This window comes from Anas acuta, chromosome 8 (genome assembly GCF_963932015.1).
Source record: "Anas acuta chromosome 8, bAnaAcu1.1, whole genome shotgun sequence".
Classification (NCBI taxonomy): domain Eukaryota; kingdom Metazoa; phylum Chordata; class Aves; order Anseriformes; family Anatidae; genus Anas; species Anas acuta.
The window spans coordinates 9,273,131-9,344,107 of record NC_088986.1 but is presented as its reverse complement, the minus strand read 5'-3'; the positions used below and the strand labels follow the sequence as shown (position 1 = coordinate 9,344,107).

Below are 70,977 nucleotides of genomic sequence, written 5' to 3'. Positions count from 1 at the left end.
GGGGGCTGAGGGAAGGGAGGGGGCCAAGAGAAGACATTTCTCTGGATTCGTGTGGTTCTGTCTCTTCTCACCATTTTTCTCCCCATGCAGGAATACTTCTTGTCTCCATTAAAATAATCTCCCAGACACCTGGCAGTTATTACATTAAGAGGTGATGGACTGCAACGCTCGTAAAAAAAAATGAAAATCTTCTGCTTTTTAAATTTCCAACCACGGTGGTGAAGTATGGGCCAAATTTTGGCAGGGGAGATCCTGAGGAGCTGCTGGCAAGGGCAAAGCATCCACTGGGCTGGTCCTGCAGCCTCCCTGCATCCCTGGTGCTCCTCAAGTTTTGCCTGGGCCAGCATGCCCCAATCAAACCCACAATGGGCTCTGGCTTGCCATACAGACACAGATTTCCTACTGACTGATGCTAAATCCATCACTGCAAGCCCTGGCTCTTTGTAACCAGGTTGTTCCCCCAAGTAATTAGTCCATATTTAATCACTGTCGAATATAAAAGGCAGGGACACATTGCAGTCATCCTCGCAAATCTTCTTTTGTCCAGACAGCCCACAGAGTACACTGGAAACCTCATTAACAGATTGTGTCAATTAATTACCCGGTCCGGGAATCACTTCTGTGGCTGCTGAGAGCAGCTGCCTGTAGAGCAGGGCAGGGGCCAGGGGCGGCAGTGCTGGACATCGCTGGTGGCTTTTGGGGTGAAACTTTTCAATTTGTAATTTTTTTATTTTTTTTTTTGAGGGAAGTGTCAGTATTTCTGTTGAAAGATTTCCCCTTTTTCTAACCCCAGTCAGGCACCATTTGGGTTGAAGTGGGTTCGCTTTCCAGCACACCAGCAGCAGGGAGCAGCTTTCTCATGGCCTCAGACTTACCCTCATCTGTGCAAAACCGTGTTATTATTATTTTTTTCTTACCCCAAAGTAAGCAGATTAAAAGACATTTTTTTTCTCAGTCTAAAACTCAGCAGCTATTGATAAATTGGTAATGAATTTGTACTCGAGGCTATTAATTGCCTTGCAGATGTTTAGCCATAGGATTCCAGTGCAGAAGGGGATCAATAGATGTTGAGATTAAATTATCCAACTGTTTCAAACCCCAAATAATCACTGCCTGAGCTTGTTTAGTTTGGGCCCGAGACAAAAGTCAATTCCTTCCCTGTGGACATTTCTATAAAGTACAGTTGACATAAGAAACGATGAGACTCTGGAAAACGAGATTGAGCCATAAATATTCAGCTCTGCAGTGGATCCGAGAATAATAATTTAACTTTCTCTAATGCCCAGCTCTCAGAACGCTTAACAAACCCCCTATTCTTGGCAATCCTCAGCTGTTTAACAATTCAGAGCCTCTAATCCATAACTTGGGAGGGAAAAATGAAGATTTGGTTCGAATAAACCCCTAGCTGATAGAGTTAGAAGAGCTTCACTGTGGCATTTGCAATCAGCTGAAAAGAACAGAAAAGGCTGGAGACGAGTGCTCTGCCTGGAGGTATCTATAGCTACCCCGGATAAGCTCCCTGCCACTTTTTGCCTGCTTATACTTTACTATTTCCTAGCACAAGCATGCTCCCGCTGGCATTTTCCCCCTCCTCCTTCTCACCTGAGCCTTTCTTGGCTCTTTTCAGCCCAAAATAAGGCACAGCAGCCCTCACCTGCTGCTTCAGTGGGCAGGGTGGGACCTTCCCCATCCAGCTGCTGACAGAGGGGCATGTGGCACCCATTGCCCGTGCAGCTCTGTGCAGGAGCCACGTATGGTTTTTCACCCAAACAAGGCAAATTTCCACCCAGGAGACCTGCCCCGTGTGCACGGTGGGGAGGGTCCCGTGGCAAAGCCCTAGCAGGAGCAGGGCTCTCCTCCTCCCCCAGAAATGCTCCTTGGCCGTGGTTCTCTGCTGTTTCACAGCTGTATCCCTGCCCCTCGCAGGGATAACGTGTCGGGGGCTCTCTGCTGAGCCCCCTCCCAGTCTTCCCAGCACCTCTTCCCTCCGCTCCTCGCTGGTAAGGGCTCGGGAGTTGTTATAGCAACCTCGGCGTGGTTAAGTCTCTAGAGGAAAGGTTTATAGGGAGAGGCAATATCTTTTATTAGACTGGCTGATCCAGCTGAAAGAGAAAAAGGAAAAAATAATAATAATAAGTGTGTGAGAGAGCAGCTCTGGCTCACTGCTGGTCCCCAGAGCTCTGGGCAGGGGAGAAAGAGGCAGATACAGAGGAGAGAAGGGGACACATGGGGACATGCCCAAGCACAGCTGGTGGCAAAAATTTGGGCTTTTCAAGTGAAAAGCAGCAATTTGGTGGGAAATTAGTCCCATATTCAGTGCTGGCTCTTCCTGTCAAACACCAACATTTTGCTGCTTTGCCCTCATTGGGAGAGCAGCCACAGCAGCATCACAGCATCCATCCTTCTGTCCATCTGTCCATCCATCCATCCAGTCCTCTCTGGGTACCCTGTCCACCTGACCTATCAAAGGCAGTGGAAAACACTCCAGAGAAGCCATCAGCATGACAGTTCCTCAGTCACCTTACCTCCAGGCTTCTGGAAATCCCCAGCCTTGATCTTGACCCCATCCCCTCTCCTGTGCCCACTGCCTCTTCCCCAGCACACCTCCAGCAGCACCCGGTATCTCCTTGTCCCGGTCCCACCTGGCAGCTCCTGTTTGCTCAGGGTCAGATCTCTGGCACCCATCAAGCACAAACTGCTTGTTTCAGGCCCCTCCTCACTCAGGCAGACTGCACTCCTGATGTTTGCACACCTCCATCAGTCATCATGGTGTTCTGGACAAAGCCCGCATCCTAACACAGAGCTGGGATTCACCTGGACGGTGGCTCCTTGCTGGGAAGTCTGTGATGCAGACTGTCAGCTTTCAGTTACATTTATGGCTTGATGATGATTTTATACAAACACATAGCTCGGGGCATAAAGCTCTGCATGCACTGATGTAAAAGCTCTTGTCTTTCTGCCTGGCATTTCCAATCTCCAGCAGTGCCCGAGTGGAAAGTCACCTTTCATTCGGCGTATCCTTTGCTGTTTAACCAGGCCCTTGTAACCTGCTGAACAGAAAAAAACAGATCAGGCAGTAACTCACAGCCTGTCTGCTGAAGAATACACAATTTCATAAAAAAGAAGTAGATGGATCCTGTATTTATTTATTTATTTATTTATTTATTTATTTATTTATTTATTTTGCCAGAAGAGGGGTAGTTGCACAAGTATAGCTGAGGCAGTGCAAGTCTTCCTCTCTTTTAATAGTTTTTCGCAGCAAATCACAGGCATCTTCTACTTCTTTGTAAGAAGTGAAACCCCCAGCATCCTTCCACGTGTGCATGGAGCAGAAATACCAGAAGAGGCCAAGGGGACAGAGGGGCTGCTGCCCCCAGGTAAGTCTCCAAGAGTCAGAGAGGACAGGAGCAGCATGGATGGGTACATTAGGGTATCTCAGCACCTTAAAGCAGGCTGGATGAGATGTCAGGACAGCCCCCATGAGTGAGAGGCTCAGCCCTTGGTAGCCACTGAAGAGCTTTCTGAGGCATCAAGAACTTTCCCCTTAGTCACGGGAACTGAAGGGAGGATGACATTATATCCTGAGGGGAAGGTAGCACTTTCTCAGCATTGCATCTCCTCCTCCTCCCGTGTGCTGCTGCCCGCAGGATGTATGGCACTGCCCTGTGCTGCTGCCATCTAATCGGATCAAGCTGCCTGTGATTACATCCAGGGAGCTGATAAACAGCGTGGCTGAAAGCCACTCGCCCATTACGACCCAAGTGGCTCTTGCTGCAGGGAGTTAATTAGAGCCAAGAATATAGAGATTTTTTATTTTTATTTTTTATTTATTTTTTTTTTGCTGCTGTGGAACTTGCCTTCTGGGGGAGCTGGAGGCATCAGTCTGAGCAGAGACAATCTGAGGAACCTGTACAGATCTGTTGCCATTTAGGAATACAGTTACTACTGCATTACCAATAAGCTGTGAAGCTGAAATGGGAAGCCCAATTCAGAGCCTGTACAGAAATTTTCACTTAAGCTGGCCCTGTTAGAGTATGTTGGCTCCTCGGCTCTAATATTTTGGTAGAAGTTCATGGTTTCAACTACTTTTCTTTTCTTTTTTTTTTTTTTTTTTTCTCTGCAAGAGTTTTAGTGGTGTTTTTTTCAGCAAGGGCAGGAGAGGCAGAAGAAACTACAAGAGTCCATCACAGGGAATATACACATCCCCTGGAAGCTGGGAGCAAAGGATCTCGAAATTAGCAGACCAAAGAAGCAAACCTGTATCTCTTCCTACTCATGGACTGCTAAACTTTGTTAATTTGAAGTCAGCCTCTGAGTTTCTTCTTTTTTTTTATTTGTTGGTGCAGCCGGGGTACGATCAGCCCCGGGTTAGCCCATCTGCGAATAAAGGGACAAGCTGAAACTCAGAGATAGGCAGACACTAAATGATAGCTGTGTCTCCCAGGGACAGAGCTATACAGACCTTAATGGTGCTTTACCCCCCCTGCTTAGTACAGCAGCCAAAGTGAGCAGTGCACCCTCAAGACTGCTCTTTTTTCTCATTGCTACCTCCTAATTTCCACCTTCTGGAGCAGTAAATGGTCTTTGTGAAAATAGATTCAAGCCCATAAGCCTTAAACAAGGCTCTGGAGCGAGGGGAATTAATTGGAACATGATTGAAGGCTATTAGAGGGCTTTGTGTGACTTTGTTTAAGGGTGGAAGGCTGCAAATGGCAGGCAGAGCCACTGAGCCTCCTCCTTCTGCCCATCCAGGAGCAGAAGCTCCCCCTGATTTTGCCTCCCAGCCCCACAAAGCAGGCTCGGGGAGGGCTGGGGAGGGCTGTGTCACCCGCCGGGGTGCTGTTTGCCACCTCTGCTCCCATGGGATGGGCATCGCTTCCATCTGTCGTGCTGTCACTCCTGGCAGGGTACAGATGAACCTCGATCCCGTCACCGCCGCCCTCCTCCTGCGCTGCCTCACGGAGCGTAAAAGAAGAGGAATCTCTGCCCTTATCACTGCAGGCTCTACTCTTTTACCGACAGAGATCTGTGCCTGCAAAATGCCAAGCGGTCGCGTCAGGTCCCCTGGCCTGCCCGGAGCCGCGCTGGCTCGGCAGGGCCTGTAATTGATGTTCCAGGCAGCTGCTGCCCTAAGATGGGAGCACCCACTCCCTTCTCCCACCCCATTGCTGCTTATTCCTGCTCAGGCTCTCAGGCCCCAGCTCCCAGCCCTTTTCCCATGTCACAAAACCCCAGGGGCCTGCATCCAAGGGGCTCTTAAAACCACGGGGATGTGGGGAGGACGAGGTGAGCCCCTGGCACTCTTCCTCCACCTGCAGTTAGGTATTTCAGGGGGATAAGGAGGCAAAATACCTCACCCCGGCCGGTCTTTCTCCTTTTCTCTCCCGGTGAATGCACTTTGCACCTGCTCATTAGCGAACGTGCTCCATCCGCATCGACCCGGGCTGCTGCGGAGCTGCTCCTCGGCTGCCTGCTCAGCGCCAGAGCCTGGTTAATAATTACGGCCGTGACTCACCCCGCTCCATGCTGCTGGAGCGCCATTAAGGGAATTGACAGCACAAATAACAGAAGCATTAAGCCTAATGACGGCGCGAGCCTTAGCCCTGCTCAAGTGCTGCTGGTGTCAAGGGAGAGGAGCCTTTCTCTTTGGCAATTGTCCCTCCCGGGGGGCATCTCCTGCCCTGCCCCGCAGGGAAAAGGGAGCCTGGGGCTCCTTTGGGATGTGAGAGCACCGTTGTGGTGCGCACACACTTCTCTGTGTGCCACCTGTGCAGCAAATCACCCACGTTTCAGAATATCCCTGTTCCAGATTTGCAAACCCTCAGTATCCACGGCTTCAGCCTGCTCCTGTAGCCCCACACCAGCAAGTTGCTGTCTTCCTCCCAGCCCCCTCCTTCAGCTTCCCTGAATCATCCAGAAAATGCCTCGTTTTTGACCCACTTCCCTGGGTTTCCTTTGCTCTTGCACAGTGCCAGAGGGATGCCCAGCCCCTCGCTGACGATGGATGCCAACTGCCCCCTCTGGGTGCTGCTGTCTCCAGCACAGTCACGTTCAAGCATGGCCCAAACCCTTTGAATTGGTTTTCCCCAGTGGCTGCACTCACCTTCCCGGTGGCAGAGTTTTGCCCCAAAAATCTCTGGCCAGATCTTCTCCCCACCAAAAAGCCGTGGCCAGACCTGATGAGCAGCGTTTGGCTGTCATTCAGCTGCAGCACACCAAAATTCCACCAGCAAGGTATTTCACATGAATTTCTGCCAATTTACGCTCATTTTTTCACTGATTTTTAGTTCTTGGGACTGGGTTTAATATTTCCCAAATTAGCTATAAACGACATACCTAAGAGTCATGAAGCAATGTAGATGAACAGAACGCCACAAAGTACCCGATAGCTTTCACCTGACTTGGGTTCAGCATAGCTATCCCTGCTATTATCTCCCCAAAGCCAAACTTTCCCCGAAATAGCCATTTCCTTTTCTTTTAAAAGGAAAATTCAATTTATCTTCTCTTTTTTTAGCCAATCCCTCCTCCTTGCCTTCATTGCCACAAATTCCCTAATCTTGTTATTCTTGGGTGTTGGAAGAGAGTAATCATCTCAGCCATGAAATCGAAGACAACAGCAGCACTTCCAGGGAGGTGACTTCAGTCAGAGGAATTAATTCTCCCGGCAGACAGCTCCTCTTTAGAACAAATGCGAGTTTAAGACTCAAAGTCATGTTTTTAATGATGCCGCATGAAAATATACGTGGCTCTGAGCTCTGGGGAAATTCAGTGTTGTGCCGGAGAAATGCATCACGCCAGGAAAACAAAACGAGCGGGATTGTTTCTCCGTCTCCTGCAGAGAGAGCTCGTCCCTGCTTCCCTTCCCCAGCACCTTGGGGACCGCTGACCTGAACGAGGGGCTCTGCAGGCTTTGATTGAGGGTTGGATGTGGCCCCCCAGCTGGATAAAGCACCGGCTGCTGGAGGAGGGAGAGGGGGGAACAGCTCCAGCATCGTGTTTGCCCGGCTCAGCTGGCGATAAGGAGATAAACCATAGATCATCCCGATTTCTCATACCAAGATAACAACGGAGGAGGATTTGTCTCCAAGAGAAGTGTCTTTTCTGCCTCGTGTGCTACCAAGAGAAATAATTTCCCTGACTTTATAGCAAACTTCGTCAGATAGGCTTCTGGCACCAGGCCAGAGAGCTGCATGCAAAGCTCTGTTCCCTGGCACAGCAGGTTAACGCCAGAAACCCAGGCAAAGGTTTCAGCAGGAGAGACCCCCTGTGATGGCTTTGGAAGCATGTACAGGTCCCTGGAGGCACAGGTTATTAAAAGCCCTCATGGAGAGGTCTGGCGCTTGGAACCTGATAGGAGCAGGGTGTCTGGGAAGGGACCACAGCCCTAAAGCTGGCCTAGAAGGTTGGTCTCCACGTGGAGGCAGAGCCCAGCGCTATCTTATTTTAGGTGTAGCCTAGAGGATTGGGTAGCAGAGAAATTATCAAGTGGCTGGATCAGAAATTTCTTCTGGAACCTGGGCTATTTTTTGCTTGGCAAAAGCATCACAAGCCAGTGTCTTCTCAGGGCAGGCCAATTTCAAGAAATCATTTTTTTTTTTCTGATGAAAATTTGCTCCCTGGAAAAACTCCTGGGGACTCTTTATATTCAAGGATGCCCTTAAAAAATGTAATCTGCCCTGCCAGCCCTGGCACCCTCTGTGCTCTGAGAATTCAAAGCCATGTCAGCGTGTGCGGGTCCCACGGCAAGAGGCTGACTGTGATTGCAAGTAGCAGGAGATCTGCTGATGGAAACGGCAAAATCTCCTCTCCACAGACATCATAAATTAGACTGAACAGAGCCGTGGAAACAAGCCTGTAAGGAACAATCCCCACCGACTAACCCCGATGGCCCAGCTGCCTTCTGCAGCCTGAGCCCTGGTCCCCTCCTCACTGGGGCTCTGCAGGGGTGGCAGTGGGGCACTTGCCCATGTCTGAGGGTCCCTCCCGTGGATGCTGACAGCTTCTGGCAGCTGGAGAAAAGCAGCCTTTCAGCCTTTAAGTTGAGCACATTTGCTATGGGCTCACCAAGGACTAATGGCATAAAAGCTCAGTTACGTATTTAAGAGGGACTTTGCACATGGAGGCTTCGCATTTTTATGGATATTTCTGCATTTTCATGGAGTTTTTTTTCCCTCTTCCAATTCTTTTCCCAGGGAAAAACATCCTACTTCTTGCCCAAGAGGGATCTGGCAGGTTTGAAAGTTTTCTGTGGGCTCCTGGAAATCTGCTACAAATATAAAATATTTTGGGGGTAGAAATTGTCTGGAGGTATCTCAGTGTGAAGACATCGCTGGCACAAGGATAACAGGGAATAAACTAGTCATGAATAAATTGGAGTTGGACTCAATGATTCTTGTGGGTCCCTTCCAACTTGGGATATCCTATGATTCTATAAATTTGGGCTGAGAACCAGAAAAGCTAGTTAGATTCCATGTTACATTTCTGCTTTATTCTTGCAGGTGGAGAGAGAAGCTCATGGTCGGGGTTGGTGCTGGGCAGGTGCTGCAGCAGGAACAGGCTGGGGGCAGGTTCAGGAGAGCAGCAGCAGAAGCTCAGCAAACCCCCCTCTGTGCTTTTCTTTCTGCTCCTCCTTTTAAAAGAGAAAAGCCCTTCGGGGAAGTTCTTTCCAAAGGCCAAAAGAAATCCTTCCTGAAGGGAACGTGTTTTCATTTTACACACGCTGGCAGCGCAGCCTTCTTAGCCAGTTCATTTCTCAGGCCTCCAACCAGCCAGCCTGCCTGGCATGGAGAGATTCCCTCTCATTTCAGATCACTCGGCTGCACATTGGAGAGAAGCCCTTTGACAGGGAGCGTTTGCAAGGCTCTCAAATCCTCTTTATTCTTGCTGTGCTCTCTCCTTGCCTCATCTCCAAGAGACCATGCTGGGCTAAACCCAGAAGGAGCCCAGAAAGGTGATGGCAGCAGCCCTACACCCAGACATGCACAGATGCAGCTTCTACCCCTTCCCACACCACAAACGAAACACCTCCCATATCCAGGATGGGAGAGGATCAGCTAAAATACCCTGGCCCCTTTTCCACTGCCAGAGAAGCTGAATTCAGAACAGGTAACACGAACTTTTAGGGATACTTTTTCCTTGAAGGTAATTGTGCTGGCTAGAAAATCAAGCAGGTGAGTGTGGAGCATGAGGCCAAATGAATGCATCCAGTCGTGGGGAACACACACACAGTCCTGGGGAAAGGGAGGTTGCAGTGGTAGACTAAAAGAGCAGCCAGGCCCAATGCTCACTGAGTGCAATTCTTTTAATGGGTCTGCCTTTTCTAAATTCCACGTTGCACACACATAAATAGTGATTAAAAAAAAAAAAAAGACTCTCACACCAGAAACTGACTCAGAGCACAAGAAACGCTCCTCGTTTCAAGACACAAGAAGAAGGCACGAGATTCACAATAACATCAGTCACAGCCCATCACAGAGGCAGACAGACAGACAGACATGGAAATCCCGAAAGACAGAAAAAGGACAAAGCAGGGCAGTTATGCTTCAGGAGGAAGGTAGCAGATGTTCCTGTGCTGGTCGGGGTCACAGCTCGGCATAGAGACCCACCACACCAGGGCATCGCCGTCCTGCTGGTCCTATGCCTCTGCTCGCCCAGGTGCTGTCCCTGCATCTTGGTGTCCCCTGGATCCCAAGGGTGTCAGGTCCCAGAGCAACACCAGAATTAAGGAGGCTTGCGTGTGCAGCACGGCATGTGCCAGGTGTCCCAGGGCTGTCTGATGCCACAGTGCAAGGGAGAATCGCTCTGAGCTCTTAGCTGGCCCTCAGCGTCCTGCATCTGCCCCTGTTCCTGCCAAAGGAGCCTTGCGTTGTATTGTCATTGCATGAGCCATCACTGGTAGAGTTTCGTGGTGCAGTTGTCACAAGGAGTCACTCCAGGACACATACTCCAGACTTAGTTTTCAAGCCTTTGGTGAGCAGACGGTTAATTTGTACGGTTACCACTTGATTTTGCTTTTTTTTTTTTGCCTCCAAGTGCTCAAAGAAAAGCGCTGCAACACCTGTATTCACATGGGCAATGCCTCCAAAGGACTTCCAGGGTGTTGTGAGCTATTCCAAAAGGCTGGTGAGCCAGCAGCTGGGAGCCAAACACAGAGCAGCAACCTGTTCCGTTTAATTGCTAGCGCAATCACCAGCAGGCAAAAATCACGGGAGCCTTTTGTTCAGTACAGCAGTTCCCACGTGCCAAAGGGGAGCTGGTGCTGGAAGCGGAGATCGCCCATGAAAATGAGCTCTAAAGGGGATCACAAAGAGATCAGACCAGACAGACCCGTCCACCTTCAAGCAGCCTCCAGATTCAGGTGTGCTGATACGAGCCCTGCTGCTTGGCAATGTGCTCAGCTTCAAAGCGGCTCTGTGGAGCTGGGAGCAGTTATTTTCCCTCCTGCACAGGCAGGCAGCCGAGCAGCAGTACGATTAAACCACTTGCCCAGGACCTGGAGGCTGTAGCATAGATGTGAACCCACATCTTCCAGAGACAAGTCCCTCTCCTGGGCTTGCTCCTGCCCCTTCCAGCCAGCAGGGCAGCCCTGCTAAAATCACTCTGGTGTCACAAGTCAGTCTCCAGTATAGAAGCAGCTGCTCAAGGCAGCAAACTGTTGCAGCATTCAAGCCAGAGTTTTTCTTCCCTCTCATCAAGGCATGAAATTCAACCCCATCCTCCCCAAGCCCATGAAGGAGATCAGCTCCCCATACAACCAGGACACCCCGTGCATGGCCTGTACAGCAGCGTGGCTCTTCTGGCCAGCCCCTCCGTGTCCCCAGGTGCCATCCCTTAATCCCACATATCAGCCATCTCCCCTTCATCCCTCACACCTCTCCATACACCTGCTGGTTAAAGCCTCGGGGATGAATGGGTGCTGGCCAAGCTGGGAACTATTACCTCCCTCTGTCTACAGGAGATGTGAAGTACCACGGGAAATAGATGACAGAAAGAAACGTGACAAAGACCCCAGAAAACCTGAGTGGTGTGGGGAGGCACGGGCTGTTTGCTGGCCTTTCTAATTTGGGAGCTTTGGGTTATCAAGGAGAATTAGTAGGGTGCAGGCTGAAAATAAAACAAGGGCAGAGACGTTTACGGCCTCTCATTAAGCTGTACAACTCCATGCTGCAGGAGCACAAATGATAAAAGCTGACAAGATACTCAAGAAGAAGAAAAAAAAAAATCAATTCAGGGCTACTAAACACAGGCACCACTTCCAGCTCAGGAAGCTCCCAAACAATAGCGCCTCGGTTGGAGGCTGGGAGGGCACTCCGGACAAGCAATATCTATGTTTTATTCTGGTGCCTTTGCCTTAAACAGCTCTTTAGGAATTCTCTTCTTCAAACTCATCCCATTGCTCCTCAAGCCCAGGAGCACCCTTAGCAGCTGGTTTCCTGCAGCAAGGAGTTCCATATTGACTGCCCACTGTGCAGTGGGTCCTGCAGGCACCTCAGGGAAGAGACAGTCAGCACCTTCCAGCACAGATATACTGAAGCCCATACAATTATTAGTCCCCTGCCCCAAGCTGATGTGTCCCAGGCCAGCCTTCCATAAGATGATGGAAAGGAAGATGCCTCCCCACAGCACTCAGGATATAATCATTGCCCAAAGATTTCATTTGCAGGCTCTCCCAGCCTCTGGTTACCCCGGGAGCTTGTCCCCAAGAATTTGGCCCTGCTGACCTCCCAGTAAACACACTGCACTGAGCAGCACCACTGCAGCCCAGCACGACTAAAACTAGAGGAAAATGCCAGTGCTAATTGTGATCCCTGTGATTCATCATCTCTTATCATGGATGGTAAAGTCACCCAACTCAAGGAGAAATGGGGCAAGGATTTTCAGAGGAGGGGAGATTGTTTCACACTGCTTTTTTCAACAATAAACACAGATATTTTGTCCCTACTGCCAAAAAGCCCGGCTCTAAAATGCTGAAATCTTCTTGTGACTGAGTGGCAGCATGCTGTAATTTACTGCATTCCTGCTCCCATTACATTCAAGAATTGCTTCACTTCAGGAAAAAAAAAAAAAAAGGAAAAAAGAGCTGTCATTTTTCAGCACCCTGTGTAGCCCCTCCTTCAGCCATCACGTTTCCACCTTCTGCTAGACAAATTAATTCATTCTCCTCATCCTCTCTGCTCCCCAAAAAGCTGTTTTTTTCCCAAGAACTTTTCAATTCGTCCTTTCACAGCAACATCATTAGCAATTTTCTTTGTGAAGCCAAGTAACGGGCACGCTCCTTTCAGCAAAAATCCGGAGTTTTCCTGCTGTGGCATCCCTCTTCCTTAAATTGGTTTAGAGAAGCCTGCCTGCTGGCTTTCCACAAGCACCTCAGCCTCAGACTCCAGCCCACCCATTGCAGCGTCTGGCTGGCTGCTGGTAAAAGCTCTGCCCGGGTTTAGGATGCGGCCAGGTCCCTGGGCAAGTTGAGCTGTATCGCCTCTCCTCCCGTCGTGTACTTGGCCACCGGCCCGTTGCCTTCCATGGTGAAGAGCTTGCAAGTCTTCGTGCTCTCGTGCACCGGCGTGGACTTCTTGGAGGAGATGGGGGAGTTGGTGGGGCTCAGCTGGACGGCGGTGGTGTCCTGCACTGTGTGCTCGCTCGTTTCGATTTCAAAGGCCGTGTTGCCGGGTTTGATGAGACCAATGTTGGATCCCGGCTTGGATTTTCTGGCCCCGTGAGCTGGCGGCCTCCGGCTGCAGATGCAGCAGGCCCCGAAGAAGGTGAAGGCCACCACCAGCAAGATGGGCCCGATGATGATGGGGGGGTTGTTCACGGGGAGGAAGGTCCCGAACGCGAACGCTCCCACTAACGTGATGTTGATCCCTGCCAGCATGATGCAAAGTCCACACGCGCAGCAGAGAGCAGGGGAGGGGAGGCCCTGAGGTCGTGTCTTCTTCTGGATGGGTTTTTGGGTCAAAGAGGCGCTGCTCTTTTCGCTGAACATGTTGAGGCAAGTCTCAGAGGTCACTTCAGTCCTCGCAGGGCACACGCTGTGCTGAGGAGGCTGCTGCTGGTCTCCTGCTACCTTGAAATCCCTGGAGAAGAGAAGAGCATGCGGCTGTTAGAGCAACAAACCAAAGGCACCTTTCCGCCACCACCCAAGGTGACCAGCACTGCCTCCAAGTCCGCCGGTACCAACAGCTAAGCAAAAATCCAGGCCTGCTCTCAAGTCTGGGCTCTCCCAGGCCTTGTTCATACACAGCCAGCTCAGGCTGGAGCACTGAGGTCAGTGCGTTCAATGCCTTCAGCCATGCAGATGGATGCAGCACGACTGAATCTGAGCACGCAATGCCCTGGGGCCTAGACCTTGGCCCTGCCTCCAGCCTGAGCCTCAGCAGAGCAGTGCAGCTGTGTGGCTGAGCAGACAGACCCACATCATCAGCTCAGACGAGGTTCACACAGGCCTGGGACCTGCTGCCTACTTCTCTTGACTCCTCTCCGCCCACTCTTCCCTTAAAACACAGCTTCTTCAGCTGTATTTGTTGTCCATTCGGGCGGCAGCTGGTCTCACAGCGCTAGTCATGGCCCAGACAATATGGATCTCATACATCACACCACACTGAGTGTGATCACAGGAGATCACGCAGAAAGGGCAAGGAAGCCTGTCTGCCTCAGCAGGTGTAAACCCAAACTTGTGCAAAGCTCCTGCACAAGCAGACAGAGCTGGGAGAGATCCCGTGTGGGGACCTACCCTTTCCTAGGACACACAGCCCTGGCTGACCAGAGCAGCTTGTCCATGACATGATAGGAGCTGGCTTTTTGTTCACTGAACTTCACTGGGAAGCCAAATTGCCAGAAGCCAAATTGCCAGCAGTTTGCTGGTGATGCCTTTGATTTTACAGGCAGGAGAGCAATTCTCTCCCCAGCCTGACTGCAAACAGCAGCAGTCTGCTCTCTCGTACTCCCCTGCCTGGCTCCCTAGCTTCTTCCCGCTTCTGTTGTCAAATATTTCATAAGGGGAAAACAGATACCATGCAGATTTCTACTGAAAGAGCCAAAAATCACTGTTGTGCTATTAACACTGCAGCCACTAAATTAACATCCCTCACCCATCACCCTGAAACACGCCAGTGGGATCAGCCAGCCGTTTCCAACATGCTTCCCAGGGTATAAAATTTTCCCATACCTCCAGCTGAGGCAAAGCTCTCTCTGCTGCTCTCTCCAGTGTCACGTCTCATTGCCTTTGCTCGGGCTTTTGTTCAGACCTGAATGAAGTGCAGCAGTGAACTTCCAGTGAAGTTTCTGTTGAGTGAGACATCAGCTGGAGCTGACAGGCACGGATGCACTGAAGGATTCAATTCTTCCTCATCTGGGGATGTCTGTCTAGGGAAGCCTCTCTGCAGGCAAAGATTTTTTCAGAACAGACAATGTGCAGGAGAGAAAGGGCATTTTCTCCATTAGCCGGGCTAACAATATGGATGTTTTTCCAGCAGTGTCCTTTTATTCTGCCTGGGAACCTTGGCACGCTGATGTGAGCTGGAGCCCTGATTCCGCTTCTTCCACCAGCCCTGGAACAGCAGCAAGACAGCTCCTGGTTAAACACACACATGTTAAATCACATCACAGATTTTTTCTGTAAAGTTTGCTCCCTCCTCAGCTTCCACCCTGCAAGAATCCCTGCTCCTGGGGAGCCAGGCAGCTATTGTGTGCCAAGCCCTAACAGGATGAACAAACACACTGGCTGCCTCTGCTCCTAGGCAAGCCAGAGACCAGAGGGCATGTTCCCTCTGAGATTTTCCAGAGGAGCTTCTACCCGGCACCCATCACATCTGTCACCTGCAATTACTCCAAGGGGACTGTGCTGGGTTCTGGATGCTTTCAAGGCTGCAGTGATAACAGCCAGCACAGACCCTGGTAGCTCTTTTTCCCTGCCTGATACCACTCATGGTTATCACCAGGAGGGCAGGGGGTTAAGCTGGGGTAAAATCCTTCCATATCAGGATGTAACAGGGGAGGACAAGGAGGCTTGTTCAGGCACCGTTAGTGATAACAAATCAGGGCAGCCTGTCCCAAGGACAATTCACTCCAGCAGGTAAAAGAAAACCACATATCCACTCTGGAAGGATAAATGATGTTATACAGCAGGGCTCCGGGTGGGTGCTGCTACCATCAGCTTTTCCCAGACATTCATGAACGTTTCCCAGAAGGAGGGAGGGGATCATATCTACAGAAATAGGGCCGTGGCGCACGCTGGAGAAGGATGGAGACCCTTCACCCTGCAGCTGGCGCAGGCAGTGTTCCCTCCTCGGGTCAGCCTAGGACAGGCAGAGAGCTCTGGGGCTGTGCCAAGGGGTTGGCCAGGCACTGGCAGCTACCTGCCTGCTGGCAGGGGACGAGGGAAGACACAAAGTTTGGAGATGGACTGCTGCAGTGGAAGCGGGGATGGGTAGCTTGCCAGAAGCCATCGCTCTAGGAGGCCCATTGGGATGGGCGTCTGGGAACACGTCAGTAGCAGCCTGCACAAAAGGTCAGAGACCAGAGCAGGCAGTGTGGGAAAAAAAAAGGAAAAAGAAAAAATATATATATAAATAAAAATCTGGGCTTCTGGAGTTGCATCTGTGGTTGTCAAACCTGGATTCTGTAAGTTCAAAGGGCCAGTCCTAACACAAGAGCAATGACAGTCCAGAGCAGAGCTGTAAAAACGTGAATCCAAGCACTTGTACCATGCACACTTGGGTGAGGAATAAAAGCACATGGGGGTGACTGAGGGACCAAGCCACCAGGCACACTGGATGGCATGAAAGAAAAGCACAGGGAGTCAAATCCCACTCATTGGTGTTACTTGTATGGAGACGTACCCACCCGGAACCATCACACAGAGATAGTTGGAGTGGTCAGAAATAGAGGCAGGGGCTGAGATCTCAAACTGTGCAAGCAGTGCTGGAGCTTGTACACGGAAGGGATTCCAAAACTCTGGGAAACCAGAGGAAACGGGGATGAGAAAGCCAGCAGAGCAGTAAAGGATGAAGCAAAAACCAACTAAAGTCACAGGATGCCTTACATCGTCCTCTAAGCAATAAGACCCTGCAACACAAAGCCCGTCCTTGTACTGATGGCCACATACAACAGAAGCATCTTAACTCTCCTGAAGCCTGTCATCTCCTAGAGCACGGCTAATGCTGTGGGGAGAGGGGTCCCTCTCCATCCCCCTGCAGTCACAGGAATTCACGAGTTGGGAGCTGTTCCCACTGCTGATATCAGGCAGTTTTTACCTTCCTGCTTCCACTTTTACCAAGTTAACCAGCTCAAAAATGAGCAACTTTCTTTCCAGCCAAATTATCCTGTCCAGAATGACAAGTCTCCTTTCCATTAGGAGAGGGAAAAGTTTTCTTTGAGCTGCATGAAACAGGTTCTTTTCTTATCATCTAGAATCTAGTTTTTTTTTTTTTTTTTTTTTTTTTTTTCTCTCTCAAAATGTTTCAGCTCAAAATACATTAGTGTCAAGGGGGGAAAAAAAAAAGAAAAAGAAAAAAAAAAAAAGCTGCATATCCAAGCCTGAGTAATGGAAATCCAGAGGACACAGCGATTCCTTCCAGGGGAATATTCACCCCTCTCTGTATTCTCAGGGGCCAAACAGAGACTTTTATTCCTAGCTCTGGGAGTTCCTAGAGCTCCAAGGACGTGCTGACAGACTCGGCCAGCATTTTAGGAGCATCCCTTAAAGCCATGCCAGCAGCACCAGGATCACCCACCGCTAACCACGCTTCCCTCGTAGTTGCAGTGAGGGGGATCGAGCTGTCACCCATCCACACCACCTCACCAGGGCAGAACCACCGAAATATTTGAAGCCCCTCAGCAAGCCTCCTTCCCAGGGGTGCGACGGCACCACGGAAAAACCCCAGCGAGCAGCAAGCAGCAACTGCAGCCAGACAGCTCCCACCACCCCAGAGCCCAGACAGCCTCCCATACAGAGCCGCGGGCAGTTTTTTGGGGAGAAACACCGGACTTTTCCCCGGGCAGAGCTCCGGGAAAGTCCCCGGCAGGGCCAGGGGGAGCTTGGATGCTTACCTGGGTTGGAGCCGGAGGGAGCGGGTGCCCCGGGTGTCCCCTGCAGCGGCGGCTCTGCGGTGCCCGAAGCTCTCACTTGCCTCCTTCTCTCCTCGGCAAACTTTCCTCGGGTGCCAGCAGAGCCCCCCGGAGGGCTCAGCAGGCTCTGGGCGAGCTCAGACACCTCCTCCCCTTTTCCCTCCTTCCCCTCGGAGGATGCTGTCCTCCTCCTCCTCCTCCTCCTCCGGCGGGGCTCAGCCGCAGCATCGCATCCTCCCCTGCCTCCTCTTCCTCCCTGCGGCGGGCAGCGCCGCCCGGCAGGCTCGCAGCCTCTCCCCCCGCCTTCTTTTTTAGTCCTCCTTTTCTACTTCCAGGCTGCAGCTCCCGCCCCCTGGGGTGCCCGAGGCTCAGCAGCCCCTTCCCCGGCAGAGGAAGCCCCCGGGCGGCCTCCGCTAGGGGCAGCCCCGAGCCCCCCCCCCCAGACCGCTGCGCAGAACAAAGCCGCGGTACCGGGGGTGGGGGGACAAAAAAGGGGGACACCCCCGGCCGGGAATTGGCCTCCGGGGGTGAGGAGCACGGGGGCAGGGGGCTCTGCTGGCAGGGTGGTGAGGGGCTGGGGGCGAGAGTTGGAAATGGAAGGAGAAAACAGCGCCCTGAGGGATGCTGGAGTAACTGGGGGGTGCTGAGACAGGACCTCCGAGGGGTGGACGTGCTCAGGGTGTAAGAGCTGGAGAGTTCAGAAAAAAAGAAAAAGAAAAAAAAAGAAAAAATAAGAAGAAGAAGAAGAAAAAAACTTAGATGTAAAGCTACCCCGGCAATCGGATCCCAGGTACGCTCAAAGGTGCTGCTCGCATCCCTATGAAAATTTTCCCTGATGCCAGACCCCGATGCAAGCACAGCCAAGCTCTTCGCTCCCACACTGAGCATCAGCCGCTGTCTGACAGCAGAGCTGGTGCCCAGAGGAAAGGAGACAAGCTGCGAGCTGTGTGCCGAGCAGAGTATAGGTCATCCTTCCTCGGCTTAGGCAGCGCAGACGCTCACATGCCCTCATCTGCTCTCCATGGCCACACGGCTGTAACCAGCCGGGATGTTGCCAGCAACAACTCAACGGAGGCTCTTCTCTGGCTCAGTGCAGAAGAATCCTATCCGGAGCAGGCTGGAGCTGATTGAACATGAATCATTCGCCCCTTTTTAAAATGATTGCTTTCATGCTCTCTAGAGAGAGAGGGGAAAAAAGGTAGCAAAGAGATGGAGAAAAACAAAGGTCAAAGGAGAAATCTCTGAAGAGGAATGAACACTTACTTCTCCTCTCTATTCTCCAGGCACTACTCCAGCCCGAGCACTCAATACAGCAGCATCTTCTGCTGCAACATATTGCATTTCACCTCGCAGGTCAGCATAAAAAATCAGGCAAAAACCAAGCTTCCTCCTTAGCTACAGCAAAATAGAACATGGGCAAGAGGGCAGGAGGGTATCAGAAAAGCTTCTGGAAAGAAAGAACAGGCAAATCTCATTTCAAACCCTTCCAGAGATCCAGTGTCTCCTCTAAGGATTCTCTGGCCCTGTAATAAGAGGTTCAAAATGGCTCGGCATACTCATCCCTATCAGAAAAGTGGTAGAAGAGTACACCATTGGTTGGGCTTTCTGGAGAGAATCTCCACATAGCACATCCGAGAGACAGTCCCACGTGCAGCAGAACGGGCATTTGGTGTTTGCTGACTGTTGCTGGGTAGAAACTGGAGTGGCTGAACTGCTGGTGTGGCTCCACGGTGCTCAACGGGATCAGCCCTCTAAGCCAGATCTGTTCAAGAGAGGCTGTCAGATGGAAAGGGACCGCCAGGGTCATTGATTTGAGTCCCCTGCTATCATGTTGTATAACAGCATTCATAAAGTGCTCAAGCTCCTAATGGGGTCAATTAATACCAAATGACCTGTGAGCTGCTCCCTAATTGCACAAGGCAGTGATGAAGCAGGCTGCTCCTGCTCCAGCTCACCATTGGCTGTCGCATCACTCTCCATCGCACTTTCAGCTTAATGGTCCATAAACCCAATAAAAAGGGGAAGGCTTTGCTGAAATGTTACATATTTAGGGCTCCACTGAAGCAACAGTTCTGAATTCCGCATATGTGGCCCTGACAACCTGGCAGGCTGCATTCATGTGATTAAAACAACTGCTAATTCAAGAACTAAAATTAAAGGCTAGATTTCCCACTGGTATAATTCAGAATAGATTCACTGCCTTGCAGAGCTTTGATAGCTCAGGAGCATTCATGTTTTGCCAAGAGGGCTTTGCCAGACTGGTGGCTCCTAACTTCAAACTTACCAGAAACGAGGAAGCTCTGCTATCCTCAGAGGCAAAATCCCAACCCTCCGCCGACAGCAGGCGCTTTCCTCTGGAGAAGCTGCTCATTCCCATTTGATGCTGAATTCAAAAATTAGCTTAAGTCAGAAATGTCCAAATAAGAGGCAAAATTTGCCTGCTTTTAACTGAAAACAGATGGAAGGGATAAGGGATCTATGGTTTCATAGGGAATTTTAGCAGGGGCTAACAGTGGAAGGAAAGTGCATGGACAGCATCTGACCCTATGAGACCAGCCCCATGCCAACAGCCCGAATCCTAAGCACAACGGGAGCAAAAAGCAGCAGCCTTCAGTGCTGTCTCCTAACCCATGCCCACCACACAAGGAGAATTTATGAGAGCCTGAGAAAGCCTGGAAGTTTATGGTCCAGCAAGATCATTAGACAAAGGTCACCTCGGAAACACTCCCCTGCAGGTTTTCATGAGGTCTCCGAAACAGGCACCTCTCTGCGCATTCACATTTTAATTGCCTCTTAAGGGAAGGAAGCACCAGGCTGAATCTGCTGTTGCTCCACACCAATTGTAAATGCCACTACATCCGTCTGAAGGTTTGCACGATAGCAGGATCCGGCTCTGCCTAATGGCCTGGTGCTCTGGCAATCCAGAAGAGGGCAAGGCCAATTTCTGCAGCGGTGTTTACCTATCTATAACATCATGTACAGAAAGGAGGCGGCAAAAAAGAAATTAGTATTTGTCATTTTCAGAGACAGCTGTGAAATTACTGTGCGGGAGATTTAAGCCCACAAAGGAGACAGCTCCTTGTACAGCGTGTAATTAAAAATCGCAGGACTCTGCCACGGAGTACAACAACATTAATATGCTCAGACCCTGCAGGCAGCCACAACTGGACCTGTCAAACACAATGGACCAGCTGTACCCTCTGGCTCACAAGGTCCCCACCTTTCTGACCACTGGGAATGGCCCACAGGGGAGAGCTCGCCCTCAGCTTGGTCCTTGTGCTCTAACCCTCTGCTATCAGCAGCTGCTGTGGCAGAATAACAAGTAAGGTAGATTTTGGGGTCTGGTCCCATATGGCTGTTATCATGTCAGGGATAAAGATTTTGTTATTTCTGAATGTGGACCCAAACTGGCTTTTCTTAGAGGAGAGCCTCAGCAGCCACACCTGATGCAGTCTCCCCCAGGGCACCAGCAATATCCACTGTACTCACTGCATCTCAGCAGGGATAGTTCATACTTCTACTCTGCTCTCCCAGGAGCTCTCTCATCATGTATACCACTGTCTTCATGACCTAAAGCATCTGGGCCCGCTGTTCCGAGATGCTCCCATCCTATGCTTACCCACAGCCCTTCAGAGCAGGGGCCTCTCGTTTGCCTTTGTGGTGTGCTGGAGAGTGGGACCCTCATCCCAAGCCCTTGAATGCTGATGCAATCTAAGTGCTTCATTTAGGATTCAGATTCCTGCTCTGCTACAGACTCATGGTTTAGCAGTGGCTTGTCCATCTGGAGACTGTAGCATAACAATACCTTTATTTCTCTTCAGGCTGGGCCCTGGCATCTCAGCTAGACAGTCAGCTGGAACCACCAGCCCAACTTCCAGTCTCATTAAAGCTTCGCATCTATCCCCTGCTCAGATGACCTACTTCCACTGCATTTATTTAAACTATCCAGAAAACAGTATTCCTCTTCACACAAACAAATGAAAGGCTTCCAGATATTCAAACAAGTTTCTCCTTCCTAAGAAGCCCTCTGAAAATACCAAGAGTTGAAGCAAATTAGCAGACAGTGTCCTTGTGTCCCTATTTGTTGGGGAAACATCTGTGCAAGCAGTCGCCCTGTTACACAAACAGTACAGTAATTTTTCATGAAGCTTTCTCAAACAGGAGGAAATTAGCAGGTCAGTTATCAGCAAGGGGCAAATAATTTTAATTACCTTGCAGAGAGATTATGTCTCCTGTGTTTAATTCTCAAAGGCTCCCACTGACAAACTAATTAGCGAGGAGCTTCATTTGAAGAGCAGGCCTGAAGTTATGTGGCTTTATTCTCCCAGCTCACAGGCACACAGTTCATTCTCCTCTGTCACGTCGTGGTCCTCTCTGCCAGCCAGATCAGGCCAAAGGAGAGTTGGTCTGGAAAACACAAAAATGCACAGCATGCCCAGCAGCAGCTCTGCCCCACGGTCCAGAGACCTCAGTGTTAGGGCTTCTTCACAAGAAATGCTGGTAGAAGGGCTGTTGGCTCCTCAAACTGGAATCAGAGGATACATTACATATTATACATTATATATTACATATTATATTTGGTTTTATCTTCCCCTTCATCTCCAAGAAGACACAAATACATTTAATTAGCATTTGGGCTGCTAGGATAGTTAACAGCCTTGAGGGAGTAGGAGTCGTGATAGTGAGGTCCTGATCCAACAAAGCACTTAGAGGTGGTGGTTTTTTTGTTTGTTTAGTTGTTGTTTATTTATTTATTTATTTATTTATTTATTTTTGTATCCACATTGGCTTGTTGATTTCAGTGTGACTTCTCACAAGCCTTAAACATCACATGAACAATGACCTGCCCTTCCACAAGCTTTTGATAATGAAGAAAAGTTTCCTCTTCTGAGCAGATACCAGTGCCTGGTTGAAACTCATGCAACACCAGAGCTGACCGCAAGCGTGCTCTCAGCCTGCACAAGGTGCAAATATGTTCATTTCACTCGTCCTTACAGGGAAAAGCACCCACCTGCTGATTTAAACCATCATAATCTATTTCCCAGTGAAGGCAGGCTGAGCTAGTTAATGCGGGTAAAATGATGGATTATAGCTTTCCACACCTTAACAATTTTATTATTTTCAATGGTTTTCCTGTTCAAGCTGTCCCTGTATAAGGGGCCCAAATCCCCTTCGAAACAGATTTAATGTAGCTCTGTGGGCCAACAAGAGGAGATTTAATTTGTGCCTGTTACATCCACCGGATGGTCAACTTGCAGCATGCCAGAGCACAAGAGCCACTAATTACCAGCAGCATAAATCGCAATACTCCAGCCAGTTTCAATTCCTGGAAAATCTAGCTTTGAGGAATGTCAGACTCAGCATTATCACCAGATGGTGTTTCTCTCTGAAGAAGACATGTCCTTGATCAGTCCATCACTGCTTAAGGCACTACTGCTCTTGTTTTTCACCCCATGTTCTTCACCCAAGGGCTGTGTCTTTCCACAGCAACACAGCAATGATTAAGAGCTGGAAACACAGCCAGTGCTGAAAAGCAGTTGATGTCCCTTCAAAATGTTTTACACTTTGGACACGGGTATGATCTCTTGTAAGTTTTTCTAGTTTGCAAAAATTCTTGGGTCCCTCACAGCTCAATCTGCTGAACAGCAATGGAAAGGTTCACAAGGTGAGCCCTTAACTCTTCAGAGCAGCAGAATAAACAAGACTTCTGTGAAAATTAAAGGTCACAGTTGGTAGTCCTTATTTGTCTTGTGTGAAAGTCTGGAAACCTTTTCAGTGGGTGTCCTGCCTCCTTAACAGCAGAGTGCATTAAGAAATTGGCCATTTGGATCCTTTCCTTTTGTACTTTAGGCAGAACCCGCATCACTTCATGAAAGCTGCTGCAGTGACTCCAGCGAGCTTTAACAAGGTCTGTAGGATGCTGCCTCGTGAATATTTACCCTCTGGTAGAGAGCAGATGTCCGCAGACTCCATATGGGATATCACGTTACAACATGGCACAGCACAGATCATTAATCACATCCTTAAATGAAGTGATTATAAGGTCATCACGTCAAACATTTCCTAGCATCATGGTGTCTGCACAAGTTTTATCTTACATAGAGCCTGGGGAAGCATCTGGTCAAAACACTTGACTCCAACCCATTAGCTCAGCCGCAGAGCCTGTCTCATAACACACTCAATCTTTCTGCCTCTCAGCTCCTACAGCACCAACCCAGTGAAGAGAAGCCACAGAGAAGAGGCTCTCCTCTCCCTCAAAGTATCTGCTGTCTGGGCACATCCAGGTCCCAGACATAACAGATCAGCAGTGCTGTGTTTGCTTATGGCACATGTAGGCACGCACACACCCCACATCAAATCCCATAACTACCCACTGGTCTATACAGAGCAACTGCTTCTCACAGGTTTGAGATTAGGTGCATGTGATAGACATCTCTTTGCCTTCAAGAGCATGATCCAAAGGAAAAACGAATCCCTCTCAAAGGGAGAGCTGAAGAACCCCAAGACAAGCAAGTTTCAACTCCAGCCAAGAGCAGTCACCAGTGTTTGCCCTCCACACAACCCAATGTTTTCTTTTAAGAAACTAGCATGCAACAGATGCTTCTGTTCCACCATACTGTCCACAGACTGATGCAATCCATAAATCAGTGAATTTGGAGACATACCTCCCTTCTGGAGCACGCAATGCTGCAGGGACATGCCAAGTCAGCAGGTGGGGGAGTAGGCGAATCCAGAGCAGTAACACCCAGAGGAGCACCAGCAGCCTGTAGCTCTGCCAGCAGATAAGGGGAGGCATTACTCACCCACTATAGCTGGGTAGGACAGCAGCTACAGAAAGGCATCCTTCTGTAGACAGGTTTTAATGTTAATTAGTTTTAAGAGTCACTGAAATTGTGCTGTTTCCTTTTCCCCATCCCACACACAGACAGCGCTCAAGTAGGGAAAAGCAACCGTCATCAAGACCCTGCTAACTCCCCCTCCACCCAGCAGACTGAATAAGACCAAGTAAGAAATTAAGCACAGGATTCACCTGTCATCAACACCATGATAATGTGAAATTCTGATTAAATTTCACATAGTCTTTTAACAAGACTTGTGGAGCTGAGAAACCCAAGTGTCATTATAAGTGATACTGGTTTAGAGAAGCATTTTCCTGGTGGACCCTCCAATAACAAAGGTTGGGGCAGAGCTGGACACCCCTTCTTCATCACCCTATCCACCACCACATCAACACACTTTCTGTAAGAGTTGCTTATATTTCACCATACTCCTTCTACAGGGATCAAGGACTGAAAGTGTGAGGTGATGCCTAAACACAGGAACATTATCTCGAAGGGATGTTACAGACGTAGCTCAAACTATGGATATTATCTCAAATAATATATCATTGATGTAATCTAATAGTAATATAACATGGAGGTTACCTCAAAGAGGGACAGGAGGATAGCAATTTGCACATTTGGCAGAGCAGAAAACTGAGGCACGGAGACTAAATCAGCTGAGGCTCATCCCAAGATGGCAATCATGACCTGCCTCCCCTGCCTTCTTGCTGCCACACAGTCTGGGATGCACAGGGAGAGGTATTTTGGGGGTTTGTGTCACCCAGAGACACAGCACAACCACAAGGCTGCTGTGAGCATCCCACCCCACCGCCCAGGGGACCCACAGCCACCAGCTGAGCTCTCGATCCCTCAATGGTCTACAGAAGATAAGGGCTTCACTGTTCTCCTCACTAAATCCTTTGTAAAAAAGGAGCGAGGACACTTAACCTGTCTGTGCGAGGAGTCACGGTTTGCCCATTCCTCAGGCAATAGAAGCAGTGCCTAGAATTATTCACCACTTTTATAAGCAAATAGGAAAAACCAGCATGTGTATCCAACACCTTGAGGACCAAACTGTGCCGTAAGCGGAGCAGCAGCTGGCTCTGCTGGGGCTGGGGGAGGTGGTTAGCAAAGCAGCAAGGTGCTGGGCAAGGATCTGCAGGACTAATAAAGCCAGGGCTGAGCTGCAACAATTTTCCGTGGCCCATCAAGAGAGAGACTGCCCCGAAGATGCCACAGCATGCTGGATGTAGGCTGAATTCACCAGCTGTTTTCTGAGAAGCCTGTGATGCAGACAACATGATTAAGGAAGGGAAAGACAAATAAACCCAGAGACAGCTTGGACTGGTGTTTCTGTGGTGGTCTGAAAGAAGGAAAATGGTCACCTCTAACCACAAGGTTCCCCCCCATGCTCTCACATATGCTCATTTATTTAATTTTAAAAGGATAGGTGGTTGCTGGGGGTATGGAAGCATTTCCCCTGCTGCCTGGTCAGATGAGAATTGGATTTTCCCTACCTCAGAGAGAGGGATTGGGCACCAGGGGTTCTACTGACTGCTCATTTACACTGCTGCTAATTGCAGCCTGGCCACGCAGCCTCTGCCCAGCCAGCAGGGAGTGTAACTCCACCAAAGCAACCCATTTCTTAACAGCCGTCCCTGCATTCCCTGCAGATCTGGATTTCTCAGCTCTTCTCAGGATCTGGGAAAGTTGTTTAGAAGCGACCAACAGACAGCATCACCTCTCAGCAGCCCTCGGCTAAGCCGCAGCCACTAACTACACACACGCTCACATCCCCTTCCAGTTAGGAACTGGGCTGTGTCAGCAGCCCCACATCATTTCACTACAACTGCAGCAGGCTGGGTACATGCGCAGAGCCAGCTCTCCAGATTCAGCTAATGAGGAACACCTCATTAAATACCTCGGGGAGAGGTTCCAGCTATCGTGTTTTCCCTTCACAGCCACTGCTGGAAGGAGCCCACTCACACCCGCTGCCCATTACATGCAGCCACTTGATGACTTGCTGCATCTGTCAGCATTTAAGTCATTAAGAGGTTTCTAGCCATCACCTTGCTGTTATCTTTCTCCTGGTATTTCCTCCAATTAAATTATTGGGGGTGCCTCCTGTAAGTGCCCACAGCCTGCCCCCTCTCCTACCCAGCAGCTGGGCTGCTACAACAGAAACCAGCACCAGGGAAACAGCTCATCAGCCAGCTGGAGCATCTTCTCTAGAGCCTCTCTCCTCTTTACAAGCTCCACATCTTCTCTGTCTCCAGGCTTTCACCATCAGCTCGCCCAGGAGGAGCTGATCTGCAATTTATGCTTTTGCAGTGAATTTCCCTCCCAGGGAGTGCCACTGAAACCAGCTGCAGGGTGAGCCCTGTCCCCCTGCTCTCAGCACCCCTGGGTGCAGGAGGGTGGCAGGCTCAGCTGAGTGTTTGTCACATTTAACCCCATTTTGTAAAGATCGGAGGGAAACACTCCCCCCATCCCTATCTCACCCGGGAGAAACCTGCTGGCTCCTCTGCTTTTCTGAATGGGTGTAATCAATGCAGGGAGGGTTGAAAATGTGCTTGTACTGGCCTTGGAGATTTTCTGCTCGCTGCTGGGGACTGCACAACACCTACTCATCTCAGCGGGAAGTGGTTGATGCCTCACGGAAAGAACAAGAGGCCGAAACGCTGAATGCGAGCATTTCTTTCACAGTTCTGTGTGCAATGGGAGCTTATTCTTCATTCAGTGACATAGAATCCAGCTTCTGGGGAGGCGGAGTAAATCAATGATTAATTTAAAGTAATTTATACCTTTTAACCATTCAAGCCTATTTTCCTGGCTTCAGATCCACAAGCACTCTGGATCAATGCCTGGAAATCCATGACTATTTCAGGTGTGGCCATTTGTCCTCTGGGCACAACTATAGCCTTGTGACTAAAGAAACAGCCCGAGTGCTTTTTTTCTGGTCTTTCACATCCAGTTTATTCATTTGTGTCCTCCAGAGATCACCCAGCAGGGCTGGATTGTGCTGTCCCAGCCTGGAGCTCTTTAACCTTCAGTAACTCGTGTTAGGTGTTATTGATGGTTTGGGTGTCACGTAGCACCTTACATATGACACAGCCCCCTGCACCTTGCTCACCCCTTCCACAAAACACAATTAATTACATTTTGAGCCTCTTTAGCTCATCTGCTCAGCCATAAACTCTCCTGCTCTGCACCTTGCTTCAAGCCTCCCGTCATCTGAATGACCAGAGTAACAGAAAAGGCAGCCGAGGGACTGAGCTGACATCAAGCCCATTTTATAGGCAACATAAAGCTGTCTCCAATACTCAAGTGGCAGAAGTGTTTGTGTCAGGAGGGAGTAGCAGAAGAAAGCAGGACTTGTCTGCAGGAGAAATAAAAATAAAAAATTTAATGCAATTAAATTCCCCCAGATAGCGCTTGGCTATCTGGTTATATCACAAGTGACATTTTTGTTAGAAAGCATTAATAAAACCTGCTGTTTTATTAATCCTCTGCAGGAGGATGCAGAGGAATCATTACACAGGAATTGATGGGTCTGCTGCAAAGTTTTATTCTCTCAATGCTGAGGCTCACTTCCAGAAGACAGGATCTGGGGTGGACTGGAAGCTCTCCCTGCTCTCCAGAGCAGGCAGGAAGGGAAAAACTAGGGAAGAGAAGAATCTTTTAGGGTGTCAGAAATCTCTGTAGGATTTTGGTCTATGCCAGTAGGTCATCAGAGCATCTGAATTGGTTTCTGGTTCCCCCAAGGCAGAGGAAATTGCCAGGGTCAGGTTTGCTGTGCTGGTTTGTGATGGGGAGATGCTCCGAGCCTCCTCCTCATGGTGCCTGCCCACACTGCGACTGCATCCAGCCCTGCGAGACGTCCAGCCGAAATGATGGAAAGAAAGTCATTGTAAAGGATGGAGAAAAATAGTTGGCAGCTTCTTGTAGAGCTACTCAAGAATTAAATGCCCTGACCTCTTAGTGGAAGTGCCAGCAAACACATCTTCTGCTTGTTATTGTTCCTTTCCCATTTGCTTTTAATTTGCTCAACCTGTAATTTGTTAAACGGGCTGCCCAGAAGATACCATCTCAGAGCTGGTTATTATGCAGGTGCTGCTTTTATCCTGGAGCAGAGAGAAACATATCAACATCAAGACTGGGGACGCAGCCAGGAAAGCTGCTGATTTCACTGAGAAAATACTAAACATAAATTGTGTCCTGCGTCTGTCCTGTAACACTTTAAGCTCCTTGCAACAGCATTGAAAGAAAAAAAAAAATCACAGTGTAATGAGGGCATTATGTGGACTAAAGATGAAAGTCTCAAGGAATAATACAGGCATAGATCATACTGGGAACTCACAAAGGAAGCCAGAAAAAACAAACCACGCTGGAGAGTCCACATTTCGAGGCAGGGAGCTGTCTCTCTGTGCTGTGTTTGCAGTGTGGCACTGGATATTTCCATTCCTTGAGTGGAGATGTGAGCAGCAGAGCTGGTCAGAAATCTTCCAAAGCCTTGGTTCACCAAGAAAGGCATACAGAGTTTCATCCAAAACATCTCAGGTTCCATGAATCTAATCTGATTTTCTTGCAAAAGCTTTGATGCCTGCTTTGCTCCTAGATTGACCAGGGACTGGCACCAGGTCCCACAGCCTGCTGACATATGGATTAAGCAGGGCTGAACTCTCAGCAGAGACCTTGGTGCCTTGGGGCTGCTACGGAGATCCCACAGAGCCTGGGGCCTGTGCGGTGTGCCAGGCCAGAGCCACGGATCCCCAAAGCCTGCTGCAGCGACTGGAAGAAACTGGAGTCACTGCAAACCGCACTGACATCCCAGAGCAGCTGGCCTGACAGCACCTAGCTCACACAAAAACACAACTACATCCCACAGAAAAAAAATATATATATATTTTTTAGCCTGTTTACATATTTAAGGACACCTACAATCCCCAAATATAAATTACAAAGGATATTTGCCTGCCTAAATGTTTTGTTACAGAAGGAAAGCGCCAAGACTTAGAGCAGAACAGCCTTCGGTTTATTTAGAAGAGGAATCCACAACGAGGTATCAGCTTCTAACACCTGCTAAAGCCTTATTTGCCCTGCAGAGCAGCTGTGGACACCTGGAAATGTTAGGAGTTAAACACCTGAGGGTGGCTCATTCAGTGAGGAAACACAGGAGGATGACTTCAGTTGGCAAAATCACCCCAGGCTCCCACTTTCTCTGGCCTTCCTTTGCTCTTTGCAAAATTTGCTTGGGTAGGCAGCATTACTGCCAGGCAAGCTGTATTTTAGGCCCTTCTCAAAATGCTCTCGGTGGCTCTTTTTGCTTCTGTTTGGAGCCAAGCCCTGTGGTGCCAGCACTGCAGGGCCCCACCGCCCGCCGAGTTAATGTACCCAGCCCTGCTGCGTGAGGCACTCACACAGGTCTTCTGGGTCCGGCCGAGGACAAACGCCAGTTCCAGAAGCAATTTCTGTCAAACACCACGCTGCTCAGCTCACCCAGAGGTGTACCCACAGAAAACAAAGCAGGAAAGGAAACACGTGGCCTGCATGCAAGCCCTTTACACCAACAGCCTTCACACCTACAGCCTTCTTTAACCCAGCACGGGGCTCCTTCCTCCACTCCACATGTAGTCACCACCATCCCACATCTTCTGGGCTGCAAGAGCACAGCAAGGCTGTCTGGGGACGTGTACCATTTGGGTGAGGAAGACTTCATGACATTTTTGGGGGAAGACCTTGCACTGGAAAGCAGAAGATGATGGAAATGGATAATCATCGCCTGCTGGACCGTTTGGTCACTGATTCAGGAGACAGGAGCTCTTCCCAGGATTGTAGCTGACACTTCCCCCCCAGGGAGCTCAGACTTTCCAAGTGATTATTTCAGGATGAAGATTAGCTGCTGGTTCTCTCTATAAGTCTTGTAAGAGCAGTGTGACCCGGTGTTTTTCTCCCACTCTCCTCTTGTTTTCATCTGTCGGAGGAAGCAAACATCAGCTCTCTGAGGCCAGACAACTTCTCCTCGGGTTTCACCACCAACTAATTATTACAAAGGGATAGGAAATAGAAACCAGCCTGGGATCATACCAGACGTGGGCTAGGAAAATTCTCAAGTTCATCTTCTGTGGTTAAGCTGCCTATTATGTGCTGAATGAGAGAGATGATTAAAGATGGTTGTTATTGCAGTTCAGAGCCAACAGAGACAGCTTGTACTAGGAAGGAAGCACAACACATTGTGCCTGAGAAAGCCCACTGTAAGCATTAGATTACATTTGCTTGGAAAAGTATCAGGCAGAGAGATGGAGAGACTCAAATCTTTGGGCCACTGAAGAGCACCACACAAAGGGAAAGCTGAATGCTGTTCAAATCAGGCAAGATTAGGCACTGAGACGGGCGGTGGGGCTGCACTGTCCTCCAGGCACTGCAAACCACTTCTGCTGTAGGAAACGTAGCAATGGGCAGGGTAAAATAACATGGAGGATAACTAAAATCTTTTGCCACCTGCTCCTTTGCTTTGTTTGAGCATGGCAAATGTCTGCATCCCACTGGGGTGGGCACGACTGTGGTCCCACTGTGCTCAGAGCAAATCCATCAGCTCTTCACAGCAGGATCAAACCCAGACAAAGGATGCTGGCAGGCCACTGGGATGTGCCACCAGAGAAGTCCTTCTGGCCCCCTTTTACAGAAGGGACCTGGAGCATGTTGAGATGAAGTGGCCTGTTTGGGATCTTACCACAATACTGTCTGAGGACGGAACTGCTCTTTTTTTCTACCACTCTCCCTCAACCAGATAATGCTGATAATGTCTGTAGTGAAACATATACCAAAAGAAGGCAGATTTATTTCAATCTATAGCTTGTAAAGACACAATGCAGTTATTGTATCTAACAACGTATAAAAATGCATGCACTGATCCTCTTAACGTACAAAGCTCACTTCGGGGCAGCAAGACAGTCTTCTCAAAGCCCTCTCCAGATCTGAAATCTATTATTTCCACTCTTCCTTAAGGCAGCAGCTGGAAGGGAGCTGGGCAGGTTTTCTTTATCTAATGGGACAAAGATGCAGCAGTGATACCAAGGTCAGGTGCTGGAGAGAGGCAAACAGGAGCAGTGCTGTCCTGCACAGAACACACCTATCTTCCTTTCTGCATCAGTTTTTGCTAATTTTACAAATGACATTTAATGAAGAGGCGTTTTCTTTCAGGGCTTGCTAGAAAGCCCCTGTACTCGTTCTACCCCTTTTGCCTTAAGTTTCAGGATGCTCAGAGCAGGAGGGGCTGTGGCTCTGTAACTGCCCATGGGCCTCACGGTCAGTTTGGGAGGGAGGCTGCAGTTATAGAAGTTTTTGAACAAGCAGGCTGCTAAGCAGAGAGGAAGAAATTAGCTTGCTGAAGGAAGGGCAACACTTGGCTACTGTCAAGTGAATCTAGATAGAAAATGAGGATGTTTAGCGAGGCCAGACCGGGACTGTTCTGCGAGTGCTCACTGCTAACACCACCAAGGTGACTGCATTAATACAAGACAAAAGCTGGCACAGGTACTCCTGCATTTCTTACCATCGCCATCCCACGACAGCTGCTTTGGTCACAAGCCATAAAGCAGAAGAGACAATGCTTTCTGCAGCCCCCACAAGGAGACATCCAGAACTCCGCATTATTGCAGGAGTCCTTAACAGCCCAGAAATAGAGCACTTGTGTTGAGAGACAGCCCGTCCCTCCCACTTACACCGCCAGCAGCTGCCCTCTCCTAGCCACAGCAAGAGCTCTGCAGAAGAAAGGACCTTGCCCCTTCAGAGCTGGTGCCTCGTGTTAGCTGCTAGCAGTGGGGCCCTGGAGACTGGAAAGGAGGAAGCGAGAACGAAACAGCAGAGTGAGAGCTTTATGAAAGCACCAGAAAGCTGAGAGCCAGGAAAAGCACCGCAGGGCTCCCCAGGAACTGCATGTGGGTTTGAGGCAAGCAGCAGGGACTGAGCGAGCTTGATGAACAGCCCTGTTCATCCTTGGAGTTAGAGAGGTTCTCCACAGTCCAAGACTCTTCCAGAACCACACAGAGGAGCACATCTTCAATACTGACAGTGATTTGTTACAGTCAGGCTGGAATAGTGACAATCCCATAGTGTTAGGCTACGTGAAGACAAAAGCTAAGATCCTGAATACTGGATGTACCACGAAAAGCAAGGACACAGGAAAAACAGTTATTTTATTTTCTTCCTTGAAAGTGGAGGTAAGCTGAGGCAGAGAGAGGTTCCAGGACGTGTGTCTATTATCATGGTTCAAGTTAGGGATGCTACAGAAAGCAAATATATCTCAAATGTCAAAATCTGTAGGGAATTAGTCTGAAAAGGAGGAATATTTCTTTCAATGAATACATTTTTAAATAATATTTTTACATATTATATATTGTTATATTTCAGGAATAACAGCATGCATGATCACGTATTGCAGACTTGGCCCCTTTCAGATCTCCAGCCTCTATCTGGAAGAAAAACAATGGGAAAAAAATCTGTATTCCTCTCCATAAACATTCACACAAACAGCAGCACTACTTTAATTAATATAATTAGCAGTCATAATATATTTGTTCTTACAGCTGTGACAGCACTGATGCCTCACACTACACCAGTGTCTCTCCAGCGTGAGCTGGGATGTCTGTCCTCTTCCAGCACATTAAACCCCTGCCACAAAGCAAGCTTTTCCTGACAGGTTGGCCATAAGAAACTAAAGACTTCATAGGATTTGGTGTTTGATGAGAGCCTGTGGCTTTTTGTCCCAGCTTTAGAAAGAGTCTAATTAGATCCAGTGAATCCAGTCCTGATGGCACTGGTGAGAAGCTCCAAGCTGGTTGAAGTTCCCTGAACTGGACAAGCATGCGCTGAAGTACACACTGCTGGAGAAGGAGGCAAGAAACCCCGAGCTGTGCTTCCAGCTGTGAGGTCTGGGGTTTGCTGTAAGGCAGGCTCATGAGCTGCTGCACAGATCAGCATGGAGATCTCTCTGTCATGGGCGGAGGACAGAGACTGATTTTTACAAGCAAGTTAGACACAGAGGGAAAGGGAAATAAAGAAACTTAAAAAAATATATATTTAAAAAATAAATTTTTATTCTCCAGTTCCAAAGTCTACTGTTTGTTTAGTCTATAGCTGAGCTAGGTATTCAATGTCCTCAAGGTAAGCAGGTTCTTCTGGAGCTGGGGAACTTTAATACACTTCTTTGGGAGAACTAGACAAAAAGTGGCAGGGAACGGAGTGATTAAGTAATGACATGGGATGTTGTACTGTCAGATGCAACTTTGAGACTGGTGATAGCTGTGGAATAAATTCTGAGAAGGGACCAAGGAGGTAGTTTGCAAGACGACATGGATGTGTGCCTAATGGGCAAGAATCAGAAAGACATATTATCCCTGCAATGTACACAGACACATAGCAGTAATCATTAACTGCAGTCAAGTGCATTATCTCTTCATGTGCTCTGTTCCTGCAGACCTGATAATTTGTCTCATCCTACACCTTAAAAGATCTGATAGCTGGGAGATGTAATGAGTGAGATCTTACACCACAAGACATCATTAGATTGACTACAGCAACTCAAGACTGTTTTTCTTCAATACAAGGCGGAAACATTTAAAACCTTGACGTACATCATGAAAACAAATGAGCCAAGGCAGCCCAGCAAATCTGACAGTTACTCTCTTTTGCATGTTTAGCTAGTACATCTCTCACAGCCTTCGTATCCCCCATACCAGACTTTTTTCATTGTCTTTCTGCTTGTTTGCTTAAGAAAGAAACTAAAATGAAGATGAGATTGCTTCTACCAAGAGATGGTGGCAACAGCTCTGAAGCTCTTGTGAATTAGAGAAAGTCGAAGAGGATCAGCCTGCTGAATGGAAACTGAGATATCACTTGGTGTCATCAGAGGACCTCCTGGGAAGAGCTGAACCCTGCGTGTCCCCAAAAATTAAGAGTGTAAATTGATATGTGCTCCTTCGCTTCACAGAATCTGTGCGTCATATGAGGCAGGGGTAGCTGTTACCATGGCAACTAATCTAATCTTTATTTTAATTTTTGCTGTAGTCAGATCACATCAGATAGGAAATAGCCATGCTCAGAATTAGAGCAATTGTATGTGCGAACACATGCACAGCAAATATACGTAATTGCATACGTGGCTGTGGCTAAATGTGTAAAAAATAAATAAATTGTTTTTATGTGGGAATATAATTTTTTAAAGAAGTAGAATCAAACTGGACTCGATTTCAGACATACAAAGAACACTGAGACCACTGTGCACAACCATCATGTTGAGTGCAACTGCGTCATCTTGTTGGGTTTTACTCACCTAACAATGCCCTACGGGAAGGGAAAATGTATAGCTTCTATACCTTGCATTTGGAGGAGGAATTTATCCCATCCCAAACTGCAAGTCACCTCAGTCTCCTTCTCCTGAGAGCTGAAGAAGGCTTCTCTGGAGAAGTATGGGGAGATACAAAAACTGTGGCCAAATACAAAACCCTTGATAATATCATAAAAACCATAGATCAGGCAACAATGTGATCTTGATGCAGTAACATCACCATGTCAAAGACACACACCACAGGAAAAGAAACTCATGAGATCTCCCTTCCTCAGTTCACCATGTGGCAGGCAACCACTGCTTCCCATCCTCAGGGCAGGAAGCCAAGCAGAAAGTGCAAACAGGCCAAAATCAGGACACGCTACTGCTCTCCCCATTTGAAAACCCTTGAACTGCAGATATCAAAATGCCTGAAGCTCCAAGCAGAGAGGTGGGCACTGCCTTAGGCACAAAATCCCTCACAGACAGAGCTGCTGTGGCAGAAATTCCTTAATGCCAGATATGGGCAGATGGAAAATCTCAAATGTGTTCCTTAGGGATTCAACTACCTGCATGGCCACCAGTCAGGTTCCTGCCTTAGGCCACTGTCATCATTGCAGGCTTCCAAATATAACGAGCCAGCCCCTCTCTGGCTCTGAAGTGGGACAGTTTTCATGGCATCATCAACAGAGCTGAACTGTTTTATATCAGCTTTGCTTCTTCAAAGGCTCCTTTTCCAGGGATTCCTTTTGGGGGGTTTATTTCTGGTTCCTTCTATTAGGAGAGACACATTTTCCATGCAGAGGTCACCAAATTCTGGTACTGCTGCTTTCCAGAAGGAAAAACCAGAAGACAGCTTGAAAACTAGCATCTTCAGGAGACACCATACAGCAAAACTCATCACCTACATGACGAGATCCTGAATTAAGAACAACTGCATCCAAATTTCAGCCCATCTCCTGAGCCATGAGGCTGTAGGAGTATTGTGTCATGAGTAAATCAGGCAGAAAACAAGGAATAACAAGTCTTACTCAAGCTTCATAAAAGGATATATCTCTGCCTTTTGCTGACTGCATGACACACCTCCAGTTCATGAAGTCCCTAAGCTGCTGATTGCCAGAGGCTGGGGGTTACAGGCAGGGAAAGTTCACTAATTACATATTTTTCTTCTGCATCTCCTTCTGGCCACTGACAGAAACAGGATGCAGAGTTAGGCAACATCTAGCCTGACCCAGAACAGCCCTTTTAATTCTCAGCAAGAAGCCAAGGTGCTCCAACCTCCCATTTAGGGGATGATGGGATTAGCAACCCTTCCCTTCAGCAATTACCAAACCAGGCCCTCAACATGAGTGCCAGATCTCTCGTTAGCACAGGAGGAGACAAGCTAGAATTACAGAAGCTGTTCCCTAAAGGTGAAGTTGTGCTTTGAAGCAGTGACTTAATTTAGGCAGATGAGGTAGGTATTCAGAGCGAGATGGATGTTTGTGCCTGGAACAGAACAAGCAGAGGAAGCAGCTCAGTAAATGATATGTTTTTAAGTATTTTTAGTAATGCAATGCAGCTGTAAGAGGAAAACAAAGGAGGAAGAGCAAGAAACAATGAAAATGAATTCAGCTCCAACCAAGCACAACGGGATCACACTGGTGCATCAAAATATGCTCCTGACCACCACCTTTTAGTGCAGGCTCAAATAAACCCATTCCTATGATCCCACTGTCTGGCAGAAGACCTCAGCCCAGAGTGGGGCTGAGCATACCCCACTCCAGTGGGTATTAATCACATACCACCACCCCAAATCCCTTTGTCCATATGTTCCCAGCTGCTGCTGGGATCCTTACCATCACCTCCAACTGCAAAAACAGCAGCTGCAATTAATAACGTGCAGACACTCTCAATTGCTCATCTCAGCAGCCATCTGGCTTCATATCGCACACATCCCTGCTATGCAAAGCAGAAGGGTATTTTAGCTCCTGCCACCAGCAGATGAAGGATGGACTAAGAAACAAGCAAGATTGATAGGAAACAGGAGATCGATTATAAACAAGCAGGAGACAGAAAGAGGGTGTTCAGTGATACTTCTGTGCAAACCAAAGGGATCTGCGTTTCAGAAGCAACAGTTGCAAATCAGCATTCCCCGAGGGCCCATTTTGAGCAATGCTCCATGAGATACCTCAATCGCTCATTTTGTCTTTGCTACCATCGTCATTTGTGTTCATCTCAACAGCACTTCCCCAGGCTTTGAGTGCAAACACTAAGTCAGATCTTTAACTGCTCTAATTTGGTGTGGCTCCCTGAACATCCATCTTCAAAGGATCCTTTAATAGCAATTACAGGCCAGATGAGTGGGATTTTAGTTTCCAATTAAACCAGTTTAGTTCAATTCAGAACTGCCAAATTTTGCCCAGATCTGCCATTCAGTTCAGCGCTCTGTGCTTTGTGGAAATGCAGGCAACACAACAGGAAAGAAAGCAGAAAACACACTTTCTGGGATCAGGACAATCTCTCGGAGCCATCTTTGTACAGCATCTAGCACAACAGGGACCCTTCCCATATGCGAGGCTTTTAGATGCACATTTTAAAGTCAGTATATTTGAGATATGACTTTCCAGGGCATTAAGCATCCCATCTCACATCTGCTACTGAGATTTTGGCCTCCAAGACTGAAGATGATCATCTTTTCTGTGTTGTAGAAAACGATGTCACACAGTTAAGATAGCGATGTTAAACTCATGCAGAACTTGGCATAATTTTAGTTCAGCTGCAGAATTTCACTGGGTAGGGATTCAAGATGAGAGCCCTGGTCTTGGGCAAGCTTCCCTTGTCCATTTATTTCCTCAGCCCTGAAATGTGAATGGCATTGATATCTCTGGGTGAAAAACTGTATTTATTATATATATAATAAATATAATATATAAATATTGTAATTATTTTGACTGTTATCATTATGAACATCTTTGCTTCAAAACCTGAGATGTTGACATTGTTTGCACTCTGCCAAAACTAAACTGCTGCTTAACAAGAAAGTAGCCATTCCTTAGGCACACATGTAAACTAGACACATGTGAACTAGACACTATTTGATATCCAGCCAGCTCAGAAAGGAATTCACTATCAAATCCTTAAGAGTTAGAAGTCTGTTGGACATGCTGACCAGCATCTTTGTAGGTATCTCTCTTTGTTTTGGGGGAAATAGTTTATTCCCAAACCTTTATGTCTGTTTGTACTTTGCTGGCTCCTATGCTCTCTGCATGTAATAGGACACTGTGCTAAAATTTTCACTTCTGCCTAGAGTGATAAGAGCTTTTAGCACTTATCTGGCATAAATGCAAAGAGCATTTGCTGCTGACACGATGCTCACGTACTATTCTTTGGCAGTACTTCAGCTACATATTTAGCATCTACCACCAAAAGGAGATTCATCCTGAGTTTATGGACCTGCTCCCAGAGCATCATTTATGCTAATGTAGAGTGGGCCCTGAACATGATCTGACCACCCTTACCTTGTGCATGTGGGGACACATTATTTTAGCTAGGTTCCTCCTTCTCACCCAGCTTGCATTTCTGTCTGATTCCCAAGATGAGAGCACTGTCATCCTGCGAAGGACATGAGACCTTGTACATGTCCTTACCTACCTGGAGACCTGGTGGGACCATTCAGGCACCAAGAGCTGCTGATCTCTGCTCTAGTAAGCAGAGACAGGGATCCAGGAAAGAAAAAATGCAGGGAGGGCCAAGGACTAAACATTCATCTGAAACATGTCAGAGGGAATCTTGATCTGAACAAACACAATATGATCTTAATGCAATTTTAAAGGGGATTAAGCAATGTGCAAAAAGGCATCACATTGATTTTTCAAATCCTGTCTGTATCATACGGACTGTAAAACATTATTTTAAAAAAAAAAAAAAGAGTTAGTAAAGAAACTGTATAGAAACTTTTATTCCCATAAACATCGAAAGAAGCAGAGCTGCCAACAGATACACCTACACCTATCTCCTGAATTAGTGCAGCTGTCTCTTGGGAGAGTTAACGTCCTTTCTCCCATACATCTTTTCCTGTTTGCAGATATCGCAAGAAATAAAGTGAGGTTAGAAAGAGATTTCTATTATCATCCCTTCCTTCAATGCACACTTCACTTCCATATTTTCCTGTGCAGGGCTTGGGTTTCTTTCATTCTGTTTATTTTTAATTCCTTGCCCACTTAAGCTAAGACAACAACATTTTGTTCTGTATTTCCACAGCTATTCCATGGTGATTTGTTAACGATGTTGGGTTTGCAGTCAAATGAGTGGAAAGATAAAAAGTTGGCAAGCTACTTCCCTCATTAGGGAACACAGCTCTAAAGCGCTCAAGCGCCAGCCTATTAGCTGAATTATTCAACAGAAGAAAAAAAAAATACATGACAAGAAGCTACAACAGGAGTGGGGAAGAAAGTGAAGCTTATTGACTTTGGTGCTATTGGGAAAGTTTGGCAGCATCCCTTGAAGCTCGATTGTAGAATTAAGCCCATTAAAGGAACTTAGGCAAGGTGGAAAGGCAGCACAAAAGCAGCCAGAATCTGGCAGTCATAACCCAGATACTGTACTGTATTGTTGCAATTTGGAACTGATAATGAAGAAGCTCAATCAGGGAGTATTTCCAAAACCGTAATTTAAGGGATCTGTTTATGTGCAGCTTGTGAATAACTGGTGGTGTTGGCGAACTTCCACATTCAGCCACAGGCTTTAAGCATGCAAATAACTCACCATGAGGATCCCCAGTAACAGGTTGTGTGTGTGCGCTTATCACGCAATAAATACCGTGCAATTCAGAAGAGCTTAACTGCCCACGAGAGAGGAGTGAGTTGCCTTGCACATGCCAATGGCAAGAGGAGTTGATATATGGCAGCTTGTTTGTTCCTTTAACAAAACAGAGTGGAACAAAACCCTGATGGGAAAGTCGGGATTGTCTGGTTTCTGTTTTCATGTAACCTGAAAAGCAAAAGGGAAGCACTTGATTCAGACACAAAATTGGCCCCAGGCAAAACCGTGAGGAGTCCGTATTTCTGGGGAACTGCTTAGGAGTGGGAAAAACAGTATCTGAATCTTAATAGCAAAGGGAAGTGATTAAGGACACAGCCTCGGGTGAGAGATTTCACCCGAATGTGAGGTAAAAGAGATTTCAAATCTTGGAGAAACCTCAAGAACAAAGTCCTTCGCTAGAGGCGTCTACATGCAGACTGGACTGCAGAGAAGAGAATCATAAAATACCCCGAGTTGGAAAGGAGCCACAAGGATCATCGTGTCCAACTCCTGGCTCCACACAGAATGCCCAAAACTCAGACCATCTGTCTGAGAGCACTGCCCAAATGGTTCTTCAACTCCAGCAGGCTCAGTGCCATGACCGCTGCCCTGAGGAGCCTGTCCCATTGCCTGATCACCCTCTGGGTGCAGAACCTTTCCCTAACCCCCAGCCTGACCCTCCCCTGTCCCAGCTCCATGCCGTCCCCTCAGGTCCTGTCGCTGTCCCCAGAGAGCAGAGCTCAGCGCCTGCCCCTCCGCTCCCCTCGTGAGGGAGCTGCAGGCCGCCATGAGGCCTCCCCTCAGCCTGCTCTGCTCGGGGCTGAGCACACCAAGGGGCCTCTCCTGTTCGTTGTACATCTTCCTCTTTTCATAGCCCTCCTTTTGGGCACTCTCCAATAGTTTCATGGATTTTATTTATTTATTTAGTGGTGACCAAAACTGCATGCAGTGCTAGAGCAGAGCAGGACAACCCCTTCACTTGCCTAAACTCCAGAAGCAGCATGGGCAGGGAGAGAAAGGGTGTTACCTGAAGGGTTCACAAACAGGGTCTGGGGGATTTATATATCAATTTGGTTATGCCAAACATTACTCAGAAATGGGGAAGAAAACAGAAGAGAAACACATGCACAAGATCTTTACTTTTACTTACAGCTATAGAGTTGCTGTGCTAAAGCAAAAGGCATCAAGTATTTTGAAGCTTTATAAACTGCAGGTATCCGCTTATTTTAATTGTCACGTGGCGCTAGGAAGATAAAACCTGACTCTGGAGATCTGGGAAGCGTGTCCTTTAGCTGCTGCAGAGCCTGAGAAAGCAGCGCAGCTCATGTGGCAGGCTACCACCCACTCCTCCGTTCCCAGGCACGTTCGTTCTTTCACCCAGAAACACTGTCCAAGTAGATTTTGCATATTTTTGTGAAGAGATTAGTTATACAGCTCTTCTGAAAAGTAACTTCAGTCACAGTAGCTTCCTAAATTTGCGCAGGGCCAAAAATTCTTATGTCACGGTTGTGCTGATAGAAGAGGATCTAACAAATGAGGAGAAAGTGGCAACCATCAAATCCATTAAGCAGCTACAATATTTTTACTTGGTGACCAAGACAGGAGGAGAAGTCAGGCAGTGAGATCTATGTGATGGCTCAGTGTCATCAACAGAAAAGGACCAGAATATCAGAAGTGGGATGATGACAACCTCAGTAAGGTAGCAGGGCTGAAATTCAATAGCAGGCAGAAATGGCATTAGGGAGCAATTATAATTTTTGCTCTAAGTGCTAAAGACTTGACTTCCAATCTATCGTTCCCAGAGGAGAGGAAAGGACTGGGTATACAGAAGCAAGTTAGTGGCTGCAGTACCTAGACAACAGAGCAATCTTTATATTATCAGGTGAAACATTTCTGGGGAGCAGGAAATCACCAGAGCTAGCATGTACAATAGTAACATGCCTCAGTGGCTAGAGTCAGGAGGAGATTTTCCCACCCAAAGGGCTTAAGTGTATTTACCTGGACATGCAAAGGCTGAGGAGGAATGTGATTACCAGGGATAATGTTTAGAACAAAGTACAGATGTTTACACTGGAAGATGTTCCATTCAGCCTCTCCTCTCAAAAGCCCAGACCTCTCATGGTATCTTTACATTGCACTCAGAGTGGGAAAGGCAAGTAGCCCTGATTTCCAGCAGGCAAATTGAGCTACAGAGCAAACATTACTTCCAGACCTGCAAAGTGCTCCAGGGAAGCCATGAGACAGGCTGAACAGATAAAACAAGTCTTCTTGGAGCAGCTTCAGTGCCAGCTTACTGTCTTCCCCAGAGACCCTCTAGATTGATCATCCTTTGGGACAGTGTGTGTGGAAAGAAAGCAAAGAAAGGAAATACTAAATGGGTCACTTTCCAATGACTGCACTGGCCTGTATTGAGGATAGCTGATATATCTGTATTGAAAGGACCAATACAAGTTGCCATTCGATTTCCAACCTTGCCCCCAAGCCAAATTTTTAGAATCAAAAACAAGTTTTCTAAAATGGCTTAAACTACTTGAATGACAGAAGAAGGCAGGGAAGAAACTGTTAGTCTTGAGGCACGTTTGGATTTGCCATTTGTTAAGGCAAAGGACTCACTGCTCCACAGATCTCAGGCATTGCTTTTGGCACTGGGAAGTGTGCTGACATTGTCTGACAAAGGGTAATTAATCCAAAGTCAGTGTAATTGAACACTCCCACTGCTGCTCAATTAATCCGATCACTTCCCCTATAAATTCATAACTGCAGCTCCTGACCACTGCAGACCTTATTTATATGCCAAAGAGGATTCCAGTTCTGAAAGACTCACAGGTGTCTGGGACAAAGCAAGACAGAAGAAAAGCTGGACACAAAGCAAAGAACTCAAAGCTGCCTCCTTCCCTCCCCCAGATGCTCAGTTCCACCCGAGACAGGAGAAAGAAAAATATGACAGCAGAGAAGGAAAATGCTAAGAAATTTAATTTGCCAAAAATAGCAAGAGGCAAATAGCAATGATTAAAAATAATAATAATAAAAATAAATAAATAAAGAAGAATTTAAGTGATCTCTCTCTCCATTCTGGACATGGGATATTTGCAAATGATTTCTTACCTTTTTCCTCTCTTTTTCTCTACTCTGAAGGGTTCCTTTGTTTTGCCATTTATTTTTCCCCAAAGTTGCAGGCTGTTATATTAGTAAATAATTAATTTTACAAGGCCATAACTCTAGCCAGCCCTAGAATTCAGACAGAAACCGTTGCAGGAATGTAGCTGAGATTTCAGGGAGAGGTAACAGGGACAACTTTCTTCTTGCAGACGGGGCTGGGAGCTGGGACTGTGCACCAGGTTCAGGATCAGACTGTTCTGCTTTTTCAACCCAAACCCCAGGGCTGTATTCAAGCTGTTAGAACAGAGATCACTACTGGTTTTCTGCGATGAGACTGCATGGGGAAATTGGATGCTATCGTAGGTTTTTTTTGGCATAAATAGCTGGATGATGGCTTGCAAAGCTGCCCAAGTGGTTTAGACTTCAAATGGAGAGAAATTGAATAGCCAAACCCTGGAGGGCCCCTCGTGATATTCCCCCATAGGAGATGGAGCCTCTTCCAGTTTCAAGTGAGACAAAGTAAACTGCTCAGAACAGGGGCAAGTTTTATAGATGCCTCTTCCTGCATTGTGATGAAGCCGAGAACACCTGTAGAGATATGAGGGAAAGCGCTTTGCTCTGGTGAAAAAGCAGAGAAATGGCAACACAGAGCATTATATCACGGTGAGACAGTTCTAAGACAGGGCACTAGGAAAGCTTCATCCAGCTGGTTTCACAGGAGGACATGTGGGAGATAACTGGAATTGTCTGTAGGGAGGGGTAGTACGGGAGAAAGCCACTGTAGGACCAGTCCTTGCCAAAGGCAGATGGAAATTTGGTACCAGTCACGGCAGGGATAGGCGTTTTTCTCCAAAAGCAGCATGTTCCATGGATAAAGTCACAGAAACAAAACATAAACGTGCACACATGACATCACAAGAAATCCAGTTCCTGGATTATGCCACAGTGCCTCCTCACAGCTGAGCGCTGCTGAACGTGGCCTTTTGTTATTCCTTATTGTAATATGTAATTATTATGTAATTCTTATTCCTGATACAGAATGAAAGGCACAGCAACAACCTTGTGTACTGGTCAAGCAGGCTGCAATTAAACCATGCCAAACATTACTGCAGGGAGCCATGGGTACACCTGTAATTGCCCTCTGTAGGTGCTTTAAGGCTGCAACAGTTCATATTGAAATTGTTCCTATAAAACAGTTCTCTGACCAAGGAGCACAGGACTTGGCCCCAGGTTCCCAATTCACCAACCTGCGTTAGTCTTTGCTCTCCTCCTGTACATAACTCCAGGAGTTTTCTCCTTTTCATTTCACAACAGCCTGGAGAAGCTGTGGTACTCTGCTGGAGCCCCCCTTGGCTAAACGAGTGGAGCTAAACCTGCTGCAAGGCAAACACCTGGATACAAACGAGTGAAACTGGGGGAGCTAAAGGAAAAAAAAAAAAAAAGAAGAAGAAAAAAATAGAGAAAAAGGAGCAGGAAATATATGAAGCATTTCTGCTTTCCCCACAAGCAGCCTGGAGCTAAAGAAAACACCACAGCTCTTAGTGCAGCTGACCAGAAGCAGTCTCTGAATGAAGTCCAGGGTGATTTAGGGTGAGGGAATGGTGGGGGAGACACAATCTATACCCTACTTCCCCTGTGACAGTGTTGTCTAATAACTTGCCATAGGATTTTGATCTGAAGGAGGACCAAATTAGGTTATGAGCTTGCTGTCAATGAAACAGAAAACATCAGGCTCCCAGCTCCTTTGCTTGCTGTCTGCCACACGCAGCCCTTGCCCTTCTTCCTTAGCAAAGCATTTCGGAAGGCCCCATTCCCCCTTCCCTCCCACTCCACCCTGAAGCAAAGTTGATGAACCGTGGCTCCTTGTCGCCCTGCCAAACCTCGCTAACCGATCGCAGTGTGAAAGCAGCTGTGACAGGCAGCAGCTGAAGAGGCAGCATCAAATTAAGCAGCTGGAAGGGACCCAGCAAAGCACTGCTGCTCTCTCTTACCCACTGCATGAGTCAATTCTCACCATCCTCAGCATCCCCTTATGTTTGACTGGGTGCAGGGCCCGATTCCCTGAGCAGCCCATTCCAGCCAGTCCCCATAAAATAATCTAGGAGCTGAAGCATTTCTTGCAGGGCTTTTTCCCACTGGAAGAGAATTCGTGGCTCAGTGACGTCTCCCTCCAGACCCGCAATAGCTTTTTGTGCAAACAATGCCAGTGAAATGCCACCATTGCTTTTACAACTTTTTGTTTTGTTTTTGTTTGAGAGAATTGCGTTTCTGTGCTCGGAGCATTTTGAATGCGCTGATCGAATCTGGCAGGAGTAACCAAACACACACACACACACCGCCTGGGAAATGGAACAAGGAGGGAAGGAAGGATACAAGCAAATATTTCTACAGGATTGTCAGGCCTCTCAGTTTCCATGGCAGTATGTTTCCATGGAAGCCAAATTTGAAGCCTGTTGCTGCCACTGGAGTGGCCCAAAGAAAAATTATTAGTCTTGAAAATTAACCAAGCTGCTCTCTACCTTGAGAGCCAGCCCACCCACAGCCTTAAAAAATATATATACACATATATAAAAACCAGCAATTTCCATCTCTGATAAAAGATTCAATAAGCACATGAGGAAGGAGGAGAGAGGAGGAGAAAATACCACACAATGATAAACAGGAGCTTCCTTTTATGCAGCCAACAATACAGCAAGGTTTCAAAAAACACACTGGCAAGCACAAGGCTGAACGTGCTTTATGAAATATTTCACGTAAAGGTCGGCAAAATCCTGCAAAGCATTCTGTACCACCAGAGGGACAAAAGGAGGGTACCTTGAGACTAGTGCCATGGGGCTGCCATTTGTTTGTTCAAAGCAAAGCCCCTTAATCATGCTTCTACCTCCCCAGCTGCTTGCTCACCCACCTCGCTGTAAAACATACAGGAAAGGGAAGATTTTTTTTACTGGGGGCCTTCTTAGTCGACACTAAAGAGCAGCAGCACTTATTTTCCTTGCTGGTCATGCTTATGAATGCTTGAGAAGTCTCCTTTTTCCTTATCTGCCCCATTTCCCCACCAAAGAGGTCTCTGCAGCCCCTTTCATTTCCCTTAAGCCAGGTAGCCCACACAAACTGCCTGCTCGATCACCAGTAACCAAAATAGTGCTGCACAGAGACTCAGCCCTTTCTGAGATGGTGCAATTCAGTGACGAGATGCAGGCCTGTTCTATAGGAGGCCTGGACGCAAGTTCAGGTGACGATAGCAAACCTATTTGAAAGACTATTTCGAAAAGGACAGATCACTGAGACTCTGAATTTGTGACTTCCACCCAGAAACAAGTGCCATTCCCCCACTGAAATGGAAAAAGCATCATAAAGTGCACCTAATTGGGCCTTCTGGGGATGTAAAGCCTAAAGAAAACTCAGCTGTAATTGAAAGATAAAGATCAGAGGGGAAAGAGGCCCCCCTGTTAGACCAGCAGCTGAATCTGAGTTTGATTATCAGTTTGAGGCAAAGAGATGTGAAATCAGTACTACTGAGGAGTCATTTTTGTATCACGTATCACTACAAGGCCTCCTGTGCTCTGTGCTACCCCTCCTACCAGGGGAAGAAGGGACGAGAGGCAGGTGGTTTTAAAGCCCTGAACTAACACACCTGATCAGAACATGGTGGGAAGACTGCCTTTGGAAGGAAGGTGAGCACAAATGCAGGGCCTGCCGTAGGGTTTGGGATTCCCGTTCTGTTCAGAGTTCTGGAAAAGGAAACAAAACCCAGTGCTTGACACAGACTGAGCTGATTGTTGCAGGTGAGCCATGCAGGGACACACCAGCAGCGCTGCATCCCACCTCTCACACCGACAACCTTTAGGGCAAAACAGCCTTCTCCACGCAAACTTGTATGGACTACTTGCCATAAACCTCCACAGGACCTCAAAAACTGCTCAGCAAGAAGCAGTCAGAACTAGTTTGCACCTGCCAATAGAACAATTGTCTTAAATCAACACCTCTTCCCCGTTTGAGGAGGTTTTCTTAGCTCCTACCATTACCCAGCTCTGGCATGTACTGCTACCAGCTGTCAGCCTCCCTCTCTGCCAGAGATTAATGCCTTGAAGGAAAGCATGACCAGATTCTAGCTCTTCAGTACAAAGCCCAATATTTTACCTTCAAGCCCTGAACAGATGAGTTTGCAAGTACGTACCAGCGGGGAGCAAGGATGCTCTAATACAGGTCACACGTGGAGGCGGCTGCTGGCAGCATCCAAGGCAGCTGAGAGCACCACGAGAGCCAGATGGGGCCGCAAGCCATCAGTCGAGAGGCTCGGCATAACCTCCAGGCAAAGTGTAACCATTTAGTGCAAGTCCTGCTCAGCACTTCCAGCATTTCACACACCAGCGCTTAAAATCCTTTGTACAGCACACATCAACAGCTGAAGCTTTCTCTTCACACAGGAGGCTTCAAGCCCAGAGGAGCACTTGCTCGCCTGGGAATGGCATTGCTCAGACCTGCCTTGCTGCGGCTGTGAAAGGATGAGGAGTCTCTGCAAGGAAATGCCACTAGCCAAAGGCAATGGCAAAAATAGCCCCAAACTGAAGTTCTCTGGACATTTCAACCTCTTCTCCCATGCTCTCTTTTGTAAAACGAAAGCAAATCTGGCCAGCAAGCCATTTTTTTCCTCCTTGTGCATTCACACGCATGGGATTCACTTTCCATGCTGGCTTTTAAAGAGAGAAAAGGGAACAAGGGCTGGTAACAGGTCACCCAGGAACACAGCAATAGCAGCTTTGGTCTTTGAACCAAGTTGCTCTCTCAAGGGCTACCTCTACCAGCAGTGAGTAGCAGCAGGCGCAGAGCAGAGCCCACAAAGGAGCACTTACCAAGGCATTAGCACAGCTACCAGACCCCTCTGGCTCCAGACGAGCAGCACAGTTAATGTCCCCACTGCACAGCTCCATGCTAATGCTCCTTCCTGCTCCTGCTTCAGGAGTCTGACAGGCTTTGGAGCTCCATCCAGGAGTATTTTGCATCACAGCACCCCTCCTGGCAACCTTCAGTCTTTTTGCTTGCACAAACCAAAAGGGAAGAACACAAAATGTAACTGGGCAGATGAGTTCCTAAGCTCACTGGCCCTCAGTTATCTGATGTTTTATGAAGGTCAGAAGGATCTCAGCCAAACAAAGCCGGGATCACAGGAGCTCCAGAGACCAATAAAACAACAGTCATAGAAGTGAAGAGTATACTTAATCTTCAGAGTACGTCTTAAACCCAGCAACACAGAGAATTAAGCAAGTAATTCCTAATTTGTGTCACCAAAAAAAAAAAAAAGAGAAAAAAACACACAAATTCTCAAATGTGTTAAATCCATAACTTAAAATATTTTAATAAAAACAAAGCAAAATACATTTCATAATCCATCCACTGGCACAACGTATAAAATCTTTTAAATAAGAACAACTTTAATATTAGTCACAAAATACAGCATGTTGTATAAAAATAGCTTGTACGCACACTGATAAAATATAATGTAAAACTGCTCTGAACAGCCCATGCAGAGACATTCAGCCTTGACTTCTCTATTTCCAAGCACTTGTTGGAGCAGCCACTTCACTCCTTCTCATTCACCTTGCGAGCGTTTTGTGCTGGCACTGGGGGCCCTCCTCCTACCCCTCTCCACCCCGTGCATGATGCCCCAGCAAATGTTTTCAGAAATGGCTGGCAAGGTTAAGGTGCATCACGTCGAGCATCCAGCCCGACTATCACAGCTTATGTTTCAGAAAGTGCTCCACAGCCACGTCCTTCTCAATGGACACCTCACCTTGGTCACTCAGAATCTTCAGCTTTTCAGCCAGTAGCCATCCAAATTACTCCCAACCCCTGGTGCATCACAGTGCTGAAGCTAGAACCTGAAATCTAGCCAACCAGTCAGAGGTGACTACGGGAGGCAGAATGCCACAGCTACAGCACTGTTTTTGCACAAACGTACCTTTGCATTTGATAACCCTGAATTATTCACACACCAAAGGTCACTCAAGCTTGTCCATTCACGTTAACTCCAAGTAACGCATACAAAAGGACTTGAAGGAATATGAATTTCCAGAAAGGAAGATACAACTGAAGATAGCATTAATGCAGAAAAAACAGATATTAAATATGAACTCATCTGTTATACTTTGGTTATCAGACTTGAGAGTATAACTGTAAGAGAAGGGGGCACTGGACAAAAAACTGGGATGATATGAAGTACACTGTAGTTGAGAACAAGACATCAGAAAAATAATAAAATGCCCCCAACATTTATCCCATGCGCTGATACAAACTACCAACAGGATAAAAAAGCAACAAATTCCTCCTCATCTCTACAAAGTCCAAGAGACCCATGCACCTTTGCAGTATCATCCACATAAAATTTAAGCCCAGTGAAGGTATGGAGACAGAGATCCATCCAGTCACCTTCACTTCTTGAGTCTACAGATGGAGAATAGGGCACTGTTGGTTGAGAACAGTCCCCGCTGCTGACACCAACAGCAGCACCTTGCAAGATCTGCCAGCAAAGAGTGCAGCCATAGATATGTAAACTTTATGCTCCGCCAGGCAAAGCAAGGAAGTATTTCTCCCCCTGATGTTTTCAAATTTGAAATTTAAAGTGTGTTCTTCTAAGAAGAAAATATGAAAGGTTTGTGATTTATCACCTCAGATAATACAGCAGCAAACCCATCTTCTCTAGCTTAAAAAGATCAGTTAAATTATCTTAATGCACCAAATCTGACAGGCAAAAACACTCCCATAAAAAGCTATCCTCTTAAAGTTACAAAGCACATCACGAGAGCAAGCTTCTAATCAGAGTCAGAAGCAGAGATGCTTTTATCAGTACCAAAAATCCACGTAAGAAAACAGGCTGATCTTGCCAACCCGTAACAGGAAAGAAGTTTAAAAGGCTTTATGGGGAACTGGCTGAAAGTCACTGTTTTTGGTGGCGTGCGTCATTGCTCTGCGCTTGGCGAGGCGGGATTTGGACGGAGGAGGAAGCTTCATGGAGCACACGGCATGGGCAACGCTCTCCTGCTCTGCGCTGAGCTCATTCTCGTGTTGAGACAACTGGCGGTTAAGGGCTATAGCCTCAGCAGCAAAAAGCGTCAGGTCTTTCGTGCTACTGTTCCTTTCGGGGGAAAAGGAGAAAGCAGTTACAACACATGCAAAGTTACTGGAGCTGGTTACCCTCAGTGAAGAATATGCATTTCCAGGCAGTTTTCTTTCTCTTATCAAAATATTGACAGAGCAGGCAAAATGACCAGTTATTACGTGCATCTCTCCTCGTTGTGACAACCAGCAATACGTAACAGAAACACACAGGCTTTGCAAACAGCTACAGCTCTAGTCCTCAGTCTGCCAAGGGCTCCCCATGTAAAGCCAGGTAGCCACTTGAGACACCGTGCTTCAGTTTCTACACATTAAAAAAGGACAAGCACACAGGGCAATGCTGTCTTTCTTCAGAGATCTGCAATCCCACTAAAATTGCACACCTGGCTTCAGGAAATGCATTTCTGAGGGCATGAAGAACCTGGAGTCACCAGTGGCAGACATGGAAATGGAAACAGATGTGTGACTCAGACCCTCTGGCATACAAACTCTGTCATCCTCTTTAAATGAATCCTGCCCTGCTCACAGTTAAATTGCTGCTGTGATTACCACCAACTCCAGTGGAAGTCAGATGCGAGTCTGCACATATGATGATTATTCACCCATCAAAACGTAGTCTCTTTGGATAACACACGCCTTTATGCCTTTTTCCCCCTCCTGGGCAGAAAACTGCCAAAACCATCATTATTTGAGTCTAAGATTAGCCATGCTCCACAGGAAACGCCTTTCCCACAAACAAGCAAGATTAGGTTATAAAGAAAAATCACAGCTTTAATATTTCTGATGCTCTTAGCAAAATGAGTGCTGCCACATTTATGAAGTAGCACCATTAACCAGGGATCTTATCCCTGATTTGTCACCTCTTATCTGTCCCCATTCCTTCAATAACAGTTCTTGACCAGGTTTATAGACATCAATAGACATTAAAAAAAAGAAAAAGAGTGATTACCTTTGAAGAACTTGAGGGGTAGGTAACCCCCTTTCAGGAGCCTCCTAGAAGAAGCAGTTAAGAAAAGTTAGTTATGTGTTAGTAGCTGGGAACCAAGCTTCTAATGATTAAAAACTCACCCAGACTTACAACAAATGGATATTGCATATTAACTACTTTGCTCTGGATTTACAAATCACTGTTGACAAATTCCTAAGCCATCTTTCCCCTCACAAGAAGACTGCACCATTTGCTTGGGAAGCTCTCCATAGGGTCTACCTGTTCTTTCCTGAACTGGAAACTAAAGCAAAAAGGAGATACTAATGTTCTTTTAAAACTACTTTTAAAATCTATTAGTGTTCTGCATTACTGTATTAAAAAGTAACACCATAACGCGTGCGCTGCAGTGCTCGGTATCCACAAGACAGCCATTTAAAACACATAAAGAGATAATTAAAAAAAATACTTAAAGCTTGACAGAGTCATCCAAATATTTACCACAGAGCTTCAGGAAGAATAAAGCCACTGGAAATAATTTAATCAAAATATGAGTGTTAAAGCATGCAGTATCTTTACTAAATGTTTAGAGGGAGGGAGCAGCTTGTTTACGACTCATGAAGAAAATAACCCTTAAAAATGGTAACTGGGAATACGTACTCCTTGAACCCATGAATGCTGCAGAACTTGAGCAGCACTAAGTCGCTCTTTGGCATCACGAACCAGCAACTTTGAGATGAGATCTTTGGCCTCGGAGGATATATGTGACCAGTCCTTGTCGGGAAATTCATACTTGCCTTCCTGAATGCTCTCAAAAAGCTTGTTCTGGGAAAAGAGAAAAATTAATTTAAACGGCAACTAGAATGCAACCAGATGATTTCTCAGGTGGCTTTCTTCTTACTCAAATTTATCCACCTAACGTGGTGAGTGATAGCTGAAACCATGCGGTCTCCTTCCTGAGTCAATGGAGAGTGAGAGGCAGCTCCACAGTGATTCAGCACATCCTCAGATGGCCGTGATACACTGGCTGCAGACAACTCTCTCTCCCCACAGAAACAGTGAAGTCAATGTACTCAGTTTTAAGAAAGAAAAAATTCAGGCCCTGCATGGAGACTCTCCTGGAGCTCAGCGTCCACCTCTGGGCAACCTGCTCCAGTGCCTCACTACCCTCTGAGTGAAGAATTTCCTCCTAACCTCTAATCTAAATCTCCCCTCCTTTAGTTTAAAGCCATATCACCAGCCTTAATTCTCAGTGTGGGCTTATCTTCACACATATCTGGTTCTGTTACACATGCAACTCTTCAGCGCTGGCATTATGGCTACTCTTACACCCTACATTCATGAGGCTAAGTGCACTCTCTCAAGTGTGCCCCGTACATGCACTCACCTGGCAAACTCTGCAGACTTCTCCTCTGTCCCAGCCACAGTCTGTGCCACAGTTGCCCACAAAAGGGGGGTAACCGCTGAGCATGATGTACAGAATCACTCCCAGGCTCCAAAGATCACACCGCTTGTCATAGAACGTGGCCTCCTCCGTGAAGACTTCAACCACTTCGGGTGCCATGTACTCTGCTGATCCACACTAGAAAACCAAATTTGAGCAAATTTTCAAAGCGAGGGCTAAATCAAGACAAAACTCACAGGTAGTTTTTGGTGGTGGTGGTGGTGTGTTTTTTTTTTTTTATTCCTTATCTTTTTTTCTTTTTTTTTTAACATATGCCTGCTTTAAATGAACTATCCACACCACCCAGTGTTGATGTAGTAAGCCTTTTGGAAGCTTTCCTCTGGAGACGTGAAAATTTGTTTTATGGTGGAATGGGAGAAACATGAAGCCAAAATAGGTCTCTTACCGGTGTTGTTAGTTCTGGAGTAGTGATGGGAGTACATGCACTATTCAGCTTCACTCCACTACCAAGATCAAAGTCACATATTTTTACTGGTGATACCTAAAAACAAGACAAAATATTAAGAGATTCAGAAGACGAAGACTAATGCAGTATGTGTGAACACAGAACCACATGGAAAAACTGAGGACAGAATACAAGCTGTTCTGCAGCAGCGGGCCTAGTGAAACCCATTCTTACACAGATATTCTACCCCTTGCATTTACCTCATCTGCCCCAGCTGCTCCCACATCCCACCATCTGAGCCTATCACCTTATTTTTCTACTTGGTTGGCTCCACACTGGAGCAGTTTGGGAACTATACAGAACATGACCAGCAGGACTGCAGATGTTGCTTGTCCATCTGGGTACTGCCTCAGTACAGATGATGCTAAGTTGTAATTGCCATGCCTGCTCTGAAAGCAGCTGGCTTTTTATCATCTAGCCAGATGCTTGCATTTTTACAGCTCACAGAAGAATTTAGCATCTTTCAGACTTATTTGTGTTAAATTTAGTTGAGATTCACTAATTGATTCAGAAGTCTTCAAGAAGAGAACAGACAGAATGTAAGCACTGGCTTTGGAAACTAAGTTAAAAAAAACACACTTCAGTAAGATGAGAGACCAGAGCAGCACCTTTTCTGGAGATTCACACAGGATGTTTTCAGGCTTCAGATCCCTGTGAGCAATACCTACACAAGAGCACAAATGTTTGTTACAGAAAACACTCTGTGTTACTTCTCATTACTCCTCTGTATTAGAAAGTGGTGTGGAAAATATTCTAGGCCTGAGTTTACACACACACATCCTGTGATGACAGAGCAAATAACCAAACTGCAATGCTTATTTGTAAAAAGCAGCCATTGTATCCCGCTATGCCTTTATCATCCTTAAATGTACATAAATGTCAATCAAGCAAATAAGAACCTGCTAACACTGGAACATTTTGACCTACCCTAAAAGTAAATACGCTAATTATAAATAGCTTATTAAGATGACTTGACCTGTAGGAAAGTTTTTTTGTGTGCACAATTTAGTCAAGGGATATTTGTACCTTCTATAGGAAGCTCCTTCTTTCCAGAGGGATCATTTGGTAACTTACTGAACTCCTACCAGTACAGACAGTACCTGAGACGCACTTCCCAGAAGAAAACACTGAGCTCCCAGATGAAAATATAACCCCTTTAACAGCCACACGCAGCTCTACGTATCAATTTCTGAGGCAAAAATAAAACTAAAAGCTTTGATGTGAGATGCAGAAGAAAAGGGTAAAGGAGAACAACCAGAGTACTCCTTCATTCACTCAATGGCTACCGCAAAAGGCAGACCCAGTTGAGAAACACAAAGTATTCATCTGCACAATTCACAGGCAATGGTGGTTCTTTGTGGTCAAAGCGGTTCTTCAATTGCCTAAACACACATTGCTGGCAGTTCTCCATGTAATATGATCAAACAAGACTGGAAGGCAGAAAACAAGCAGCAAAAATAAAATCAAGTGAGCAATTTGGCTGTTAACCACCTTCCAGTCTTGCTTAAAAACCCTGCAACTCCGAGCATGCTTGCTACTACTCTATGAGGTAAGTATTGTAGCTATTGTAGCAAGGTATCCCACCAATTTCTGCTTAAGGTTCCAATCTTTTTCAGCGCAAACCACAAGACATGACTTAAAATACAACACTGGTATCATAGCATAGCACTGATCAAAGGAATCAGCTTTCAGAATGACAAAGTTCACATTGTTTATGCATGGAAGAGGGGAAACACGACCAACATCCATCAGGATGGCCCATGCTGACATTTACAGCAAGGCTGACAGAACCCCCAGCAGTTAGCTTAGCTTGCAATATGAAACCTAACAGTGCTTTTTTGTATTATAGCTTGATTTCAAATGTCTGATTATATAAGGTTTTATTTTGCAGTCACACACAGCGCTGAGAAAAGAAAACAACTGCCTTTAAACACTCCACCGGTGGATTATTAGCAATAAAGCACACATACCCCAAGTGGGTGTAAGGCAGTATGATCATCCAGCTGAGTTTTAAACTACTACTAGCAAAAAAAATTAGTTGTCCTCATTCAAATTTTTATTATTTTTTTTAAAGCATCTAGCTGTAGCACTTCACTGCTAAGCTGTGCAATAAAACTGCTTTAATTTCCTGTTTACTTTAGTGTTCTGTATGCTACTTACTAATTATTTTAATGTGACACAGAAGAACCATAAAGAGAACAATAAAATGAAAGGGCATGTTGCAGCAGCCAATTCTGCAAGACATCCCCACTGTAGCAATTCCCAGCAACAGGCAAGAAGGAAAGTCTACTGCTGCTCTAAAGCCATTTTAATGAATCACACCCCTTTTGTTTGGGGGAACAGGGAATCAAAACCAAATGCTCTGAGAGAAGTGCAAGAAGATACTAGCTGAGTAAATGTTAAGTATGCTTGAAGAGCATTCCTGGACTTTCATTTGTTACGCTACCTCCTATAGCACTAAAACACTGAATATTAGTTTCTCCACATGTCCAGCCTAAGTTTCCTGTTTCTTTTTCACCTTATAACTCAAAGTCAAAATCTTCTAAACATGGATGTTCAAAGATCACATTTTCTACAGGTTTAAAACTCTGAGTCATTGCATGGCCCAGCCATGGAGATTAACAAATTTCCTAATCCAAATTATTTTTTTTCCCCACATTGAAATTAACCTCTGATATCATAGTCACGACATGCGACAAGATCCATATTCCCCAGTTTTACCACTTTATTTATTCCTTATGCATTGCTACGCCTCTTTTTGACAGATTCAACCTATCAAGGTATAAATACCATGGATTCCAACTCCTCAAGCACATGAGCAGTCCTGTGATTTTAAAGCCTACAACTAAATGTTTTATTGAACTGAAGCCAGTACTCAACAATTCCGACAGCAAGCAGACCTGCTGATGACCTGTAAAATCTGTCTAATAAAAATGTCAAAATGAGCAGAGAGTTTACCAAAATAAACAATAAACATAGCCTTCATTTATACGTCATTTTATTCAGAGGTAGTCACTGTAATGAAACAAAAGCAAACATTAAGTAAATCTGCTTAATCTATGCAGCACCAGATATCTGGACATGTATCTACCACATCCCACTTGAACACACACCCTAAGATGCACAGACATTTTGAAATTAACTAAGAGTACTCCAAGGTAGAAAAACTAGGAGGAAAACATTTTAAAGTAAAATAACTCTTCATAAACACAACCACTTTTAAATCTGAACACCTCCCTAATTAAATGAGAGCATCTCCAAACAAGGACTATGGTTCACTTGCAGGTCTCTCACTCAACAGTAGGGACCTTAATGTGGAGACCAAAAGCTCATACAGAGGTCTTGTAACCAGCAGAAACTCGAGGCAAACACAGAAAAGCATCCCTGTAGATCTGAAAGAGGAGGAAATTAAAAAGGAAATCATCTCCCTTTTGAGCAATCTTTATATGTGACTTAAGTAACATGAACGAGTAAGGAGCTTAACACTAATGGTAATTCTCCCTGGCTGCTTATTTATCTTTTATTCTTCAAAAGGCTATACCATCTTAACACATTATGAAAAGATCATCATAGAGGAAAACACAAGTCATCTCACATGGCTGGAAACAGAAATGCTAGCTAAGCTAAAGCTGGTCACTTGCAGATAAAACGAGTTTCATATCCTAATACACAATATCCACTAGTGAAGATGGAGACAGCCTTCTCTTACCTTTTGTATGAAGGAAATCTAGAGCTGAGGCAATATCCCTCACTACCCTGCTAGCTTCTCGTTCATTGAAGTGCTTCCGCTTTTGGATATGGGCCAGGATGGAGCCTGCAAGAGTAACAGGTGGAAGAGGAAACCTTAGTACAAATGCTGCCTGTGCTGAGAAAATACTGTGAATAGAGGCTTAAAATACAATTGCCATTATTGGTCTGCAGTAGAAGGAAAACTGATGTCAGTATGAACAGGGCCAGAGAGAAACCATTTAGAAAGGTTACTTTTGTCTCAATATCATCAAAATGAAAAGACATTCTACCTGCAAATACACAATTCCCACTGACATCAGGGTAAGGCTCACACAGTAACTTGAGGCAAAATTTGCCCAGGGATGTGACATCTGAATAGAATTCAGCTATAAGCATACTGAAGGATTGGTAACTTGCTCAGAGCACCGTTGGTAACTCTTTAAGAAAGGATAAAGGCTTTTTTTTCCCTTATATTTAAGTGAATTTCATCAATCTTCTCAAAACATTAAAAAAGAAATCTTTAAAAACTAACTACACTTAATCCAGAGATCCAACCACATTAAATAGCCTTACTACTGTCTTCCATTTCCTTACCCAGAGAGCTATGTTTATTACAGCAATCAGACAGAAAATTTCAAGAAGTAACTGACATTTGTGATTAGCTCTAAATACAGTAAACATTTTATACCTCAGGTGATTTTGTTTTTAATCTTAAATTCTAGATGTGGAAGGAAACCTGCCATCCTCTGTTGTGAGATGTCTTATTCTTACACCATCAATGCTGCCGCCACTCCTCCACAGTGAGGAATCAGACAGGAAAAAGGAAAGATGTTTGCTGGCAGAGACAGTCAGAAAGAAGGATGGACAAAGAAACTCTTCAGATGTGCTTTGAAATAGCATTTCAGATGCCCAGAGGAAGGCCAATCTGGACTGGATTATCAGATCTCAAAGACACAAGGCTTTCCTTGCTGATGACACCACTTTTGAGCTTAACAGAGATTTCTTCAGGGCACAGAGTTCAAAGGATTTTCCTGGTATAGTTGTTCTTTGCAGCTTTAGGAAGTGGTAACAGTTCCTGAATGTCACCATCCTTCAGGAAAAGCCCACAGATTTTGCAGAAAACAGATCTGAGCCACCTGACGTGCTCATTTCACTAAGCAGGCTTACTTCAGAATAAATCTTCTGAATACAGCTGATATTCCAAACTCTCTCAGGTAAGAATTATGTCAATGGAAACATATTCTCCAGACTTTATATTCAGCACTCATAGAAAAATCCTACAAACAATAACAATAGTAGGGCACTCTTTCCATGGTTGTACCACCTCTTCAGCATTCCTCAGAAACTAAAGTGTCATCCAGTATCTTCCAAAATCCGTTTCAGAGAAAAAAAGAGGAAGACTACTAAATCGTGCAACTTCAGTATGCTAAGCTAAATTTTAGCACTTTTGCTGTCAAAAAGGTACTTTGCCTGAAGGTACTCTAAGCAAAGCTCTGCTTTAGTAGAGCTGGTATTTCCATCACTTAGCTATTGAGAGGGATTGCAACAGCACCACCACACTCATCCATATGCTATTTTCTTTTTTGCAAACACAGGTATCTCTCAAGAATGGCCATAATTTAAGCTTTGCATATACTCTGCTGCTTCTTTGTCTTAGAATTGTCAACCATTTACAGCAAGCTCTTTATTTTCCTATAAAACATTGACACAAACAGGTCAACATGACTCAATGAGCAAAGGCACAGCTACTGGACAGTACCTCCTCGCAGCTTCTCAAAGACAAGGTAGTATCTTGCGTCATCTTCAAAAAATTCTATTAATTCCAAAATGTTCCTTTAAAAAAAAATAGCAGAATGAAGCACAGCATAAAGAGAGCAATGAAGAGTTTCACTACGGATAATCAGGAAGTGCCAGAAGTAACCAAAAATAAGAGTATTAATTACACAAGTTGCTTTGGTTGCCTCTAGCATTAAAATCACATTTCCAATTCACACTGAGATTTAAGCAGTGTAAACAGGCCAAACACCAAAATTTTAATCAGACAGGATTGTGAATGCCTTCTGCTACTGCTCAATTGAGGAGAAGATAACTGATAATAATAGGCTGTATTCAATCATTTGGAAGAGCGCGTTTGTGCTGAAGGCAAGAGCAAAAAAATAATTAAATTGGCATTCTTTCTCTCTGGAAATCACAAGGCAGAACACACAGGGATTGGAGGAGACAGGCATTTGTCAGCATGACATTAAGTTTGGTTCATAACTTGCCATTTTTAGACTAACTTCTGTTTAGCTAGCATACAGTCTTTGCAGTGCAACATATATATCCCAGGTTGCCCTCAGAATGTCCAACCTTGAAGTTAGATTTCTTCAAAATTTATAGAAAATACAAAATCTGAATTATGCATGTGCTCATGAGAACTGCAGTTTTTAAATCAGTTATGCACTGGATGACCTTGTGTGCTCTTAACTGCACACAGAACGAATATTAATCTGCTTTTCTGTGGCACAACTTAAACCCACGACTTCAGTAAACAAGCTTGGTTTTAGATTATCTTTAAGCATCATAATAAAAAATAAAAGTTTAATGTGAGCTACACAACTGTACTACAGATAACAGCTGCAGGATATAGTCTAACAATTACAGAACAAAGACATCTAAAGGAGCAGTTTCAGAATTGGCTTAAACTGGTCTCAGAGCATGCTGCCACTGGCAGCACAGGCTCTCACTCCTTGTCAGACATGACTGGCAGATTTAAATTTGCTTTATCCTGTGGCTGTGTGAAGGCAGACACTCATTCAAATGAAAACTAAATTAGCTTTTAGCTCATCAAAGAGTTCCAGTGCAAAAGCAGAAGGACTGACACAAAAGAGGAGGAAAAACCACACATTAAGTAAGGAAGGGCAAGACTGTTGCATTCAACAGCAGCTTTAACCAGATCAGCTTTTGCCAATGATGAAATCACAAGGGAAGTAACAAAACGCTGATTCCTTATTTGGACAAGAGCCACATATCATTGAAGCACAGTCAGACTACACTGACCTGGGCGCTGATCAAGCTACGTGACTTCATTTGTAAACATTTTCCTAAACTTTCCAGGTAAGAGGAAATTCTCATTTTGAGCAGGTCAAGTCTGAATTTCAACTGGTTTTACAGAGACTACTGCAAAGCTCCTAACTAGATCGCATATAAAGAGGTTTAAATCAAAAATAAATAAAAGCTCAAGATACTTTAAATAAACACGAGACTCTATACTTACTTGTTACCCTGGCACTGGTACAGTGTTTCTATTTCTCGAAAAACCCGACTCCGACTGTGGCCAGCATTTTTTTCAACGATCTGTGGAAAGAGACAGAGCTCGTATTTGAAAAATGACTGCAGGAATTCTGCATGTGGGTCTAGAATTGGATAACTGATCTAGAACCTGAATCTCATTCATGTCCACCAGAGAGAGATACTCCACATCTGTCTGTTGAACTTCTCTGTCATCTACTGACAGTGTCAGCAGAGTTCTGGAAAGCATTCAAAGCCCAGGAGAAATGAGAACAGGAAGAGAAGAAAGGAACTAAATCCACATGTTACCACAGTGACTGAGCAGTTACCAGAAGCTTTTTCTTGCATCATTTTTAACTCTGATGTGCACAAAAGGATATCCTTTTGAGTTCTGGCAAAAATAGATTTGAGTCATATCAGACACTGAACAGTGAAAGAGGCGACATTCATCATTTAAGGCATTTAACTAAGAAGCAGTAAATTTGCCACAGAAAGAGACATTGGCTCACGCTGCAAGTTTCACAGAGACCCAGCAGCAGGACCTAACATATTAAAGCAGACATACATGGAATCTCAAAGCCCTTCTGCACTGCCATCAGAAGTCACCTGCCTTCACACACTCCTCAGACTGGAAGAGAGCAAAGGACAAGGGCTTTCTGCAGAGGCTGAGACTGAAAGACTGCTACGTGAACTGAAAGCTCATGGCATTACTGGAGGTACTCCCACCACCCCTATTTGGGATCGGTTTCTCATTTTTACAGCCAGATCTCTCCAGTATCTGAACCCGTCTAACTCATAAAGTAGCTGCTTATTTCTAACCATAGACTTCAACAGTTTCACAAACAAAGTTATAGCATCTTCAGGATGAGGTTTTCAAAGAGGATTAAAATTTTGTGACTATATTTTTTGCAGAAGAATCAAGCATAAAGTTTTTCTATCACTACTTGTGCTGTTAATTAAATGGGGAGACTCACGCCAACCACAAATCTGTAAATGAGCCCTTACAACCAATATAACAGCATTACAGAAAATTCACCCCATCAAAAAATAAAACAGTTTTACATGAAAAATGTCTGTATTTGCTGTTCAGAGAGCGTCATTCTCAAAAGCCTGCATTACTTGGTAGGCCATCCTAGATAATGACTGCCTCTTCTAACACAAGACAAGATAAAAACAGGTAGGACTACAATCAAATCAGAACAGGAGAGAAAAGCAGGCCCCGAGATCAAACTGTTACACCGTCATTTACTGTCTGGGACTTTTATCTGCAGCAGATATTCTGGTTTACTCTAGAGGCACAAGACTCAGAATGACAGATCTATCAATGGTTATAAAATGGGCTCATTTCAAGCATCAAGAATTTTCTAAAAGCTTTTGCTATTACACAGTATTACAGGTTTTCACTGAGATCCTAGGAGTGAGAAAACACGTTACAGGCGGAAGTGACACTGCTCTTAATCTGTACTTACTTTTACTGCATATTCTTTCCCAGTTTGGAGGCTGACAGCACCCTGAACTTTCGCATATGCTCCCTCGCCAAGACGTTCAGCAGTCAGCTTGTACAAATCTGCCAAAGAAATCCAGCAGACAGGACACATTAGCCAAAGCATTTCAGTGAATACCATCAAGATGAGCTATTTATCTGATGAGCATCCGTCACATGACAGCAACTGAGAAAATTCCCTTGGCAATGAAGACAGAAAATAGATTTATGCAGTATGAAAGTAGATGTGCCAGACTTAATTATGCTTCATTTTTCACTTTTTTTCCCCTCCTCAAGTTCCAAGCGAATTTAAAGTAGACTTACTTCATCCCAGCAGCAAAATTACAAGTTTGCTCATACAGGCAACATCTTATCTCACCGACTGCTAGGATCGCATCCACCTTCCCTGTCTTCATTTAAAACTTGGAACTAATTTTGTTCAGGCAGGAGGCATTTCACTCCTTGATCAGAAAATGCCTACCACACAAGATTTACTTGCAGATAGTGTTTTGAGTGGAATTAAAATTTTAAGGCTTAACTCCAGAGGATGGCTACCACCTCGATTTGCTATCTACCTTAAATGCTACCTACCCACTAAGTTTTGTTCCGACCAAGGTTTGTCTCACTGAACTGTATTCTACTGACAACACATCAGCATTTTTGCTCACATCTAGTCAGTCAAAACACTGCTTCTATTAAAAAATCAAGCATGAATTGGATGCATAGTTTTCACAGCTACCAGAAAAAAAAGTGACCAAAGACTGAAACATCGCAGACAAAGTAATACAGAAATGTTGATTTATAATGTTGGCCAAAACACAATGTTTAGCTATTAAAATTGTGAACAACAGAGAGAAAACAAACCATTCTAATTAAAAGCTCAGAAACTGCCACCAACCTTCAAATTTCCCAGGGACATGATCTGTGGCTCGGGTTCTTTTTTTCTTTTTTCTTTTCCCACTGTCTGCTATGGGAAGAGGCTGACTGCTGACCATCTCTGTGTGGCAGAACATAAAGGTGCTTAACACACAACTGATTACTTCAGGAGAAAAATGAACACACACTCATCCATTTATGTCCTTAAGCTATCCAACAGTCTCCCTGGTTCTTCATCACAGGCTGACATCTCTCCCCCAAAACAACAGAGGAAAGCTAAAAAGACAATTTCAGTTCTGATTATCAGCTTTTGGGAAGCTTGATTAAAAAAATGTAAAAACAGAAGAAAGTAATTATGAATCTGTTGTGAATTTTCCTCTCACAGCAAGCTAAAGCAAAGCACGGGAACAACCTCACCAAAAACCACCACGAGCTACCCTCAACATAAAACATTCCGTGAATTGTAGAACAGCTCAGGTTGGAAGGCTGAAGACAAGATTTTCAGCCTTCCTACGGGTGCCAGGCATTCAACTATGCTACTGTTCCACAGATGTTTTCAAGTCAGCATAAGAAAATGAGCTCCCAAGCAGAAGGAAGGTGGGGAATGGGAAGGGTTTTGTTTAATTGCATCTCAAACAAACCAGCAGAACGAAGCAACCGCAGGACTCGCCAGGTCAGAGGAGCAATCTAGGTCAGTTTATGCTGACACAGGCCAGCAACACATTTCTCATAGAGCCATGATTTCCCTTTCTAAACCAGAGATCAGGGGATAACCTATGCTCCAAAGTGAACAGCGTTTGTGGCATTTAGTTTTTGTTTTTTTCCTGCATTACCAGCTGCAGATATTACAATAGCTTAGTCAGAGGTAACAATTCACTGATGCAAGATAATGGGGCAGAAAAAGAAAAAACAGCCTCTTGTAATTACAGGAGGTCTAAACAAAAGCAGTGCCATACGCCTTTTCTGACAGAGGCTGCTTCAAACACCTAACCTGTCTCCAAGAAGCTTAAATGGCTCCACAGGGCACTCACACGAGCATTTCTCCATAACTTCAGTAATATGCTGCCACGTTGGTGCTAACAGTTGAAAATCATGGCTTAAATTCTTTAAGGCAGAAGCGAAGCACTGCTAAAACATTATAGAGCCAGTGGGATTTCTAAATTCACTAATAAAGATCTTGTATTACAGAAAAAACCTAGATCCCTAGAAATAGTATAATTCTGAGAACACTGGCAATGACACTAGAGCAAGCCCTAAAAACAGCTTTTCTGGCAATGCTCCTTTAACAGAGAGCCTTTTTGAACAGAAGGTTGTTTTTTAAACTTCCTAACTGTTTTTCTGCCTTTCACTGTTTCCAAGGTACTCTTACAACACAGAAATTCTGAGGCAGAAAATATTACACAACAATCTACCAATACAACGAAGCAAAGAAAAGGGGCTTTTCTTGTCAATACCTGTCAGTAACAGCTCTTATGAAAGTCACTTAGAACTTATACCTTGTCTCAAACAGCCATGCTATTTTGAAAGCCCTCCCTCTTACTGAGCCACTCGAAAATGCATCACTCAAAGCCACAATCATCTCATCATGACAACAGTAAATCCTAATTTTCAAGTCTTAAGCAGAAGGCACGAAGAGATCATCACAATGGAAGACAAATGCAAGTCCTGAAACACAGTAAGAAATATACAGGCATGCATTTTACCTACTTCTGAGGAAACAATTTTTTTTTTTTTTTAACTCAAACTGATGTTTATATAATTTTACTTTTACTTTAACTTTACTTTTTAAAGCTAGGCTTTGACAGCTGTCACTTCATCCTGCATTAGAAATTATTCTGAGTTGGGATTAAAACAATGCACATGAAGCCGCTCAGAGTTAAGAGCTGGTCTTTTTGAAGGAGGCGCTTGATTTCCAGAAAGCGTTAAACAAGTCATTTTATTGACTTGTCAAGGGTCTGGTCATTTAGTCATACCCAGAGAGGTTCTATTGCATTTCAAACTTTACGTGGATTCAGAACTTTTAAAGGAAACTAAAAACTAGGAAAAAAAACAGGAGACAAATCCTGCACCTTAGCAAAACTGACATCTTTCTTCACGACCATCTCCTGCACCCTGCCAGTTGGCTATGGTATTTACACTGCTGTTTAATAGCTCACTGCATTATTTCAATTCCCTTTAGTCTGACTCAATTCCTAAATTACAGCGAACCGCTTCCTTGAAACCAGGAAGTTCAATAGTCATCTTTACAGAAACCAAATTACTGAAAAGCTGATGTTTTTAACCTATAGTCTAGACCAAATTTGCTATCAGACATGCATGAAATGTTTGCTAATTAGATTTTTGTTTTTTTTACCCTTCCGTTCTGCAATTTTACATCATTGTGTAGTTTACTTCTCTGTCCAAATAGCTTTTCCTTTTAAGATATCATAGCTTCATTCTCATTATTCAGTGTGTTATGAGGTACTAGTCCTAAGCTTAATGACTGCAATGACAATAAAATCCCTTTTAAATCAGGCAAATTCTTTAGGAGTTCTTCAAGCTTTCAAAGCAACGTGTTTCTGTGACCATATACTGAGGAGTTTCTGATGACACTGGAAGACAGCATGCCTCAGCCATCCAAGCACGGCTCGGGCGCTTTGCATACTGCATGACTACCTCTTGTGACAAGGACACTTGGTGCTCTCAGGAAACTCACCCTGCCAGACAGAAAGCTCAGACTGGATGAACTGCTCTGGAGGGAAACAGCCCACAGAGACATCAGGTCCGATTGGAACACTTCACTCTGTCATTTAAAGGTCATTTTACAACGTGGCCCAGAGCGTTGAACCCCTGCTTCCAACAAATGAACTTGTCCACCCACCTTGTAATCTATTCTGGCTGAGTGCTGGCAGGTGAGAGTGGAACAGCATTTGGTGTTTGGAGCAGACTAGTCGAACCTTTGATAAAGAACACTTCTTACGTCCCTCTCAACCGTAAGAGAGTCAAACTGCTCTCTAAGAGACTACAGTCCAACTAACAGCCTGACAAAAGCTGAAGAAATAGGCAACAGTTCCAATTCTGATCTGTCTTTTTCCAGACAGGTCAGGATTACTGCTCACAGGATAACACAACCCAGCAAAATCCACATTGTGAGGAAAAGAAAAAGAGTAAGTTTGTCTTAACTGCAACTTTGTTGAAGTCCTGCATGTTGTTATCATCATAATTCAGTGTTGAGGCAATATTTAACATATGCATTATTCAGAGCTTGTGTGGGAAGGCGATAGTTACAGCCTTTTCCTTTCGCAATTGTGGCATCTACAGCTATGTTCAAAAGGAGGAACAAAAGCACTTACCATAAAGAAGGCTCACAAATAACAACAAGTGAAGAACAACAAAAAAAATCACAAGTTTCACTGCATCCATTACCTTCCGCCTTGCTTCCAAAAACTCCATACACACACACGCCAAAATCCACTATCCAGAAGTAACCCCTCTCTCGTTCTAATCTGCTTTCCCAAAGGAAGGGTGGGTTTTAAAACCAAGCACACACATGTCCAGGAAGCATTTGAAGAACACAGTGCAGATGCCTCGTTCTATTAAGAAGCAGATACCTTGGTTTGGGCGTTTGAATTCAAAGAGAGGAAGCAGCTTAAGCAGAGAGTCCAAGCGCTACCACCTGCTTCAAAACCGGGTCTTGCTTGAGCCGGGCTGTTCTGTAGCTGAAAAGGAACACAATCACGCATTCAAAAATCACAGAAATATTGTTCTATACATAAGGGTAGTGCCCAGAGTCTCAAGAGATTGCAAGAACCCATTGTGCTGGGCTACATGGGAACACAGCAAATGCACACCCCCCACATTAAAAAACGTGTAAGCTGTACGTACAGAATGCAAAATAGAATTACTTCCAGTGTTCCAGGCATTTCGGCTGAAGAACAGACCCCATTGTTAGTCTTGCAAAAACAGTAGAGGGATTTGTGGTGTTTATTAGTTCCTGCTGTTACAACTTCGGAGAACCCTAACAGTTTTAGGAATAAAATACAGAATTGCTCTTAACGAACAAGAAGGATCACGCTCCTAACCTACATCAACAGTTTCTCACGACCCAGCACCACAGCTACAGCTGTAAGAGTCCTGTAGTAACACCTATCTTAAAGTTTGTCTTGTGAAGGCAGCCAAATAGATAACTAGATCTCCAATAGAACAGATACACGAGTAAGAAGACATTCAGCTGTGCAAGATGCTGAGAACAGATGCCACTAGTGCTCATTTCACTCATAGGAAACGACAAGCAAGACAGGGATGTTCAAGTAACACCACCTGAAGAAAAGATTCAGGGATCTTCTGTGGATTCAGAGGATGGCCAAGGCCCTGAATTCAACAAACAAAAATTCAAAGTTGATGTGCTGGCTCAAGATGCTTTCAGACCACTGAGATGGTACCTAAAGCAGGTGCAGTTACAGAAATATTATGGTCCCGCAGATACTACAAAAACTTTTTATTCAGACCAAATAAAAGCCCACTGAGGTCCCTGATGAAGCTTTTCCAATTGAGATTTGAAAATACTACATTGACTAACTGAATAACAGACAAATCAGCACCTTCTGAACATCATCCAGGAGTGTCAATAAACACTCCTTTCCAAAGTCAATACTTACACGTTCAACCAGTTACTGACAGATTCAATAAAACAGTCATGAGTAAGTTCCTTGATTCCACTAGCATGACACACCTGTCACTCTGATTTCAAATGTAAAGCGTGTACTCAAAACTTTAAAAAAAAAAGTTAATCCGCTTTAAAGTTTCAAGCATCCAGTACTTTGGGCAAAGAAACAGAATGGAAACAGATTTCAGTTTCATTTTCCTGCCAATTCAGTTCCTCACATCGTTCTTTGACATTCCCTTCCCCTGCACCACTGATTCCTCTAGACGTGGCTCATAATGAAGCACGTCTGACTCAGCAGGTGCTGATCCTGCCAAGACCTGCCAGCTGCAGGAAGCTCAGAAAAAAAAAATAATAATCAAAGACACCTTTGTAAAGTGATTACATGGTGATTAATGGTGCTTGTAACATTACAGGTCAAGAGGTACAGTTTGAAGAGGAAGGATGCCCAATTCTTCAGGACAGCCCTGTGTCAAATCAAGAGGCAGGTTATTTTAATATTCGTCTGTATTGCATTAAGAAAGGATATTCATTCCAAACTGTAAGTAGTAAGCATTCCTACAAGTCATTCATCTCTATGGTGGTTTGCCATAATTCATTCTTAGCTATCAAAGTTAACTTCTTATATCACCCACAAGAAAACTTTTAATGTAATTTAAGTCATCAATCTGAATTCTCCATGACGAAGAAGGAACTTAAAAACATTCCGACGCCTTCTCAATAACACACGGGAGCATTAACATTTTAAAATGAGCACCCTAAAGTCCACAGGAAGCCTGAGTGATCTGATTTCATGAAAGAGCAAGTCTGAGAAAACTTCTAAGTTTTGCCTTACTGCAGGCATTACTGTACCACCTACACAGTTACAGCTCACACCATCCTTCTAAAATCCTTCACTCTGAAGGTTACAGCAACCTTTTTTTCTGTCTCCATCCTTCTCTTTGTGATTCCCTCCTGTTTCACTTTCAGAGGAGCAGAGTCACCTTATCTCGTGTGCATGCAAGTTGCAGAGCCTTCTTGAGACCACTGAAATGGTACCTAAAGCAGATGCAGTTACAGAAATATTATCGAGCACTTCATGCTCTCAGTTAGGCACTTCCCTTGCCAACTATGCATGGGGTTTCCGAGGTTCTGAGTGAAACCCTCCCGCAATGGGTGGATCTCACTGTGCAGGATGACACAAAGTTACTTCATATAGTTTCCTTCTACCCCAACTTATTATTTCACCATTACCGAGGGAAGAAAGAGAACCTTAATGGTATGGAGAGCATTCCTTTCCCCCTCCTGTGGGGAGAAAATAACATATTTTAGCACTCATTCTGTAGAAAAGAAGTCTTCTGATGAGATCTGTCTGTGTCTACAATAGAGACAGATGCATTTCTTTAAAAACATTAGTTACCATTCAGAGTAACAGAAAAAACTTCTTATCCAACTGGACAGATACAAAGGCAAATAAGGCTGCCCCTGCAATGAGTTAATAGGGGAGGACAGCAAATCAATCTTAAGTTGGCTTAAAAATGCACTGTAATCTTTTCTGCTGCTTTTTCTAGGATAACCTGCCTCTGAGGCAGCCGCGTGGATAAAAGGATATAATAGGTCATAATATTTCATCAGACTAACGAGTAAACATAAATTGTAAGCTTTGCCTGGGACAAGATGGCATACACACTGGTTAGAGCACTAAACACCATCTTTCTTCCTTCCACATACAGCAGCAGAGCCAAACAAGATAGTTAATGCGACTGACGGCTGACAGACAATTCATATTTAACAGCTTCTATCACAGTGCAGTAGAAATTTAGCTGCAAAATTATTTTAAACTCCAGATCATACATATTCGAAATGAGAAAAGTCCTTGTAATAGTACTTTGACTGAACTACTCAAAGCTTCTCTAACCCCTAGAGCAGTTTTAAATTAAGGAGATATACAGGGCAAGTAAGTTCTGAGGGCCACTTACGAAACAGTAAGCTGCTTACCCTCTTCCACATCTGATGGCATCAAGAACTCTCGGAAGACTCTCTCTGCATCACCAATTAGCTCCTCTAACCCCACTCAGCTCCCTTGCTGGTTTTCAAGCGTAAGCCAAAGAAAGTAACTTCTTAGAAGACAGCTTTCCATTTTGTACAAATGCAAGGCAAGCATTTCCTGCTCTTACTCAACACCTCACAACTGATCAGATAAGGACTTTTCGCACTAGAAGAAAGACTACGCAACATACTCACTCCCCTATTATCCAGCAGCCTTTTCTAGAGAGGATAATTAATCAAAAAGTGTTTTTAAAGTCTGGAACAAGAGCGATTTTTCTTCCTGTTCCCCTCTGCTCTACTTTCACCTAAAATTAATAGTCATCGAACTCACTGAATTTTCACATTGGATATCACAAATTAATTATTTTTAGTCTGTTTTAACATCTTCCTACCTGGAAAGGTATCAGAAGGTGAAAGGAAATTCCCCACATTACTAAATAAAATTTTTGAAGGCATTGGAGAGTAATTCTGCAGCATTCATATCATGAAATAACATTATGGTTGACAATACTCAACCTCAAGGGACTCTTGAGTGTCCAAGGCACCCAAATCCACTTTAAGCAGAAAGCTGCCAATACCATAAACAGTTACCTTCGGGACTGCCGTGGAAGAGGTTCAGCTCCACAGCTGTATGTTGCCTTGCTTCCATCCAGCATCTGGAAGGCATGGAGAGCAGCTTTGTTTTGAACAGCAGCCAAACTGCACACCTTCAGAGTTACCTGAGCATATGCCAGACTTTCCAAGCAAGCCGTGGAGCACTACTCTGTATGGCAAAAATATATATATATTATTTTTTTACATGCAATAAGCTCATAAAAGGGGCACACCCCAATTGGCGGTTTATCTTTAAACAAACCTGACACTTTGCAAACAAGTGCCAACGCCATCAGGGGCACGGGCTCACTTTTGGCTATCAGGCGTAGTGCTGAAGCCAGCAGCAGAGTTGCCACGGGGCCGTATTCCTGCCCACTGTTACCACTCCAACTGCTTCACAAGGTCACCCCAGCAAGAACAACTGATATTACAGAGGTAAAACACGATCAAAAATGAGGTTTTCGGTGTTCCTGGGAGCTCATAGTTCTCGGCATTGTAAGACAGAGGGAAAATACAAGAACTAGAGGACTCCGTGTGATCATCCCGATCTAAGAACAGCTTATTTGTCTTTATCCCTTCTCCCTCCACACCACACACATCCTTGCCAGCGAGCAGCCATCGCAGGAGCTCGCAGCCTTGCCACACTTTATTAGCAGAAGCCCTCCGCAAGGAACACAGCAGCTTAACCCCTGGGGAAGGCGCATCTCCGAGCAAACCCGCTCCCAAGCGACTCCCGGGGAGAGAAAGAACCCGGAGCCCTGAGGGAGGAAAACCGGAGAACCGCATCGGCTCCGGCGGGCAGGGGCCGCTCGTCCCCTCAGCCGTCCCCTCAGCCTTCCCCTCCCGCACCGTCCCCTCAGCCCCGTCCCCGCCGCCCTCACCTCCATGGCGGCCCCGCAGCCTCCCGCGGCGGGGGCGGTGCTGCAGCCACCGGCCCGCCCGCTGAGGGGAAGGGGCCGGGCGCAGGCGCAGGGCTGGACCCGCGGGGGTTGTGCCCCTCACAGAGTGCTCACGGCCATATTGAGGCTTGAGGGGATTCTATGAGGGAGGGTGTGCGCTTGAGTGGGTCCTCATGGTGGCAGGAGGGCGCCCGCAGGGTCAGAAGGGTTTTGGGGGGAGCCCTCAGGTGTAGGCTGAGGTGAGGTGGGCGCCATCTTGTGCCATGGCCCCTCACCTGGCCTGGAGGTGAGGGGGACGCTCAGTGACAACCCCGCCATCCATCCCCCTGCGGCTGCAGTGCCCATTTCGTCAGGGCACAAGTTGAGGGGCGAGCTGGCTGTTCTCCATGTCTCATCTCTGGGCAAGCATGTGCTTTTACAGCCAAGTCACCCAAGACATCTTCATGAGGAGATGGCTGGGGCGGTAGACATGTCTTCCCTGAAGCGTGTTCAGTAATGAGAAGAGCCGTCCTACAGCCCTGTTACAGCTCCTACAGTACAACCGCAAGGTGGATCCGGACCACTAGGTGCTGTGTGACAGTCATACCAAGAACTGGTGGTGGAAAAACAGGAATGAGCAATGAAACAACATTCAGCATGTTGCTAAGACCATACCTTCACAGGAAACACGTTAGTGAATTCAAGAAAGCCAGAGAGGCTTCATGTGTTAGGGCTCCAACAAATATTTGCTCTTATGGAGTGTTAGGGCACAGGAGGGATTAAAACAGTAACTTTCTAGAAACTTGTTTATTTGGGATTTTTTTGTTTTGTTTCAGCTTTCCTACAGGGTTGAAACTGTTGTTTAAGTTCATTTCCTTGCCTACTTTCTTTGTCCTGTGCTCTCCACAAGCGTATTACAGAAGCCATTGATTTTTCACAGGTTTTCAGTGTAGCCCCAGGTTCAAGTTAGGGGCCTGCACATCTCAGCAGTCTCTCAGGCAACAAGCAGCAAAGTTCTTTGTTTGCCTTCGGAACAGCATGGCTAAAGCAGAGGGGTTGGGGTTGTGCCTCCTGACACCCAGCAAGCCAGATACACCTTGAAGCAGATCAGACTAAGAGGAACGTAAGGAAAAAATACAGTTAAAACAACCAAGAGCTAGGGATAAACCTAATAACTCTGGGACGCACAGAATGAAAGCTCTACGGTAGGCTAGAATTTCAAAAGGACTTTGAGAAATCAATGCTGTACACTTGAACTGCCCCTGCAGATACCAAATACAAACCACCCCTCAAAATCTTATCCATATTCTAGCTACATTTGCTCATACCCCTTTGGGGATAAACAACAGCCTTTCTGTGTTAGGATGCATTTTTTCATTTTTTCACATTCTCTTGAAAAGTTTAACCAGAAGCTGTATTTCCTCCAGCCACTTCCT

At 45.7% G+C, this 70,977-nt stretch overlaps 2 protein-coding genes and 1 long non-coding RNA gene across 12 annotated transcripts; all 3 read right to left on the bottom strand.

The window, feature by feature from the left end:
* Window positions 1-4,134: 4,134 nt before the first annotated feature.
* Window positions 4,135-17,765, bottom strand: TMEM275 (transmembrane protein 275). The gene is made up of 3 exons (XM_068690643.1): window positions 17,047-17,765; window positions 14,165-14,546; window positions 4,135-13,073 (listed from the first exon to the last, which is right to left on the bottom strand). Exon 3 carries the CDS (start codon window positions 12,980-12,982, stop codon window positions 12,434-12,436), a length of 549 nt encoding a protein of 182 aa, XP_068546744.1. The 5' UTR covers window positions 12,983-13,073; window positions 14,165-14,546; window positions 17,047-17,765; the 3' UTR covers window positions 4,135-12,433.
* A 22-nt stretch (window positions 17,766-17,787) lies between these two features.
* On the bottom strand, window positions 17,788-27,646 carry LOC137860416 (uncharacterized). 5 transcript variants are annotated; one of them, XR_011098898.1, is made up of 6 exons: window positions 25,441-25,798; window positions 23,730-23,836; window positions 21,276-21,471; window positions 19,779-20,028; window positions 19,349-19,447; window positions 17,809-18,240 (listed from the first exon to the last, which is right to left on the bottom strand). It is a non-coding gene; the product is annotated as an uncharacterized lncRNA (long non-coding RNA). The 5 variants fall into 5 exon arrangements; XR_011098897.1 differs by having other exon boundaries at window positions 17,788-20,028; XR_011098896.1 differs by lacking the exons at window positions 17,809-18,240; window positions 19,349-19,447; window positions 19,779-20,028 and adding an exon at window positions 24,489-24,625 and having other exon boundaries at window positions 20,981-21,471.
* A 19,778-nt stretch (window positions 27,647-47,424) lies between these two features.
* On the bottom strand, window positions 47,425-69,697 carry MKNK1 (MAPK interacting serine/threonine kinase 1). Of its 6 annotated transcripts, XM_068690366.1 has the most exons (14): window positions 69,545-69,697; window positions 68,661-68,832; window positions 64,990-65,097; window positions 61,422-61,520; window positions 60,510-60,607; window positions 59,027-59,106; window positions 57,530-57,603; window positions 55,751-55,855; window positions 52,650-52,705; window positions 51,982-52,077; window positions 51,519-51,713; window positions 50,792-50,956; window positions 50,156-50,199; window positions 47,425-49,225 (listed from the first exon to the last, which is right to left on the bottom strand). In XM_068690366.1, the coding sequence occupies exons 4-14, from the start codon at window positions 61,516-61,518 to the stop codon at window positions 48,997-48,999; spliced, it is 1,239 nt and encodes a 412-aa protein (XP_068546467.1). In that variant the 5' UTR covers window positions 61,519-61,520; window positions 64,990-65,097; window positions 68,661-68,832; window positions 69,545-69,697; the 3' UTR covers window positions 47,425-48,996. The 6 variants fall into 6 exon arrangements, with proteins under 6 accessions (XP_068546467.1, XP_068546465.1, XP_068546468.1 ...); XM_068690364.1 differs by lacking the exon at window positions 64,990-65,097; XM_068690367.1 differs by lacking the exons at window positions 68,661-68,832; window positions 69,545-69,697 and adding an exon at window positions 68,019-68,554.
* Window positions 69,698-70,977: the final 1,280 nt, after the last annotated feature.

Coding starts and splice junctions, on each gene's coding strand:
- MKNK1 (XM_068690364.1), bottom strand. CDS start 68,736: ATGCCTTCCAGATGCTGGATGGAAGCAAGGCAACATACAGCTGTGGAG. Junction 51,714..51,981: donor CTCCAGAACTAACAACACCG/GTAAGAGACCTA, acceptor TTGGTTTTCTAG/TGTGGATCAGCAGAGTACAT. Junction 50,200..50,791: donor AGCATTCATGGGTTCAAGGA/GTACGTATTCCC, acceptor TGCTTCTTCTAG/GAGGCTCCTGAAAGGGGGTT.
- TMEM275 (XM_068690643.1), bottom strand. CDS start 12,982: ATGTTCAGCGAAAAGAGCAGCGCCTCTTTGACCCAAAAACCCATCCAG.